The 60,948-nt window shown below is 55.3% G+C and overlaps 1 protein-coding gene across 1 annotated transcript; it reads right to left on the bottom strand.

Moving 5' to 3' along the window:
- Positions 1-663: 663 nt before the first annotated feature.
- FMN2 (formin 2) lies at positions 664-58,495 on the bottom strand. Its single transcript, XM_078868128.1, has 20 exons — positions 58,372-58,495; positions 55,546-55,642; positions 43,977-45,832; positions 40,588-40,732; positions 35,877-35,938; positions 29,882-30,386; positions 29,264-29,510; positions 27,252-27,399; positions 21,090-21,177; positions 19,570-19,631; positions 14,540-14,631; positions 14,014-14,143; positions 13,303-13,449; positions 11,579-11,638; positions 11,154-11,274; positions 9,920-10,012; positions 9,339-9,390; positions 7,487-7,636; positions 4,248-4,332; positions 664-2,230 (listed from the first exon to the last, which is right to left on the bottom strand). Exons 2-20 carry the CDS (start codon positions 55,592-55,594, stop codon positions 2,183-2,185), a joined length of 4,140 nt encoding a protein of 1,379 aa, XP_078724254.1. The 5' UTR covers positions 55,595-55,642; positions 58,372-58,495; the 3' UTR covers positions 664-2,182.
- Between the last annotated feature and the right edge of the window lie 2,453 nt (positions 58,496-60,948).

The raw sequence follows: 60,948 nt of genomic DNA, 5'->3' as shown, positions 1-60,948 counted from the left end.
GCACTGCGCTACGAAACCAAGCGACCCGAGTTCGATTCCCCGGCAGGGATTAACACCGACCGCCTGCTGTATATTTGGAGTCTGAATGTTTCTCCCCGTGGTCGTGTGGATTTCTCTCCAGGTCGTTCGATTTTCCATTCCACATGCAGTAAACGTGCGTTTAAGAGTATTTGACCGCTAGAAATGTCCACCTGATAAGCCATTTCGATGAGCGGTCATTTGCAGCCAAGCTTACCCGGTAAAATAGAATACAATTTACACCATTGGAACCTCATTTGCCAGTAAAAATATGTTAATTTTTTTTTACCCTTCTATCTGACAACAAAACTGACACCTTTTTTACAAGGAGTCATGTTTACATAGACCACAATACCTGCAGTCATAATGCAAACAAAAAACACAACTCTGATAATGTATGCACTGTCCTTGAAGTTGATTGGTCCACACCCGAGACAGCTTTCCTTAGAGCCTAGTCTCACATGGTGTGGACCAATCAACTTCAAGGACAGTGCATACATTATCAGAGTTATGGTTTTTGTTTGCATTATGACTGCAGGTATTGTGGTCTATGTAAACATGACTCCTTGTAAAAAAATGTGTCAGTTTTGTTGCCAGATAGAAGGGTAAAAAAACAATTATTAAAATACAATTGTTGAGTTTAAAATGCATTTGTGATCCGGACTCAAGACCATCACGTTGCCACAGTCGAGGCCCCTTTTTGACCACGCGGCTGACACCCGGATTTGAACCCGGGCAAGTCGGCCACCCCGGGCAGGTTTATTGAGCACGATCGCGGCATTGCACACACGGCACACGAATCAACACGTGGGCCAGCTCGTGTCGACGTGCCCACAATACACCCCCGAATATCGCGTGAGAATGTTGTCTGTGTGCGTGCGTGCGTGTGCGTGCGCGTTAGTTGAGTTGCGTGCGTGTCTGTGTTCATGTGCCTAACTGAGCGTGTCTGCGTCGATATGCCCCTAAACAGTCTGACGGCTATACACGGGGGGTCTTTTTTTTTGTTACCTTCGTACAGCATCTGTATACGTGTGTCTGTTTGTCCGTGTGTAGGAGTCTGTGTGTTTACATGTATACCCGCTTCTATGCGTGCGTATTTGTGCTTCTGTCTGCCTATAGATCTGTTGAGATGCGTCCGTCTGTCTATAAATCTGTTTCTCAGTGCGCGTCTGTGTCAGTGTGTCAGTCTCGTCGCCGTCAGTTCGTGCGTCTGTCTGTCTGTCCTGTGTCTGTCCGTCCGTCTCTCTGCCTGGCCGCCCCTGTGCAAAACAAAAAAATAACAACCAACATCGACAACAAATCCATCGGATGTCACCGTCGTCTCTGCTGGCAGCGGCCCGCAGACACCCGCGCGTCGCTTCCCATTGCGCGCAGCACGAGAAGACGCGCGGGCGTTTGCCGAACGTGAACTCTTTTTTTAAAAACCGTACTGATTAAAAAGCTTATTTGGGTAATCCTAGCAACAACAGCCGCGACGCCGTCACTGGCACCTGAGCCGGTTTAAAAGTGAACGTTAAATGAGGCGCAGTAGCTTTAGCACAACAACAACGACAACAACAACAACAACAACAAAAACTACCGCGCGAGCCGCATCGGTGACGCCGCCATCAGCCGAGTTCCTGACTTCTCCACTCACACCGCCCGTTGGTGGTTGTTGTTGCTGTTGTTGCGTTCTCCCTAGGAAGCACGATTTTGATTGTAAAGCTGTCGTCGCGAGAAGGGGTCAGTGCGTGCGACGAGGTGAATGGTGACGAGGTGAGCATGAGGGCGAGGAGGAATGAGGTGGCGGATGAGGAGCAGGAGGTAGCGTGTGACCGTCGGTGATTAGGCAGCACTTGCAGAATGAACATAACTGAGGTGATGATGGTGATGACGATGGCGACGTGATACTTAACGATTCAGAAGATGAGATGACACGAGGAGAACATTTTGACAAGGATGATACTTGGACAGTGACGAAGATAACGATGGTACCAAGTGGACGTGATGATGATGGTATCAATGATGATGACTTAATTATAGTTATCATCACGAGGTCACGAGAAGCGTTAGTCATCATTGACCATGACGATGAAGACTTGTAATGGCGAGTGGACGATGAGGTGGAGGCGGCTGACGGAGGAGCAGGAGGGACGATGCCAACGCTCTCTCCGCTGCCGCACGCTCATGCCTCCGATATCGACGAGGTCGCCTTGAGTCGCAGCCGTGCTTTCTACAACGCGAACCGGGGAGAGGTGAATCAACATCGTTACCCACTCACCTCATCATCATCATCATCCACCTCACCCACATCATCATCCCCCTTACCCATCTCACCCACCTCATCATCCACCTCACTCACCTCGTTCTCATCATCATCATCCACCTCACCCATCTCACCCACCTCATCATCCACCTCACTCACCTCATCATCATCATCATAATCCACCTCACCCATCTCACCCACCTCATCATCCCCCTCACTCACCTCATCATACACCTCACCCACCTCACTCACCTAATCATTCACCTCACCTACATCCTCATCATCCACGTCACCAACCTCATTATCATCATCAACATCCAGCTCACTCACTTCATCCACCCACCTCATCCACATCATTGTCTACATCACATCAACATAGTCAATGACGAGGTGTCATTGCTGAGAAAGGCAATGTTTGTTCAAGCACACACCAGCCGCCATTGGTTGCTGTGACGTCACCACGGCACTTGTGCCAGGCTAGGTGCACTTTGAGGCCACTTGAAGTGACGTTCTGCCAGACTAGGTGCCATGGGTCAACAGACACAAAAAAGTTCCCTGCGTAGCCTTAACAGGCTGTTGGGGCAAGTGCTGTTAGCAAGTAGCATCTACGAAGGTCGGCACGGCACTAAAAAGGGGTGGGTGGCCAGCACCACGCCCAGCCGACTGTCTCCCACGTGGCAATGTTGACACACGGCACCAGGTACTCATTTGAGGCCGAGTCGACCTAGGGGAGGCCCAGGACAGGTTCAAATAATCATCACTGCTGCTGCTGACCACGAGTGGGAATCGAACTCGGGTCTCTGCCGGGTTCGCAGAGCAACGTGCTAACCGCTGCACCACCGCTCCCCACACAGACACACAAAGATCCCCCGTATAGCCTGCAAAGACTTTTGGGGCAAATGCTGTTAGCAAGCAACTATGAAGGCCGGCACGGCACAAAGACGCACACATACAGACACACACAGACACAACAACAACCGCCATTCGCCACTAAGTGGCGGTGATGTCACCACGACGCTTGTGCCAGGCTATGTGCACATTGAGGCCACGTGAAGTGTCGAAAGCCCGCTGGCAGGAGGTCACGGGGCAGACCCAGGTGCCATGGGTTGACTGACTGAGACGACTGGCTGATGCACCACCTGTGCCCCCTACTGTGCCAACTTGCTGTGCTTTAGTCACCCGGCGCTCCGCTCGTTGTTGTGAGCGTCGCTCCTCCGCCCTCCGTTGTTGTTGGAGGGCGACTGCCTCCAACTGCCCAGTAGCGTCCTTCACGAGCCTCCTCCACTGAGGCTGCTCTTGACACCGTTGGTACCAGTCATAGGCAAGTCCACTCACCTCAACGTCCTCCTGTACCACATCACTCCATCTCTTCTAGCCCGTGCCGCGCCCGTTTAGCCCCCTCGATCCGGCTGAACAAAAGCTGTTTAGGCATGCGGTGGCTGGGCATGCGGGCTACATGACCCAGCCAACGCAGCCTTGCCTGCTGGAGGAGCTCACCGATGAGACTTTGCCCAGATATTTCAAGGATTTGTGAGCTCCTCACACAATCCAGCCTGGTAAACCCAGGATGGATCGTAGGCAGGCCAGCCTAAATGTTTCTAACCGGCGAAGATGTTCCATTAGGGTGGTCCACGTTTCGCAAGCGTAGATAAAAGAGGGAATGACCGTGGCCGAGAAGACCTGAAACTTCGTGCGTAGCGACAGACCAGGTAACTTCCACACAGCGTTACGCAACTGATGAAAAGATATTGCCGCTCGACTGATTCGGAGTGAGACCTCCGCTGTTAAACTGGAGCCGGTCATGAGCACACTGCCCAGGTATGGCAAACTCTCCACTCTCTCCACAACTGCCCCATCACTGATTGGGAGTTGCGGGGGTGGAGTGTCCGATGGTACAAAATACCCAGGCACAAACACACAGACACACACACACAGGCACAAACACAGACACACACACAGACACGCACCATACACACAGGCTCACCAGTCCGTCTGCCTTCTTGGCGGTGAGCGTGACTTGTCCCGGGGGTGGCGTGCGCACCGTGTACTGCTTCTGGGCCTCGCGGAGTCTGCAGCGGGGGGCGGGGGGGGGGGGTGTGAATGGAGAGCGGGGGGGGTCATCTCTCACGCACCACCCCTGACCTCGTACGTCGCGCCCGTCTACACCACGATCTGGCTTAAAGGAAGTGTTGTGGATGTAATCAGGGGAGAGGAGGTAGTGATGGGAGGGACGCATGGTGTGCAGTGTGGTGGAGGGCGGGTCACCGTGCCAGGCATTGGAGTGGCACCCAGAGGTCAGCGACGAAGGGAAAGAGAAGACCTAAAGCCGGCCGTTGGTGGTGCTGGCGGTGACTGGACTTCGGGGGTTCAGCAACAACTCAGCGACAACTGTGGGACCTCGTAGAAGGAAATACGCGATGGCGAAAGGTGTCTGGTAGCACCAACGACACTGTCCGCGACGACCCCATGACCCTGACGCTGGTCGAGAGAGAACGGTCGTTGGGAGCGCACGCCGCATGCGAGGTGAGGTTGAAGTGTGGACGAGACAGACTCGTTCTGCATGGCCACGTGGTCAGGTGATGGTCCAGCAAGTAGGTTGCATGCACTGGGGGTGGTGGTTTCTTCTTCTCCATGGGTACGCGAAGGAAGTGGCCAAAATCCCAACGACAAACATTCGTGCGTGCGTGCGTGCGTCTGCTCCCACTTCGAACAAATGACGATCATTAACGCTGATTGCCCTGTCGAACGTGCCTAGCGAGACGCAGCAGAGCGCACGGATCTGCGAGCGGGGCGGCAGGTAGATGACGCGGAGTTGTTATAATGGCACCGATTGCCGCGTGGTTAAAGAGAGAGAAAAAAAATCCCAGCTCTCTTCCCCCACCACAATAATAATGCCCCCCCCTTCCACCCCCCCCCCCCGAAAACGCCGTCTCCCACGTCGGCTGCGTACGTAACGCCCGGTGACTTAATTTTTACTGCGAAGGTTTCCGAGGCAACTGAAACGGGCCACCCCCCCCCCCCCCCCCCCCGCAAGTCACAGGACACGGGCCGCGGTGCGATGTCGAGAGAGAGGGAACAGCGCTGGGCTCACGAACCGGCCAGGTGATAGCCCAGCGCTGCAGTGATCGCGAGGTCGCGAGGTCAAATCCTGGAGCGGAGGGAGAAGACTCAGCCCATCGTTCCCTCCCTCTGGGGTCGAGAAAAAATGAGCACTACTCTGTGGCCAAGTCAACAGCGGTTGTCCGATAGACATACTCGTCTCCGCCATGTGAATGTAGAATTTCCATCACTGGCCCTGCAGGGCTGTGGACGGGAGATGAGCACCGATATCTCGATGTTCGCTCAAGTGGGAGTCACTCTGTGACTTTGTTTTTATTTTTTATTTCGCCTATCCTCGCCGTATATTCAATTCCTTCGCCATTTCTTCTCGCCCGGGTAAGCAGATTGGACTAAACTAGCTAAACTAACTCGCAGCGTATATCATCGCTGTGCAGAATTTTCACGACGACATTAATAACTCCTTTCCTCTTGCACGTACAAAAAAGTGGCAAAAACTCTGGACCGGTTTCAGCATCAGCAGCAGAGTCAGGCTCGCTTGAACCAATGCTGGTGAAAGGCCAGATGTTCACAGACAAAGGACCCCTCTCTGTTAAGGTCCTGAGTGCGGGTTCACAACACGCACGTCAGCACAAAGCGTCACTGTGGAGGATATTTAGCAGCAAAACGAACGAGGAGGCCTTCTTCTCGCACGGACGGAGGTGCTCGGCTGTTGTTGTTTTTGTTAAACCTCGGGTGCCTCCCCCCAACTGCGACCTCTCCTCCGTCCAACTCTTCGCTCACCCGCCCGCCTGCCCGCGTACCCGCCTACCCACCCGCCTACCCGCCCAGTAATTGCAAAATAATTTTTAATTGACTGCAGGTCAATTTATAAATTACACAGTGGAGCCAGACTGCTTGGAGACTGTGAAATTGTGCTCACACACAGAGCTGAGCTGAAGCACAAGACCCCGCCGTTACTCGGGCAGCGAGAGAGAGAGGGAGAGAGGCCAACGCTGAAAACCGTCAGGGTTGCGCCAAGAATTCTGTCATCGGCGTCGCCAGGGCCCGTTTCTGGTTCTGGCGGCGGCGGCCGCGAGGGTCTGGTCTGACTTGCGTCCAAAAACGAGAGCACCAGCCCACACCCCCACGCCCCCCCCCCCACCTCCCGACCCCCGTGCCTGCTCCCCCCCACCTCCCCGTTGCTCCGCGCCGGCGCGTCGAGCCGCGGAGTGTGTTTCAGAAAAAGGATCGTAATTGTGCGATCAACGAAGAATCGCACCGCTCATGGCTCTTGCCGAGAGATTGCTCGCCCACTCGCTCGCCCACTCGCTCGCCCACTCGCTCGCCCACTCGCTCGCCCACTCGCTCGCCCACTCGCTCGCCCACTCGCTCGCCCACTCGCTCGCCCACTCGCTCGCCCACTCGCTCGCCCACTCGCTCGCCCACTCGCTCGCCCACTCGCTCGCCCACTCGCTCGCCCGCGCCACTCCTGGCGCAAGGGGCCTCTCCAGCACTGCAGGCAGCGCGAGAGAGGTGCTTGGCCTACTCTTCCACACTGGCCGAGCATCTCGGAAGAGGTGGGAGCAACTGCCCCTTGTTGAAGGGCGAGGACCTAAAGCAGCCCTAAACACTCATGAATTGGGCCGATAACACCTTAATATAGAGAGGACTGCAGAACTCGGGCAATTGTGGCTGCTTTCCCGCTCGTCTGTGGCTCCTCCTCCTCCTCGCACCACTTGTGTCGTGCCCTCTCTGTCTCTCTCGGAGAGCGAGTGAGCGAGTATCATGCGGTGGCGGCGGCGCGTTACGGGTTGAGACGATTATTACAACAGTTCGCCACGCGACGAAAACCTCATTTCTAAAACTCTCCTTATGAGAGCGCGTGACCTGAACTGGAGAGCGGCTCAAAAAAAAAGGTTTAACGGAGAGGAGAGCTCGACCAGCAATGCCTTGCAAAGCAACAGCCGACGAGCGAAACACCGAGGGAGTGCGCGCGACGGTGCACGCTCGGGCAAGGCGAGGCAGACGGAGAGTGGGGATTGCAGGGCCGTGCGGAGAACGGACAGCAGCTCGAGATGCGGCCGCGCTGGCACTGCGCTGAAGGCGCTGGGTTCTAATCGGCCCAATCGGCGTCCAAAGACGCGCAACGGCGTGCGGGCGGGCGGAGCGTGCGCGGACACGCACCGCTCGGCGACAATCCGCTTGCTCTCCTTCTTCCAGCTCTCCTTGAAGTCGGCGGCGAACTCGGCCCAGAGGCCGAGCAGCTGGGTCGGGGTCACCTCCTTCTCGCCGTTCCGTGGCCTCATGCAGAAAAACTCCGCGGTGTCCAGGAAACTGCGGGCGACGACACGCACACGCGCGCACACGCGCACACACAAGTGTAACCGACCGGGCCGCGGCGCTATTGAGTGTGCAGGCGATGCAACTGCACCGTGGTCCGCTACATGCCGGGGGGGGAGGGGGGGGGGCCCATGCACTGGGCCACGCAGAGGGGGGAATTGCAAAGGGGTTTAATTAGTTCTTCGCGTCTGTGCCGACGTCGCCACGCCACTGGTTCACCACGCACGGTGGAACCGCGGCACCATTTGTTTGGAGTAGCGTTCTGTGTTGATGCTGGTTTTCTATTGCCGCTCACGGCCAACATCAGTGGCGCATATCCCAACCATTTCTGCCCCCCCCCCCCTAGGTCGACTCAACCTGGTGCGGTGTGTTATACATCAGCACCAAGAGAGACAAAGACGGTAGGGCGTGGTGCTGGCCACCCACCCCCTCGTGTACCACAGTGCCGGCCTTCACAGGTGCTCGCTAACAGCACTTGCCCCAAAAGTCTGTTAAGGCTACACGGGGGACATTTGTCTCGTGCGGGGTGCACGAGCGTGTATACATGTGCGTGCATGTGCGTGTGTGTGTGCGCGCGCGCGTGCGTGCGTGTGGGTATTTGCCTGCGTGAGCCTATCGAGTTTCATTAAATGGGCCCATAAACAATGGCCATGTCGACATGGATTGGTTTAATCCCGGCCTGCCTCAGGACCCCCCCCCCGCCCTCCCCAGTCTCTGTTTTACATTCCACTGCTGCAGTCTCCCCCCCCCCCCCCCCCAGTAACAAACTCCAGGCTGGCGGCGCGAAGAGCGCTCTGCAAAAACAACCGATACACACACACGCACACGCACGTGTACTCGATACACACACACACATACACGTGTACTCGATACACACACACATACACGTGTACTCGATACACACACACACGCACACACACACACGTGTACTCGATACACACACACATACACGTGTACTCGATACACACACACATACACGTGTACTCAATACACACACACGCACGTGTACTCGATACACACACACGTACGTGTACTCGATACACACACACGTGTACTCGATACACACACACACACACGTGTACTCGATACACACACACGTGTACTCGATACACACACACGTACGTGTACTCGATACACACACACGTGTACTCGATACACACACACACGTACTCGATACACACACGTACTCGATACACACACGTACTCGATACACACACACACGTGTACTCGACACACACACACACGTGTACTCGACACACACACGCACACTTACGTGTACTCAATACACACACGCTTACTCGATACACACACGCGTACGCGATACACACACACACACACACGCTTACTCGATACACACACGCGTACTCGATGCACACACACACACGCTTACTCGATACACACACGCGTACGCGATACACACACACACACACACGCTTACTCGATACACACACGCGTACTCGATGCGTACACGTGTATTTTATATTGACACATTTGTACTCGGCATACACACACACGCGTACTTGATACACCCACGCGTGTACACGATATATACACACACACACACGCACTTACACGATACACACACCGTAACCGATCTCTCCTCCCCGTCTCTCTCATTCACCAACTTGACTCTCTCACAACCCCGCTTGATTCATGCCGGATGAATGTTTGTGAGTATTTGCCGCGTGACACTAACTTCTTATGAGTCTCCTCCAGGAAGCGTTCTTCCGTCTCCTGCCGAGTTTTTGCTGAATGGGGAAGAGACAGACGGATGGACATAACGACGGGACACACGCACACACGTACACACACACACACACAAGAGACAAAGATCACCCATATAGGTCTTAACAGGCTGTTGGGGCAAGTGCTGTTTGTTTCGATTTAAAGCTTTCGTGACTGCAGGGATTCATCTTCTTGGTTCTTTCGGTAAAGTCACGTAGAAGGGAAATAATAAAATAATAAAAATAAAACATTATATATAATATTATTTTATTATTATCATCTTCTTGGTTCTTTCGGTAAAGTCACGTATAAGGAAAAAAAGAAAGAAAAAAACATATATAATATTTTTTTATTATGTTTTATTTTAATTATTTTATTATTTCCCTTTTACGTGACTTTACCGAAAGAACCAAGAAGATGCTGTTTGTTAGCAAGCACCGATGAAGGCCGGCTCTGCACACGAGGGGGCGGCGGGGGGGGAAGATTTTTGTATGCATGCCCAGCCGCACCAGGTACTTGTAAATATATTAATAAATAAAGGGAGGCGCTCACAAGAGGTGAGGAAATCTTGCATCTTGCTCTTGAAAGGCTGGAGGTTCTCCGGTGCAGAGGTGGTACAGACCCTCTCCGTCTCGGACTCGCACGCTGGCGAGATCGACACGCACGCACGCACGCACACACACGCGCACACACGCACGCACCACGGTAAAGACACAGCCCTGCAGGTGCTCGCTCACACCGCTGCTGGACGGACCTCCGGAAGAGAGCCCCCTTTACTTGGCCTACTCTTCCACGCTGGCCATACGTTTTTGGAGGTCTGCCAGCCAATCGACTAACTGTGGTGGTTCACGTGTTTACGCTGCTGCTGCTGGTGGAGGGATTTAAAGAACTTGCCCCATTGTTTCAATGCGGCCCAGCTGGAAGTTTCCCGTGTGTGGCCGTACAGGACTTGAATCCCACGGGAATATTTGCCCGGCAGTGTCGGGAACCGAGCCGTGGATCTGTATATTTTAACTGGGGATTCTCCCAAGCGCGGCCAAATGGGAAACACAACTCTGAGCTCTGGGATTAAACGTTTGGCGAAGAACCCCGGCTACAACCGCCATCGCGAATTCACCGCACAGAAACATCGCAGCAGATGCGGCGCAGGTCCTAGTGCGTTGGGCAATTATAGCGTCCCAAACACATGCCAACGTTGCGCCAACGTTCCATGTTTACTGGGAAAGTAATTGGTGAACCGCTGCACTTGAAAACATAATTAACCATAATCCATCACTGACCGCACAGATATGTCCAGATTGTTGTGGCAATGCCAATGAATGTGGGGGTTGCGGCGGATGGGAGGGGGGGGTTGTGTTGAGTAGCCCCTCCCCTTCCCCCCGCCCCAAGTTTATACATTTTCACGACCCCTCCTAACGACCCAGGCGGTGCGGGGTCACATTGTGCGGGGTCAGAGGTCGAGGCATCTCGAGGTCAAGCGTGGGCCTCGTTATCTCTGCCTTCTAAGCCACAAGCGTCGTTACCGCAGGGGCCCGGGCTCCCTTAATTGGTTTCTCGGCATCGTTAACGAGCCCACTTCAAAGAAGACTTTACCGTCCCGCGCTGACCCTTCCGCCAGCGCGGGGCGAGCGTCGTAAACCGCCCGAGGCAGGGGCTGGCCGCGCGCAGCTTTCGCGAGTGGCGACACGCGACGGACGCCGGCCGCCGCGTTTACGGTTCACGTTCGCGTGCCGCCGGGCGACGCCGGGTTTTTTTCGTCGCTCCGTCGGAGACGCGAGGGCACTACCCTTGAGGTCCCTCCGCAGGCGCCGCAGCTCCTTGGAGAAGTCCTCGAAGGCCATGTGCGACGTCTGCAGGAGGTCGGGCGGCTCGGGCAACGGGAAGACGCTCCGTTCCGTGCCTGCGTCCTGTTGCCAGCGGGGGAACAGGGGTCACCGGGTCGGGTCGGGACGGGTTCCTACTTTGGGCTGCGTCACATTGGGCCGGATCGGGTGGGGATCACGCGAGTTCACACGGTGTTGGGTTGTCAGGTCAAGTCAGGTCAGGTCAGCGTGAATCGAGTCGTCTGCTCGTTACGGATCCAGCTCGGGCTCAAATGGGGCAAACGTCGCGTTGGGTTCAGTTAGGTTTGGTCAGGTCACTCTGGGGTCAAGCCAGGTCGGCTTGAACCAAGTTGTGTTGGCGAGGGCGGGGTTGGGTCAGGCAACTTACATTGTCGAAGCAGCGCAGGTAGACGGAGGTCAGGTAGCAGACGAGACTCGTGTGGTTGTCCTGCGACAGAACGGGACCATCAACCAACGCCTCCGATTAGCGCAGTTGGCTTCTTACGGTGCAAAACAAGTTCAACGTACAGACATAAACGACTCGCACGGGCCATGGCGGCTACACCGCACGTGGCGGCCTGCGACCCAGCACTTGCTGGATCACACACAGATGTTGTCCAACTCTCTTCCCATGGGCGTCGTACCCATCATACCCTGGCTCGCCAGGAGAATGCGGTACAACTAACGTGCGACTAATCATCATCTGATCCTCAGGGCGCTACCCCGGGATACCAAATAATACAAAATGGCCGAGGCAATTAAATATGTTATTTCTGGGACACTTTTTTTGTCCAGGGGTGTACTTCACTCCGCGACTGGGGTACCAATCAATCTGAAATCGGTGCTACTCCGCGATGTTGAAACACAGCGAGGACGATTGCGCTGAAACCCTGAACGCTCGTATGCACCGAAGTGCATCGTGTACAGCTCGTCGAGATGAGTCGATTGCCGCATCGCCGACCATCAACAGACTAAAAATGACTGCGAGAGCCGAGGTACCATGGTACACCGGGGAACTATGGTACACCGGGGTACCGCCATAAGGTTCATCTGTCCCATCTGTACGGGATCGGGTGTCGTCTCCTCGAACGTGTGTGTTTTCTTCCGGTCATACTCATTCATTGGCTGACAACTCCTTCATATATGGAGGACCGCAGAGATTGAGGAAACTGTTGATATTGCCAGCTCCTCACCGCTCTTCTCTGGTTTCTCCCCAGTGTTGTTCTCTCTCTCTTCGAGAGCGAGCGAGTGGGGTGCGGCGGCGTCGTAACTAGTTTATATTTTTCTATAAGCGGGGGAGCCGTGGCGCAGTGGTTAGCGCACTGCGCTACGAGCCTGGCAATGAGAGTTCAAATTCCAGGCCACGGCTAACATTGGTGGCTGAGTGGTGTCTGAACCGTTCCCGGGCTTCTCCGAGATTGACTCAAAGGGCACTGAGCCTGGACAAAAGCATCACGGCGCTGTCGTTGTTGTTGTCGTTTTGGTTGTCGTGGGTGCTCTTGCTGAAGGAACACTTGGCATTCGAACATGAAGCAAGGCGCTATGGCTCACAAACGGAAGATAGGCCGGGAGCAGCGGGCGATGTTACCGAATGCTTTTACCAAATTAAATAATTTTCGGGTTATTATTCACATTTTTAGGGTTGGGGGGGGGGGCGTCGCTGCCCTCGTTTGGATAATGTCACGGGATCGTTCACGCCCGCTGCGAAGCAGACGAAGGCGCAGGTCCTTACGGTTAAAACGCCGGCAGGAATAACCAGGGCGGCCGCTGGGCTTGAACCGCGAGCCTCTGCAACGAGCGAAGAACGCGTCTGCCCGCTCACGCGTTTCCTGCTGTTGTCGTTGTTGATGTCATTGTTGTTGTTATTGTTGTCGTCATTGTTGTCGTCATTGTTATCACCATCGTCATTGTTGTTATCATTGTTGTCGTTGTTATTGTTGTCGTTGTTGTCATCATTGTTGCCGTTATCATTGTTATTGTCGTCATTATTGTCGTCACCGTGGTCGTCATTATTGTTGTCATCATTGCCGTCGTTGTCGTTGTTGTCATCATTGTTGTTGTCATTGTTGTCGTTGTGATCGTTGCCGTTGTTATTGTCGTTGCGCGACTTACGCTGCTCTTGACGTCACGCAGCTTGGGCAGGATGTCGAGGCTGAAGCCGTCGGCCTGGCCGCGCGTGCGGTTGCCCCCGTTCATGTGGTTCCCCAGTGCCAGCACGAGCCCCAGCACGCGCTGCACGCCGGCGCCCACACGCAGGCTCTGGGGAATCAGCGCCACGCGGTCGGGGGGAGGAATGGGATGGGGGAGTGAGAGTTATGGGGGGGGGGGGGGTAGGGTTTGAGCTAAGGGCTTGTGGTCTGATCACAGTTCTTATGGTTTTTATTAGGGACTGAGTCAGCGTTTGGGTTGCGTCTACGGTTCGGGTTTGAGTTTATTGGCTGCGATAGGCTTAGGGGTGATGGCGGAGGTGGGGTCTGGGGTTAGGGGCCAGAGCTTTTAATAGGGACTGGGTCAAGGTTTGGGTTGAAGCTTGGTTTTGGGTCGAGGCCTTTGCTCATGATTAGCGTGTGAGTTAAGGGTTAATGTTTGAATGTATGTTGATCTTCTATCGCACCGTACGTAGCCAACCGTGCTTGGGTTCAGGCTCAGACCAGCTTGTGGACTAGGGCTCAATGGGTTTACAGCTTGGGATGTTGGGGTCGAGAGGTCAGTTGGGATTTGTATGGGGCGAGTGTCGCGGTGCGGGCGAGCGTGGTTGCGGTGAGCCGCCACCACCGCCGCCACCACCGCCACCGCCGCCACCACCATGGCTGTCGTGCTCACCGTGCACACGCGCTGCATCAGGTCGAGTTTGCGCCGCACACCGCTCATGCCCTCGGAGAAGGCCGACTGGAATGTCATGCAGAACACGCGCTCGCTGAAACTCGGGATCTGCGACAGCTCCAAGAGGAATCTGCGTGACAGAGGCAGCGCACCCGTCAGGCAAAGGTCCTCGCCTCGCCTGCGTCGCCCTCGCTAGGCCGAACATCCCGGGTTCGTTTATGAATGTGTCCTGGCCTGGCACCCTCCCCCCACGCCTCCCCCCCCCCACCCCCCGATGATAGGATGCCCCAAAAGTTGTTTAGTGAAGGCCCCCCTCCATCACTGGGATACCCAGGGATTGGTCGGTGCTGCCCTGGCTGCCCTGGGACTTGTTGCTGTTGGTACTGCCCTGGTTGCCCTGGATGCCCTGGCTGCCCTGGGACTCGTTGCTGTTGGTACTGCCCTGGTTGCCCTGGATGCCCCGGCTGCCCTGGGCTGTCCCTGGGACCCTTCGCTGTTCGTGCTGCCCAACACCGCTGGTTCTTACTGCTCGGGTTTGTCGAGGGGCTTGGCGTCGGCGGAGGCGTTGTTGGAGGAGACATGCGACCGGATGGAGAGCAGCTCCTCCTTCTGGGCTCGCTATGACAGTGGGGGTTCATCGAGAGCCGTCAGTCAGAGCTCTCGCTCGCTCGCACGCACATGCTCATCCACAAACACGTGGTGGGATGAAGACAAAGGCCCCCCCATACAGCCCACACCGGCTGTTGGGGAAAGGGCTGTTAGGGATGATCTATGAAGGCCAACACGGCATACGAGGGGGTAAAGTGGCCGGCACCATGCACGACCGCCTTTGTCTCCCCAGTGGAGATGTTGACACATCGCACCGGTTACTCATATGGGAGGCCCGGGGCCCGGTTCAGATGATTGTCACTGGTGTGTTGGCCGTGAGCGGGAATCGAAATTGGGTCACCGGGTTCGTAGCACAGCGCGCTAACTTCTGCGCCACCGCACCCAGCGACACAATCACACACACACTCGCATACTTACACACACAATGACATACAAAGATCCCCCGTATAGTCTTAACATATTGTTGGAGGAAGTGCTGTTTGCGAGCACCTATGAAGGCCGCCACGGCACTTAGGGGGGGGGGTGGGTTGCCAGCACCACGCACGGCCGCCTTTGTCTCCCCAGTGATGATGTTTACGCACCACACCAGGTGCTGATTTGAGGCTGATTTGACCTAGAGGAGGCCCACAACCGGTTCAGATAATCGTCACCGGTGTTGGCTGTGAGCGGGAATCGAACTCGGGTCACCGGGTTCGTAGCGCAGCGCGCTAACCGCTACACGACCACTCCCCACACATAAAGACAAGATCCCCCGTATAGCCTTAACAGAATGTAGGGGCAAGTGCTGTTAGCGAGCACTTATGAAGGCCAGAACGGTACACAAGGGGGTGGGTGGCCAGCACCACGCCCGACCGCCTTGGTCTCCCCAGTGGCGATGTTTACACATGGCACCAGGTACTCATTTGAGGCTGAGTCGACCTAGGGGAGGCCAAAGGCCCGGTTCAGATAATCATCTCCGGTGTTGGTCGTGAGCGGGAATCGAACCCGGGTGACCGGGTTCGTAGCGCAGCGCGCTAACCGCTACACGACCGCTCACCACACACACACACGTACATGCTGACACACACACACACGCGTACCCATTCACCCCCATCCTAATCCAAGTCAGGCCTGGAACAGGGAGCGCGGCTCGGGATGCGAGACGCGGTTTCTCTCAGAGCGGATTTGTGTTTTTATAGAAGCGGTCTCCTCCGCCGCGGCCGTATCCAAGACCTCGGAGCCGGCGCCTGGGCCGCCTGGCGCTAACGAGCGCTCGTGCGACGCAATCACGGCCCCGTGGTAATTAATAGCGTGCGTGCGTGCGGGGAATACAACACTAACGGTGGGGGGGCGGGAGGAGGCACGGTGGGGGGCGTGGGGGAGTTTTAAATGAACTCACGGTGCGGACCCCCCCCCCTCCTCTTCTTCAGTGAGAGTCGCGACCACAATGGTCTTGGCATCGGCACTCCCCGTCAAAAACCCCTTCCACGCTCTTTCCTACCTCTCATCTCACTCCACTCACCTCCACGCACTCTCCCACCTCTCCCCTCTCATCTCACTCCACTCCCCTCCACGCACTCTCCTACCTCTCCCCTCTCATCTCACTCCACACCCCTCCACGTACTCTCCTACCTCTCCCCTCTCATCTCACTCCACTCCCCTCCACGCACTCTCCTGCCTCTCCCCTCTCATCTCACTCTACTCCCCTCCACGCACTCTCCTGCCTCTCCCCTCACTCTACTCCCCTCCACGCACTCTCCTGCCTCTCCCCTCTCATCTAACTCTACTCCCCTCCACGCACTCTCCTACCTCATCCCTCTCATCTCACTCTACTCCCCTCCACGCACTCTCCTACCTCTCCCCTCTCATCTCACTCCACTCCCCTCCACGCACTCTCCCACCTCTCCCCTCTCATCTCACTCAACTCCCCTCCACGCACTCTCCTACCTCTCCCCTCTCATCTCACTCCACTCCCCTCCACGTACTCTCCTACCTCTCCCCTCTCATCTCACTCCACTCCCCTCCACGTACTCTCCTACCTCTCCCCTCTCATCTCACTCCACTCCCCTCCACGCACTCTCCTACCTCTCTCCTCTCATCTCACTATGCTCCCCTCCACGCACTCTCCTACCTCTCCCCTCTCATCTCACTCTACTCCCCTCCACGCACTCTCCTACCTCTCTTCTCACTCTACTTCCCCTCCAAGCACTCTCCTACCTCTCATCCCACTATACTCCACTCCACGCACTCTCCTACCTCTCATCCCACTCTACTCCCCTCCACGCTCTCTCCTACCTCTCCTCTCTCATCTCACTCTGTTCCCCTCCACGCACTCTCCTACCTCTCCCCTCTCATCTCACTCTACTCCCCTCCACGCACTCTCCTACCTCTCCCCTCTCATATCACTCTACTCCCCTCCACGCACTCTCCTGCCTCTCCCCTCTTATCTTACTCTACTCCCCTCCACACACTCTGCTACCTCTCCCCTCTCATCTCACTGCTCCATGCACTCTGCTACCTCTCCCCTCTCATCTCACTCTGCTCCACACTCTCTCCTGCCTCTCCCTTCTCATCTCACTATGCTAGCAAGCGAAGTCTTGACTATTCCGCCATTGGGGATTCGAGTCCGTCAGCGCCAGCGAGTTAGCTGCACTAATCGAGTACTCGAGTCATCGCCTCCCGACAATCAGCTCGGTAATCGTCGTCACAGCGGTCACAGAAGCCAGAGAGAAACGGCGGGGATCGCGAGGCACGTCTCGTCTCCCGCCAGCGCTACCCGTCCGGGGGAGGGCCTAGAACCTTGGGTCCGCAGGTCACGCGGGAGCCAGTCACTCACGACGACGTCTGGCTCCTACAGCGTCAGCGCGATGGGGACTTGACGCATGAGAGGGGGGGGGGGGGTGGAGGTGCTGCCATCGGCGACCGTGACAGCCGTCCAACCACTTCGCGAGCGACCGCGCGAGCGGACTGCGGGGGCACGCCTTGCGGATCGCCGCTGCTTGGGAGGCGCGAGATCCATGTTTTTTTGTTTGTAACCACTTCACTGACCCCTGTGGGGGTGGGGGGGGGGGACGTTTGGTGGAGGGCCGATGGGCATCTCGGTTCCAGCGCTCTCGCGAGCTCCGCCGAGCGTGGCGCCCGGCGTGCCGGCACACGCCGGGCGCCACGCGCCGGCGATCAAAGTGACGTCGCCGCCCGCTCCACACCGGGGGGGGCTTCGCTCGGCGTGCGCGTGCGCGCGTGTGTGTCCGCGCGTACCCGTACGCGGCCGCGTGTGCGCACGTGCGTGCCCGCACACGTCCGCGCGTGTGTGCGTGCGTGCCCACGCGTGTCCACGTGTGCAGGCCAAGGGAGGTTGGGCAGCGGGGCACAGCTGGGTTTGTCGAGCCCTCGACTCGGCCCTTGGATCGTAAACACCGCGAGTTCAAACACTTTGCCCGACAGCCGTTTGACACCCATTAAACATTCTCACTTTCCGCGTGTGTTTTTAATAGTTTCAAAATGTTTTTTTTGTCATTTCCCTGCCAGTTTTACCCGGGTTGCGTTATCGGCGTTGACAGGGCAACTTTTCCGAAAGGAAGCGGATATCGCAGAGGTACCTCTGAGACCCCATCAAGTGACGCTCTCGCACACACAGGGTAGAGGGGCAGCACTCTCCTACCTGCCATGCAAATGACAGTGGTGTTCATCGCATGACAGTCAAACTAGCATTTGATTCCCAGAGCGGGAATAAATGCAGACCAAAATTTAAATGCCAGCTTTTTTTCACGTTTTTTTGTTGACTGGGCCGAAGCAATCGACCTGTGGACCCAATGCAATCACAGGGCATGGCCAAAACCCAGATTCAAACCCAGGCTTCTCAGCCACGCTGGCTCGGAGACGCCGACACAGCCATTAAGGATCTTCCCGAGCCACTCGGCCGCCACCACCTAATTCCACGTGAACTCTGACCCTGCTCGCTCGTGCCTGAATGCCAGCAACTGCGAGGTGGTGGTGGCGGCAACAGTGCCACCGCCCCCCCCCCACTCTCAACCGGGCCGCCACCACAACCGCGGCTCCCTGTGAAACCCACACCTCCTCGTTTATATCCTCATCGCGGGTTTATCGCCCGAGAAAATAAAACACACACATGCACACACACTTACGCACGAACGCACACGCACGTGCACAGCAAGGTTGCCGGTCACAGGAAGGATTCGTAGTGCACGACCTTCACGATCCTGAGGGCCTATAAACCTCTCCCACCACACACAAACACACACATGCTCTTCATTAGAGGCGTTTCTCTGAGCACCGGCTCGTTAACGCTGCGCGAAAGATACCCACGCGTGGGGCCCACGCCTCTACACCGCCAGCTCCCTCCCCGCTGGCAGGGGGCGAGTGTGCATCTACAAGGTTGTCTCACACCCGCCATAGAAATGTGGAGTGTCCGCCGCTGGCCCAGGGCCGTAAAGAGGAGATGAGCAGCCACCCCGACGCTCAAATCGAGCAGCAAATCGCGTTGTTGGTGTTGACCGTGGTGGGTTTTCATCATCCCACCGTGGTGGATAAAATATGGACCGCTTCACTTTGTGGAGAGTGAACGAAAGGCGCGGTGGGATTGTCATGGAGCAGCCGGAGAGGTTTTTTTAAACATAATTGGTGAGCTCGAGTGAGGCCGCGGGAGAAGGGGGGGGGGGGGGGAGTTGGTGGAACAAGCTGGTGGGCCGCAGAGTCGGATAGCAGGGCCATTGCTCTAACGGTCGCACATTATTATTATTTTCAATATATCTTTTCTGTTAAGGCCACACACACACACATAGCATTGTTATTGATGAACGTGTTGACTCTGTTAATTGTGCTTGTGCATCACAGCCAACGCAGCAGCAGCAGCAGCAGCAGCACCACCGACATCATTTGGGACAACCCGCGGATGAGCGGCTCGTGCGCGCAAGAGGGCCGTCGGTGTCTGCGTCCACGGAGACTCACGTTCTCGAAGAGGGCCTGCAGCGTCTCCAGGTCCACCTGCGACGTGTCCATCTCCAGGACGGCTGCACATTCCACCGGTTTGGGGGTGACACAACCAACGGAGGTCATCGTCTCATCGTCTCCGCGGAGAGTTCACCCCGCTAACCGTCAAGTGTTCGACTTTGCACACGTGTGTTTTGCCGCCATGCGGCGGCGTGCTTTTAGTTATTTGGGGGGGGGCGAGGATATAAAATGCGAGGAAGGAAAAACAAGTGAACAATATCACAATTCGCGGGCTGTGTGCATTCCACCGCTCGCTTTACTTTGGGAATAAAATTGGGAAAAATGTTCGCCTCCGGACAAGGCGCATCATGATGGAGGCCGATTGTGAAGAACAAATGACGGGATAGACGACGTCCCTGTCTCCTTTATATAGGTCTCTGTGCGAGTCTTTGGGTTTCTGTGCGAGTCTATAGGTCTATTTGAGTATAGGAATCTGTTATGAGTCCATGGGTCTCTGTATGAGTCTCTGGGTCTCTGTGTGAGTCTTTGGGTCTCTATGTGAGTCTATAGGTCTATGTGAGTATAGGAATCTGTTATGAGTCCATGGGTCTCTGTATGAGTCCATGGATCTCTGTGTGAGTCTCTGGGTCTCTATGTGAGTCTATGGCTAATGTTGCTGTAGAGGGGTGGGGAACGTCCGGCCCGTGGGCCGTATAAGGCCCACAAAATCATTTAGTCTGGCCCTGCCAAAATTCAATAAATCTAGGCGCTTTTTTCATAGCAACATAAATTTTATTTTGTATGGCCCACGAATGATGTTATAAATATCCAAATGGCCCTTGGCAGAAAAAAGGTTCCCCACCCCTGAGTGTAGAGCAACAGCTGTAATCTTTCACGGAGGTGAATGAGCCAGATAGTCGGTGTCGGGAGGAGCGGAGTGGTGAATCTTCGCTGCTGTGACAATGCCACCTCCTTTGTAATTGTGAACCTGGCACTGAGTCTGCGTTACACATTCCATGGTTCTGGTCTGGGTGGTGGCCACAGCCCGGAGAGTTTTTAATTTTCCACCAGGTTTCAACCGCATCAGCTGCTGCTGCTGCTGCTACCATGGTTCTGTGCGAATCCGGTTCAGGGGTTGTGGCCCCACGAGCTTCAGGGCAGGAGATGGAAAGCCGGGGATGTTCTGCGCCATCGGCTCTGACGGTGAGCCGGAGGCGTGGGGGAGGGGTCTCATGGACGACAGCCTGGGCACACGTCTCCACGCACCCTGTGGTGTCGCACAGCGGACCCGGCGGGGCTGTTCATAAGCGCAGCCCGCGGCCTCCCAGAAATTTGACGCCTAGCATTGGGACAAGCGTTTTGAAATGTGCCTGTCTGTAATGTCATGTTGATGCAGCTGGCAGGGGGGGAGGGGGGGTAAACAGAGCCAGCACTCGGGGATAACGATGACGACGCTAACGATTCCACGTGTGGGTGAGCGTGGGTGAGCGTGGGCGAGCTGTGGGCGAGCTGTGGCGAGGGCCGTGAGCTGGCGTCACCTCTCTGGATGTCCTTGATGTCGAGGTGGAGGCTCGACATGAGAATCCCCACGGCTTGTGAGCGTTTCCCGTCCAGAAGCTTTGTCACCTGCGCGCCGGGAAGGAACCACAGAGCCTCTAGAGCGGCGGTTCTCAGCAGCCTGCGGCATGGATGCCGTGCAGGGCGAGTTTAGAATGTGCGCGGGGGGGAACATTACGCCGACAGAACACGCGAGCACACAACGTGAACCAAGTGCCTACAAACCACCGTATTGCCTCGAGGCATGGACACACGTAACCTCTGCGAGATCGAGACGGGAGATGTATTCGGAAGAGATATATAGGAGATATGAGGACACGGTACTCGCGACAGATGTGGAGGATTAAAGCACTCGGGGTAAAAAGCTCACAGCTCGACACTGCGAGCTGCCCCCGCGCACCTCATCGCACCGCTGCAGAGCCGACACGCTTCGCCAAAGACAGCTCACCTCGTTATTTAAATACACAGCCGCGGGAAATGTTGTTTGACATATCACACCAATTCAGCTCGAGTGAGCCCACTGGGGGGGGTCGGTGAAACAAGCTGGCGGGCTGGGTTTGGCCCGCTCGCCGCAGCGAGCACAGCCCCCAGGCCTCGCGAGCCCCAGCGGCGGCCGCACCAAAACCCCCGGCGGAGTTCAGAATCAGAATCTGATGAGCTGCAAAGCTCTTTATCACAGATGTCCAGTGGGGGCAGAAATTTACTACAACAAATACAAAGACACGATAGGAGTGTAAAGTATAGGGAATGTAAATAAATCACCTAACAATATACATACACACCAATAAAACTAAACTTTTTTTTTTAATCTTGCCAGATAAAGCCCAATTAGCTATGAGCTTCTTTAGAAGCGACTTGGCCACAAATGATAGCTCAACAAAGTGGCTTATCATGTGGACATTTATAGCAGCAAAAATAATCTAACTAATCTTGACTTAAAGCTTTCGTGACTGCAGGAATTCATATTATTTGGGTTTTTCGGTAAAGCCACGTAGATAGAAAAAAAAATGATCCCGACGTTTCGATCGCAACACAAGCAATCGTCATCAGCAGCTCTCCCGTTATATACTTTTTTCACCTGATGACGATTTGCTTGTGTTGCGATCGAAACGTCGTGATATTTGTATTATTATTTTTCTATCTACGTGGCTTTACAGAAAGACCCAAAGACTATGATATAGACGCAGCACAACAGCAGCAAGCCGACTGTGATTGAGGCCGGCGCATTCCTCCCATTAGCTCGGTCAGCTACGCACGGTGCGAAAGAAGTTCAACATATGTCACATCACCGTCCATTGCTTAATTGACTACTATAGTCACCCAAGAATGTCTGTGTGTCCCGCGCGTGACGTCACTCCACGTCGACCAGCCCCCCTCATTAATAATCATGAACAGGTTATGTCCTGATTTAAAACTTTCGTGACTGCAGGGATTCATATTCTTGGTTCTTTCGGTAAAGTCACGTAGAAGGGAAATAATAAAATAATATGAATATAAAACAATAAAAAATCTCACGACGTTTCGACTGCAACACAAGCAATCTTCATCAGGTGTGAAATCCACAGCAAGAAAATTTGAAAAATTCGTGAGAATTTGTATTGTTTTACATTTATATTATTTTATTATTTCCCTTCTACGTGACTTTACCGAAAGAACCAAGAATATAGATTACTTCCGCCACATGGACCCCCCCCTCCATTAATAAAAATGAGCAGGTGACGTCACTCCACATGGAGGGGCGAGGCGCCTCCTCCCCCCTCCTCCTCAGCGTCAACTTATAACCCTCACGACAAAGGCAGAACCCTCACGTCACGTGATCTCCGTAACGCTATTGAGACATCGAAGTAAAAAGGACGTCATGATGAACAAGCGATTATAACTTTTACATTAAATAAGTCTGTGTCACCACGGCCTTACAAATTCCACACGAATTGATGCAATGAATATATCACGTCGCGGTCTGCTTTTCGCTTGCAATACACCCATTCTTGGATGGGCAAAAGGCGAGTTTATAAGATTACTCAGTCGCCTAACCCTCCCCCATCCCCCATCGCTACCAACCCTTCCTCCTATGCCACACCCCCCCCCCCACACACACACAAAATAACACACAGAAGGCAATTTTGCTCGAGGAAGTTGAGTGTTGGGGGAATTGTCATCAACAGTAATGAGGGGACCGTGCAAGCGGACTGCTCCTGCTGCTGCTGCTGCTCCGGGTGAAGTTTCTCCTCGTGTCCCTCAGCGAGTCTCAAGACTCGTAATTGGGGCGGTCGGGGGGGGGCTGGCGGTGGGCGGCTGCTACTCGGTACATTCCAATTCCATCCATCGATGGGTAAATGCTACTGCCTGGTCTCTGATATTAGTAGCCATGGGGGGGGGGGGGGGTGGGCGGCGGTTGCGATCATTGACCATACTTCGCCTCGCTGGTCAGGATCGGGCGCTTTGCGGAAGATTTGGCCGATAAATAATTTGAAAGAAAATGTTATATTTGTTACAACGACAAAAATGCCGGCCAACTCTGCATTCGTTAGGTCGTTGTTGGGGGGGGGGGGGGGGGTTAGGGTTGGGAGGGGGGTGGTGCAGGGGCAATTTTTAAGAGCCTGACGGATCCCACCATTCAGGACGTCAACCCCCCCCCCCCGACTTCCAAATTCAAAATCACTGCAACCTTTGACCTAGTCGTCTCTCTCCACCGCCCCTCCCCATTACTCCCCGTCGTATTTAGATCGATCCCGAGAGTCGCCCCCACTACTGCCGCCACCGCCGCCGCCACATATTAATGTCTGGCGGACAAACACCGCCCGTTATGGATTCCAGAGAGAGACTCGAAGGCGGGGGGGGGCGAAGAGAGTTTTTCCAGAGCGCTGCGCCAATTAAGAAGTTACAGAGGGGGGGGGGGGCGAGGAGGGGGGGGGCGGGAGGGTGGGGGGGGGGGCTCTGGCTGCGGTGGTTGGCGCGGATCTGAGGGGGCCCTAAAGTGGAGATTTCAATGTCCGTTGTTCCGTAACAGCAATAATACGTTAGCGGTAGGAATTTGATTTTGCAATTTGCGGCGTCGCTTTCGATTAGCATCGCGTTCCTGGAGGAGGCGGCGGGGGGGGGGGGGGCAGTAACGTGGGGGTGGGGTGGGGGGGTGCACGCGGCTCGAATCGTTCATTTTAATCATTTAGAGTGGGAGCCCTCCGGTTTTGTTCAGCGTACAGTAGCGAGTTTTGTGAGTGCAGAGTGAGAGAGAGAGTGGAGAATGGGTTTGGGTTTTTTGTTGCTCGTTGTTGTTGTTGTTGTTCCCAAATGCAATTACTCCGCTGAGCGAGCGGTGAGGTCGAACTAATCAAGCGACAAGCGAAACTCAAAACTTCTTCGGCGGAAACGTTGTCTCGACAAAGAGAAACTATATTTTGACGACACAAAGGCAAAGGTTCCCCCCCCCCTCCGTATAGCCTTGAGCAGACTTGTTGGGGGGGGGGGGGCAAGTTCAGTTAGCAAGCAGCAACCTATGAAGGGCCGGTACGGCACGAGGCTCCTCCGATGCTTCCTCTCTGCTATTTAGATGTTTTGTTATATATTTTGTCATTTCCCCAGCTGCATCCCGACGATGCTATCGACGCCTTGCCCTGGATCACCCTTGCAGGCGGAGGTGTTCCAATGCCAAGCGAGTATCATCGGGGTGAAATATTTTAACGAAAGGCGAAGACGCCATTCAGATCGCTCGCAGAGAAACGCGGCCGCCCCCCTTCGTTACAGAACGGCCCACGGAAGCGGACAGCGCAGAGTCCACCTCCGAGATCAGTCTGGCCTTGACTTCTAACTCTTGCGCGTGGCAATATGCTCAGAAGCTCGGTGCCAATGTCGAGGCCTGCTGGCCACGACGCGAGGGTTTTACGAGTTCGTGCAGTTTTGCCGTCACTCCTCCCCGCTTGACTCTCAAACTCCTCTGTGTGTGTTGCCCTTCCGATTAGCGCGGTTGGCTACGTACGGTGAGAAAGAAGTTCAACACACGTACTGTACCTGCGTGGCTTTTATCGATGAGGTTATGAGAAGGCTTTTGATTCAGTGGAAGCTGAACCAGTTACCCAAGCTCGCACAAATCAGGGTATTCATGAATAAGAACGACAGGATAGAGGGATTGCCAAAAAACATTTGCAGAGAATTAACTGCTGCATTGAGATTGAATGAAGCGGTACAACGCAAATCAAACAAGACGCACACACGCGCGTGCGCGCGTAAAACCAAAGATTAACATGACACGCGCACTGCACATGTACAGCCCTTTGGCAATCCACTGCTGGATGAAAGCCTCAACACGAATTAAGGTCCAAGGGGTTTGTTCGACCACACTTAATCACACGGGTCATTGCGAGGGAATTTGTCCCAAGACCAGTTCCCATATCACTCGCCGTTGGTGATTGAACTCGGGGCGCCCGGCTCGTCGTGCGGCGCGCTAACCGCTGCGCCACCACTCGACCCCTCCGCGTGAATGCTGCGGTCGGGGTTGTGGGGAAGGAGGCTTTGTTGTTTTACAGGGCAACAGTGCCACCTCCTGATGGCCAGGAAGCCGGGGCTGACAACACAACCCCCCCCCCCCCTCCCCAACGCGGACACAGCATCGGTACAACTTGAGCATAATCCACATCAGCCATGGTCGATCCACTGCCGGATGAAAGGCCTCCTCAAGCTATCGTCACTTCCCACGATCCTGCGATGTAATTTCCCACCGGGCGCCCGTGCCGATTTCATCGCTCCGTCTCCCACGGTAGACATTCCCTCGGACTCGTTACCTCGCTTGGCCGCCGCTTCTTGTCGTCATCGTTCCCGACGGGTGGCCGGCGATGCGCCCTGATCCGAGCCCAATCTTAGCGAACCCGAGCAGTTCTAAATGACAACATTCCCCTGCGTTGCGTGCGTTCGCCAATCCACGCGTTCCTCTTTTTCCGTCACTCCGCTCGACGTTACTTGAGCGAACCCGTTGCGCGCGTGATTTGCGCGCACGTCGTGAAGAACCTCAGCCCGGCGCGAGCGTTGCGAGCGCGCCGATCGATCCGGCCCGGCGAAACCACAGCACCGTCACGCGGCGACAAAAATGTGTCCCCGATAGTTAAAAGAATCCGGGGATGGAGAAAAACAGAGCCGAAACGACTAAGTGCTCCAAGCGAAATTAAACCCCAGCGAGCGGGAGACAATATCAGCGCTCGGACGCCGAGTTGCGAGTAAGCGTCCTGGCGAGACGTCCCGAGCGCTCGCATTAGCGGGATTATTTCTGCGAATCTCCCGAGCTCATCACTGTCATGAGCAACGTCACTCACGATCCTCGCGGCCCATGACTGCAGCCCCGTAGCATCGGGGGGGGGGGGGGGTGGGAGACGGGACTAGAGGCCCCCTCCCTGCTGATGGCAAAGCAGCCCCTCCTAAGGTCTTACAGCCACGTAAAAAATAAATTCCCACAATTTAATGGCGGTGAAGTTAAGCGATGGGGCATCCACGGCCTCCTTATTTTGTCGTCGTCTGCCAAAGTGACATTTGCAGCGTTGCGTGTGGATGTGGAGGAGACGAAGCCTCTCAAACAGCCTGCGCCGAGGCTTGGTGGACGTCGGGGACCCTGTATGTTTTTGGCCGATTTGTTTGCCTTTCTTGTGCTTTGCACTCCTATCGTGTTTTTTTTTATTGTGTGTTGCAAAGTTCTGACCCATCCCTACTGGTCAGCTGTTAAAAAGAGCTTTATAGCTCATCGGATTCCTCCAGCATGAATAACTATTCTGATTGCCCGTGAATCGGCGGTGCGGGCAGTGCTGGACCTGTGAGCCATGGGGGTGGTGGTGGAACACTTTTGAAGTTGGGGGGGGGGGGGGGAACGAATATCCAGTATACACAGGTAAACGCAGAACCGGCCTGCGCATGGGCATTAGTCTGCGTGTCTCTGTCTCCCCGTTTCTCTCCATCTCACCGCGTGTCTCTGACTCTGCGGCATTCCTCTGTCCCCATGTGTGCAACAGGGCCGCTTTGTGACCAAAGCAGTCTCTAATCTACGTGTCTCTGTGTCTCGTGCCACCCCACCGTGGTGCCCACGTGTGCCCAGGCCCACCCCCCGCCACCCCCCATCCCCGCCCACCCACACACCCCACGGCGGTGCCCTCGTAGCGACGGACCTGCTTGGCGCGGGACTTCTTGGCGTAGCTCTCTGTGAGCGGCTGCTTCTTCTCGGCCCGCGCGCTCTTGCAGAAGAGCTCTTCGAACTCGCTCGGATCGATGGGCGACTCGTCGAGCTGCGCCCAGAGACAGCGCGATTCCTCGGCGCTGCCACGGACGCACACGTGGACACGCACGCACGCAGAGACATGGAAATACGCACGTGAACATGCAAAAGACAAACGTTCCTCCCTATGTAGCCTTTAAAAACCTGTTAGGGTAACTGCTGATAATGAGCAAACACCCCCCCTCCACCCCCCCCCCCTCCGCTCTCTGTGCGACTCCTGAGTGGAGGAGCTTGGAGAGCGCTGCACTGCTGCTGCATCGCTGAGGGTCGGGCTCAGCGATCGCTGCCCTCCCAACGATCAGCGGGTTTCTATTTACCCGATTCTGAAGAAGCGGGCAGGCAGTGCGCGTCGCGCTCCGCGATGTCCGTTAAGGTTCAGCACGAGCGGCTCACCCCGTACTCTCAAGGTGAGCGGCGCACCCCGTACTCTCAAGGTGAGTGGCGCACTCCCGTACTCTCAAGGTGAGCGGCGCACCCTGTACTCTCAAGGTGAGCGGCTCACTCCCGTACTCTCAAGGTGAGCGGCTCACCCCGTACTCTCAAGGTGAGCGGCTCACTCCCGTACTCTCAAGGTGAGCGGCGCACCCCGTACTCTCCAGGTGAGCGGCGCACTCCCGTACTCTCCAGGTGAGCGGCTCACCCCGTACTCTCAAGGTGAGCGGCTCACTCCCGTACTCTCAAGGTGAGCGGCGCACCCCGTACTCTCCAGGTGAGCGGCGCACTCCCGTACTCTCCAGGTGAGCGGCTCACCCCGTACTCTCAAGGTGAGCAGCTCACCCCGTACTCTCAAGGTGAGCGGCGCACCCCGTACTCTCCAGGTGAGCGGCGCACTCCCGTACTGTCAAGGTGAGCCGCTCATCCCTGGTCCCACCAGGTGAACCACTCACCTTTGCTTGAGCGGCCCCTCCACGTCACAGCTCATTTAGCATTTAGGGGCCACAGCTCAGAAAGACCAAGGGCACGCGTGGGGTCACGGTGCCATGGCAATACGATCCTTCTCATTTTCACCTCGCCCCGCGCGCTTACTCCTGCCCTGCCACCACCGGTCGGGTTTCCGATTCACCATTATTTTGAATGAGTGCCGCTTATACCAACTGAAGCGTTTTGGGAAACCGATAGTATGGATGAAATTGTGTACGTCCTTCCATTAACGACGTATTTTTCTTGCGAGCAGGTTAAAAAACTTTATTCTGCTCGCCCTCGAAAGACGTGCCGACCGTATGACAACGGGCAGACGCTTATTAATTGGCTGTAAATAGCGTTATATTCATCGTTTGTAGCATCAGCTCACTGCCTGCCTGCTGCTTGTGGTTCCTCCACACTCCTCTGAGTAGTTCCGTCTCTGCGACAGCTTCCGGTGGCGGGAGTGCGGTACAGGTTGACATTATCGTTATTATTGTTGGTAAGACCGAAAGTTCAAATGTGGTGGTGATGAGATTGTGACAGCCACCCTTGGTGGTTTGGTGTCGACTTTGCAAGAGCTGTGTGACCTTGCAGAAGGAAGCGACCTCTTGATGACCTCTTGACCTTTTCGCCATTAAACTACAACTCAACTCTCCGGTTGTGCGTTCGGGTTGTACCGCGTGCCGTCCGGCGGCACAGTGTCCGGCGTTGCGCTCCACGTGCCGGAAGCTCGTCAAGGGAGCGAATTTCTATTTCGGGATGGAGCGACGAGCGAGAACAGCTCGCGGGAACCGGGTGGATAGTCGTATCGGGGGGAATTTCGGGTCGCTTCCTGAAGAAGCTCTCAGTGCACGAGGTGAAACGTCGGACGCCGTGCCGAATGACAAGCGGCACAACGCGAAGACGCGTCGGAGAGCTGAGCAGTAGCAGCAGCACATCCGCGACAACCCACCGAGACACAGCCCCAACTGCCACCCAAACCAGCCATCGCCCGGCCCTCACCTCTCAGCTTTGATCTGAATGCGGGACCAGTAGAGCGGCTTCATGGGCCGCTTGGGCTCCACCGCCGGCCTCCGGGGCTTCCCCTCGCGGCCCCCACCCAGGCCCCCCAGCGGGGGAGGGGGCGGGGGCCCCCCCAGACCCAGGGGAGGAGGCGGAGGTGGTGGTGGTGGTGGTGGCGGTGGAGGAGGCCCGAGTCTTGGTGGTGGTGGCGCTGCTGGTGCCGCTGATGCTGCTGCTGCTGCGAGACCTGGTGGTGGTGGTGGTGGTGAAGGAGGAAGAGATGGTGACTGTGTCTTGCTGCAAGTAGCCGTCAGATGGTGTTGATGGTGGTGGTGTTGGTTGTGGTGGTGGTGATATTAGTGGTGGTGGTGTTGGTGTTTCTGGTGGTGAAGTGTTGGGGGATGGTGGTAGTGGTGGTGGATCGTGTCCAACTGCTAGCAGTGGTGGAGATAGTGCTGGTGGTGGTGACAGCGGTGATGGTTAGATTGTGCTCTGCTGCTGGTAGTGATGATGGAGTAGGCGCTGGACAAGAACAACAACAATAAGAAGAACAACAAAAATAAGAACAACAATACTGCGCCGGTCGTGTTGGCGGCGGTGCTGCTGCTACTACCAAACCTGGTGGTAACGGGAGTGGCGGTGGACTGTGTCCGGTTGGTAGCGGCGGTGGTGGCGGCGGTGGCGGTGGCGGCGGCGGCGGTGGCGGCGGTGGCGGCGGCGTGGGTGGCCCAGCCGCCGGATTTTTCGTCACCGCGCCGTCGGCGCCCAGCACGCCGAACGCTTCCTCGGCGCTGAAGAACTTCTTGAGGCGCACGGGCGCCGTCCTGCCGGTGTCCTCCTCCCCGCCGTCGGGCTGCTGCAGGAAGCCCAGCCGGTCCGTCTGCACGAGCACGTTCCTGAAGGCGCGCGGGAGGTCCCCATCGCGGGTGTCGACGCCCACGTCCCGGGTGCCCCGCGTGGCCCCCCGCCGGCCGGGCCCCGGGAGTCCCCCTCCCCCCGCGGCGGCGGCGGCGAGGTGCAGCGCGGAGAGGTCGCACTGGAGGTCGTCCACCTTTTTCTCGAGGTCGGCGACCACGGAGGCGTACTCGCCCCGCACTTCGAACGTCTTCAGGTCAAACTCCTCCTGCACGCGCGCGACAACGCCGCCGCCACCACCACCACCACCACGGTGACGACAACGATGGCGATGATGATGACGATGACGAAGGCAAGGATGATGGTAATGGTGCTGATCATGACACGGTGTGAAATTGTGTATAGCAGAATAGGGGCTATACACAATGCCAGTCATCTCGGTCAACCCGTGGCACCTGGGTCTGTCCCGTGACCTCCTGCTAGCGAGCCTTTGACACCTCAAAGTGCACCTGGCTTGGCACAGGCACCGTGGTGATGTGACCGTCACTTAAGAGCGATGGGCGGGTGTTGGTGTTGATGTAGTTCTTTCGTCAATCCACTGCCGTGCGCAGGGCCAGACTAAACCACAGGCTGATGAGGCCCTCGTATCTGGTAAGCACTTCTTCAGGCCCTCCCCGTTGCACGCTGAAGTGGCAGCCGAGTGGCGGTAGCGCGGCCATCGCAATTTTTTTGTCCTTCAGTGACGATGACATCAGTTGTGACTTTGCCACAGGCAAAGCCAGCAAAGCATTTTGGTTTGAAGAAATGAGCACATATCGAGTTATTTGATGATGTAGTTAGCTCGAGTCTAATAAATGTGTAAAGTTTACATATGTAAATAAATAAATATGTTTATTACTTCACAATGAGTTGTCGCAATATGTAAATATGTAATACATACTAATTCCCTACCCTCCTATTAGCTTTAGGCCCCTCGACCTAAAACCGGCTTTGGCCGTGTGGATTGCACAGGGAAATTTGACCATACTTCACCGCGCTGGTCACAGTGCGACCCCACTTAGACATTGAGGTCTGATGGGGTCGTACAGCAACGCGACTCCATCGTCTGCCCGGTGGGGGGGTGGGGGGGGGTGGGGGGGTGGGGGGGGTGGGGGGGTGGGGGTAAACGCGGCGCGATCCGCTCGTGCCTTCGGCAAACCGGCACGTGCCCAATAATGCGCGGCGGGCAGCCGTGAATAAAACATGAAGCGGCAACTGCCGGCGAGCGACTCACAATGAGCGGTGCATCACGGAGGATCTGTTTTATTCATGGCGAGGTTTCCGTATTAATGCCTTGGCGCTTTGGGAGGTTGAAGAGGCCCTTGCTGCCGAGGGCTTAGAGAACGGCGGGCTTGGCTGGGCCGAGGACTCCATCCGGCAGTGGCCTGATTGTGGCTGATCAAGGTGATCAAGATGAACTGAAGGTTACGCACACGGGAGCCGTGTCTCGCTGGCCGTGGCGGTGGCGGTTCACGGTCAGCGCGCCGTCATTGCGATGCGGAGGTCACCGGTTCGATTCGATCTCCCAGAACGGCAGTGAAGACAATGGGGGCGTGTTTCTTCTCGCCGGTATCTCCCCTCTGCCTCTGTCCACCCAGCAGTGCGAGTGGGCACAGCCATAGCGAGTCGGGTGGCAGGTCACGGGTGGTGGGGTAAAGTGTGGGTACTCCTACCTCTTCCAAGGCATCGGGGCGCGTCTGGTCAGCATGGAGTAATAGGCCAATAACACCAACTACAGAGAGGCTCTCCAGAGCTCCGCCGAGTGGAGGAGGCCCCTTCCGACAGCGGTGGGGTGAGCGACTGATTGCAGGGCTGCACCTTTACCTCTCGGAATTTTATGAGACATTGAGGGGAGGAGGAGGGGGCCCACTGAGCACGCCCGGGCTGTAATTACGCTAACGGGACGAGGCTGCTGACACGTGCGTAGTCACAATAACGCACGCACGGCGGAGACAGAGACCAACACCCGTACGCGGGAGCGGGCGACACGAACGCGCGAGTTTCCCGTTCAGCGTCGCGTTACCCCACGGCGGATCTGAAACATCAGAATCTTTATCTGTCCTAGAAGAATGAATGCGATGAGCTACGAAACTTTTTTTCACAGACGTCCGGTATATATACGCGGCGCAACTAGACGGACGGGAGAGAGGAACATACGGAACAGGGAAAGTACCGACGCCAGGATAATGAGTGACATCAATCAAACTGCGAGGGGAAAGTGAGCGTGCGTGGGAAAGAACACGACCTCCTCAGACCGGACAATCCACGCATCCGAGGCACAGGCACGACGATGGGAACGAGAGGCGAGGTGTCCTCGTCATCGGCCTCAATTTATCCACCAAGGAATCGCAATCCCTCTTGCTCCCGCGAAACGACCAGCCCGTCCTAGCGCTTGAGCACGAGCTCACACTCCATCGCTCCATCGCTCCATCTACACGATGGGCGTCACCCTCGGGAGTGAAAATGGTCAAGACCCAACGACCAGAGTGGCAGCCGCAGGAGGGGTGAAGCTGTCGCCCCGTAAACGCGAGCACGACACGGACCGTCACGGGTAAAAAGCGTTCCGGAGGAAATTACTTTCCCTTGGAATAAAATAAATTTCTCCCGAACTACGTCTCTCCCGCCCGAGCACGACTTCATTCACTGAACAAAAGCGTCACCGAGTCTCAAGTCCCAGTGGTGTTTTTGTTTCGGAGGGTCCCGCTACTTTGGGATGTTTGGCCAATTCCGTTTAGAACGACGAGATGCACGTGGAGAACTCGGAGGAGGACCACCACGAGCGCTCGCTCAAGCGCTCGCTCGCTCACGCTCACGCGCGAGCGAGCGCTCGTGGGGAAGGGTTAAACACTTCCCAGTCTCCACACGAATAGATTCAAGAATCCGTTTGCTAATTGTTACCTTCATCTTCGTGGCCGCCTCTCGCTGCCCAAACCTACAACTCCCGGGCGATCCCAGGCAGCAGCAGCAGCAGCCACCAGCAGCAGAGTTAGGTTGATGCAGTGTTATCGTTTCATTGGTCTGCGATGGGGATTGTTAGGCCACCGCCCTGTAATTTCTACGGGAAATTGCCGCATTCCTGCTGTCAATTGGCCCCTGTAAAGAGGATATTAAACGCGCGGTGACATCACATGGACATAATTAGTTATGTCTTTGTGCCCCCCCGTTAAACAACACGCTGCACGCACAGAGCACCGCGTACACAAACTCGCGTGCGCTTACGCACACTCATTTGAGGCTGAGTCGACCTAGGCGAGGCCCATGACCGGTTCAGATAAACGTTATTGGTGTTCCAACACACAAAGACAAAGATCCCCCGTATAACCTAAACAGACTGTAGGGGCAAGTGCTGTTAGCTAGCACCTATGAATGCTGGCATGGCACATACATACACTCACGTGAAGACAAACACGCACATACACACATACACACATGCATTCAAAGGCAAAGATACTCAGTGTAGCTTTTCACAGATTGTTGGGCCAAGTGTTGCTAGCAAGCACGCACACGCACACACACACACTCACACACACACACTCACACACACTCACACACACACTCACACACGCACACGCACTCACACACACACGCACACACACGCACTCACACGCACTCACTCACACACACACTCACACACTCACATACACTCACTCTCACACACGCACACTCATTCACACACACTCGCACACATACTCACACACACTCACACACATACTCACACATACTCACACACACTCACACACACTTACACACACACAAAGGCAAAGATCCCCTGTGTAGCCGAATAGTCTGTTGGGCCAAAGTGCGCATACAAAGACCCCCGTATAGCCTTAACAGACTGTAGGGGCAAGTGCTGTTAGCGAGCACCTATGAAGGCCAACACGCCACACGAGAGAGTGGGTGGCCAGCACTACGCCCGGCCGCCTTTGTCTCCCTGGTGGCGATGTTTACACACCGGACAAGGTACTCATTTGAGACTGAGTCGCCCTAGGGGAGGCCCAGGACCGGTTAAGATAATCGTCACTGGTGGTGACTATGAGCAGGAATCGAACTCGTGTCGCCATGTTCGTAGTGCAGCGCGCTCACCACGACACTACCGCTCCCCATGTGCACATACAACGCTGTGCCACCGCTCCCTACGCACGCACTGTCACACTCACGCACGCACGCATGCACTGGCACAGAACGCTCTCACTCCGGGGCACAGATACGAGAGCGGAGCGGCTAAACCCGTCGCGACGCCGCAAGAATCTCCATTCGTGACAAGCGACACTGAGAGCTGCATCACCGCAAACCACGACTCTTCCCACAAAACCAAAATCCTCGACTGCTCAAGGAGGTGGTCGCCCCCCCCTCCAACACCACGTGGAGGGAGGGGTTCACTGGGGGGCCCCAAGCAGAAATTATTCTTGGGGCCCGCTCCAATTTCAATGTTTAGGCAAGAGACGGAGATGCAGTGAGACGAGAGTAGACATGCAGACAAGAGGGAGGAGATACATTAATTCACTGTGTTCATGTTAATTCGCTTCGACATGAACGTTGAGCTGAAATTTGGTGCACATTTATCATTCCGTGATTCCGTTGCCCCTTGAGCTACGTGGGGTCGTGTCCCCTTGTGCTTGGCAATGCCGGAGCCTCGCACCCCTGAACCCGGCGAGCTCAAGGGCCCTCGAGAGGGCGGCTCGGAGCGGGCGATGGCGCCCGGGCGTGCGGGGGCCTGCAGCGACGCGGGACTCAACACAACGCTCCCCTCTCTTCTTCCTCCTCCTCCTCTCGCTCCTTCACTCACAAGACCCCTACCCCCTCCCCACCCCTAACCGACCCGACCCCCCCCCCCCACACCTCCGTCCCGCCTCGCCAGGGCAGGCAACCACACCGCACGGCCGCCCGTCTCTCGATCTGGCTCCCATGGAACATGTGGAACTCGTGACTTGACAGTTGTCGTCATGACTTCGACTACGATGATGATGAGACACCGCTACTGGGTAGGATTTTTTTTGGGTTGCCTGCAAAACTTTGTGGTGTTGTTGTTTGGCGGAGCTCTTCGCTGCGTTGAAGCACCAAAAGCATATTCCGCCTCTCCCCTTGACCACGGCTCTACTCGCAGCCCAAACCAATTCTCTGATCTTTCATTGAACTGCCTCGTTTTGCCGGTACAACAGTCACACGTGGCTGGGGCTTGTCAATAGTTGGGGAGGCAGCTGCCAAGGCCGTATCGGGACGCCAGACAGCCCCCCCCCGTTTACACAATCAGCACAAGCAGGCTCTCCGAGGTATTGTCGGGTTTGTACCGCCGTGTGATGTTTGGTACGATGATGTCCGACGTTTCGCTCTATGTACTGGGCGCTTCTTCAGGAACCTACATTTACAATCAGGTGGAGCGATGAGATTAGCTGGTGTGCAGGCGCTACCCAGTAAAACGTGTCAACGTTGGTTCAACGTTCTATGCGTTACTGGGTGCAGTCATTGTTGCAAATTGAAATTCAGCTCTCGTGAAAAGGCTCCCCAGCCCGTGGAATGGAACGTTCCCCGTTGCGCCAAACAATGCGCGGTACGAGCACAGACACAGAGAGAGAGAGAGACGCAGGGGGAGATTTCAGAACGGGAGATGGAGGCAAGGCACAGAGGGCAGGCACCACGGGGAGAAGGCGCGAGGCTAAACCGAACGCGCGCAACAAACTCCTTCGGCACGCACAGGAGAGGGACAGAAACGAGGACGCACCTGGAGGCTCCTCAGGGTCTCGTGGTGTTCCCGCTTGAGTCTCTGCACCTCCGCCAGGTGTTCTACATGGGGGGGAGGGGGGGGGGGTGCGGAGGCGCGTCAGTGTTAGGCAAGGATGCCCCGAGGAAGAGTGGGGAGACGAGGTTTCTCTTCGTTACTCCGTCAACTCTGTGGTGTTTCCCCGGCGTTGCGCGTTCACGGCCGAGTCGACGTGCGACCACGCCCACCCCTGATGGTCCGGGTCAGAGTGATTGACACTTCCAGAGCTCATCGTCATCATCGTCATCATCACACGCACAGCAGTGATTAATGCACGCGTTGTGGGGTAGACGCTACACCCCCTCCACCCCCACCCCACAGCGGTGCCCCCTTACCTGTTGGCTCCACCCACATGCCCGCCCCTCTCCCATCTGCATGTCCACAGGTACTACCCCTGCTACCTGCCCCCCATCCTCAACTCCCAAGACCCCCAGCATTTGCACGGACCTCCACCTTACATGCCAACGTCAAGATCACAAAACAATCATCGTCCAGTCAACGTCGTCATGCAAATCATCGTCACGTTCAATAATTGTCATCAAGTCACCATGATCATAATAAAATTATCATCGTTTACACCACCACACATGGACTGTGTAACGAGGTGGGAGCCCACAGAGAGTGCGGGTTGCTGAGCCTCATGTACATGCAATAGTTTACTTTTATCGCAATCACTCAAATTTGGATCAAGTTCCTTCTCTGAGAATCGGCATAGATTTACGTCGATTCATTATGAGTGGAGAAGGTGAACGCTCTGCAAGGCGCTTGGCGACCATTCCGATACCAATGGAAGCGCTTAACTTTGCCGGCGGGATCGGTGGATTCCCTCAACAGACGCCTCGCTCGGTGACGAGGCCCCGGTGGCAGCGCGCTCGCCGCTCGTTGTAGAGGTTCGCGGTTCATTCCCAGCGGCCGCTCCGATTAATACTGCGGTTGTACAGTGGATGCTACGATCTCGTTTAAGGTCACGGTAAAAAATTTGGCCAATTAAAAAAATTACACGGCAAATTTTTCAATTGTAATTTACATATCAATCATTGCCCCCCTACTGTGGAAACTTGGCAGGACCCTCTTGAAAACGAGTCACGAGACTCGGTGAGGCCATTCCTGGGTCAACACAGAAAAAATTCGAGTTCCGTCCACCGGTGAAGTACTGCTACCAATCCCTCCCGGAGCAAGAAGGTATCCTCAGTCATTCAAGGTTTCAGGGCTCAGCCCCAATATAAATTGTTAAAAAAAATTTTTTACAAATTAAGCGACGGGCGTGGCAGCCTCTCCTTCCTTCACTCGTGGCCAAAGCAGAACGCACGGCAAGATCGCATAGTCACTCACGACGCGACCGTTTAGCGTTTTACATTTGCTTTAAGCTTATTTAACATGGATATGTCATGCCCACCCCCCCCCCCCCCCCTAAACGAGGTCACGTTAACAGGGTTGCTGTCACAGTGCCTCTCCCATGTTCCCTTCGTGAACACTGTCGCCCCAACCCCCACTCATCCTCCACCGTTCATCTCGGGCCTCAACACCAAATGGCCACCGCCGCCTCTTCTTCCGCCGCAGGTGAGCATGCACAGGTGAGATGTTAACCCCACGATCTCACTCAATCCCGTCGGGGCTCACGCGAAGAGGCGCGCTGTTAATCCCTCTCGATGTCATTGTCGCAGACTGGGGTTGGTGGGGGTTGGGGGAGAGTGGGTGGAGGTGGGCACCTGCCAAATCTCGCTGAGCGCACGCAGCTACGCGCACCGTGCGGCATTGTCTGTGGGCCTCCGTGACGGGGGCGCAGAGCCAGGCCTTAGCGTGGGGGCTCACGTCGAGGAATTTCCATTGTGCCGTGTCCAAGGGCTGGCCGGTTGCCTAGGCCCTCACCTGGCAGTTGCCAGGCAACCGGGGCTGAGTGAGCTGCGCCGCTGGCGGAGTCTGTGACTGCACGCGGTGTCTTCTCGGTTCTTTCGGTAAAGTCACGTAGAATGGAAATAATAAAATAATAAAAATAAAACATAATAAAATAATATTATTAAATAATATCTTTTATTATGTTTTTTATTATGTTTTATTTTTATTCTTTTATAAGGGATGTAATAAAATAATAAAAATAAAACATAATAAAATAAGACAGAGTTTGAATGTCTTATCGACAGACCTGTTCTTCACCTGAGGACGGCTGCTTGTGTTGTGGCCGAAACGTCGTGAGAATTATTTTATGTTTTATTTTTATTATTTTATTATTTCCATTCTACGTGATGACTTTACCGAAAGAACCAAGAAGATGAATCCCTGCAGTCACGAAAGCTTTAAATTGAAATTTGCTTGCGGTGCGTCTCGGGTAAATTCCTCAGGCCCTCCATTCGCCATGCGCCGTGTCGCGTAGGAACTACATTGTCAGCAGCAGGTCAAGTTGGGTCCCCGATGTTTGATTTGTCTCGCACGGTCGCACCACCAAGGGCTATTGTATATATCGTGGCTCGTCTTGCTCCACCAATCGCATCGTTACGCTCACGGTCTCGAATATTTCACGCTGTAAGAGGGGCGGGGTCCGCCTTCGCAATAATTCGGCCACTACAACTCCGTGGCACTTCTCTGCAATCGTACGTGACTGCTCTAATGGAATTAAAAGAAACCGTGAAACGTAAATGAAAGCATTTTCATAGAAATAAATGTAAAGCGCGTTTTGTTGTGTTCTTTTACGCTGTTGTTGAAAACATATCTCATGGTGGCTGTCAAGGGGGGCCCCCCAACTCGTAGCTTTGGCCACCAGGGGGGGGCAAGGCACCCCCTGCCTCCCCCCCCCCCCCCCACTTCATGTGGCCTCATCGGGGACCAACAGATCCCACTCACGGCTGACTTACAAACTGTCTCTTGGTGGCTGCACAAGCTTCTGCGAGTGAGATTCCTCATTCCAGACGATCTTCACGGCCACACTAATACGTTGCTGAACCCTCCCACGTGCCCTGCTCGGGAGAAGAAGGCCCATTGCCTGAAACGTCGCCGAGAAATATTTTGCATTTTAAGGCCGAACGTGTTGTGTTATTGTTGTTTGTCGCACCACTGACAACACAGCAACGTAATCAGCAGCGTCGCCAAATCTGCCGTAGAGATTTATGTGGAAAATCGGATTTCACCTTCATATTTGACATAATTATCTCGTCAAGATGTAAACATACGAACGCCGCCAAAACAAATTCAACAGTTACGTGGCCGGACCCAAAATCTATTATGAATCATGACACCGTCCGAGAAACTCTCCTACGCGTGACCTCAACATGTTACGCAGTGTTATGTTCTGTGCCGTGCCTGGCACCCGAGTCAAGAATCCAAGCTGCACCAATCGATTCTGGGGAAACCGTGACAGATGGCAACCCCAGCCACAGCCGGAATTAGCTAACGAGGCTTAATTGTGTCTCAAACCAGCCCGCGGCTAATCCCCCCCACACAGCGCCAAGACAAACATCCCTCCACCTCCCCGTACAGCCCTGAGCACGCTATTGGGTGCAAGTTGCTGTTCGCGAGCGAGCGAGCACCTATGAAGGCCGGCACGGCACACGTGGGGTGGGGGTGGTGAGTCGGACAGCGACCAAGCCCGGCCGCCTCCGTTGTCTCTCCGGTGGCGATGTTTACGCGTCGCTCCAGGGACTTGCATCCTAAGGCTGGCTTCAAATATTCGCAACGTGTCGCTGCTAGACCGCTCCCCGCCCACACGTAACGCTCGCTCGCGCGCACGCAGTTGCTTTGTGTAATTTGCTAAACAAAAAGTGACCACACCCAAGCAGATGTGGCAGATGAGATGATTATCCCCCGGTATACACTCGCAAACGTCGGGGCAATGTTTGGCATGCGGGTTGGAATTGTCGGCACGGTCAACTTCGGGGCAACGGTCCGTTGTTGTGCTGGGGTCGCCGTCAGGGTTCAAACTGAAGCGGACATCACTGGAGCAGATCCTGCTCTTCATGACGCCCTCCGTCTATGGGGCCGTCCATAAATGACGTCACGCGATTTTGGACGATTTTTGAGCCCCCCCCCCTCCGTCGTCACACGGCGTCACAAAAAGTCAGACCCCCCCTCAAATGTGACGTCACAAAGCTCTGCCCCCCTCCCCCCCCAAAAACATGCTTCAAATCGCTTTAAACTATTGTCATTGTAGTGCGTATTTAATTTAATGTGGCGCTGCACTCTGATGTTGTAGGAGAAAACATTTATTAAAACGTCTATTTAATTAAGTAGAACGTGTTGTCTATTTTGATAGAAAGTTGCGCATTCTTACGTGACGTCACATTTCTCAAACCCCCCCCCCGCTCGTCACACATCGTCACAAATGTCTGACCCCCCCCCCCCCCAGGTGCGTGACGTCATTTATGGACGGCCCCTATTGTATGTGTGTGACCTTATCTTCCTTATCGAAATCAGCCATGCTCAACCCACGGCTGAATCAACGGCTCGCCAAGGTACCGACACGCCCAGGTCACCGTTGCAAATGACATTTCCATCCTGGCCTGCTTAGCTCTCACCTCGTTACACCAAAAATACTTCAACTCGACCTAAGCGGCGTCGGATTTGGAAGGGAATCCTCCGGTCCGCTAACGTGAAGCGCAGCAGGTGCGGGGGCGAGTTAAACCCTGCGGTCTTGGTAAACCCTGCGGTCTTGGTAAACGCAGCGCGAAGGGGAGGGACCCACCGGCCTCCGTGTACTTGAGGCCCAGCTTGTCCTCGTCCGCCGCTGGCCGCGGAGGTGGCCACACGGGGCCCAGGCGCCCCGGGCTGCAGCGCTCCTCCGAGTGCTCGGGCCCCGCGCGGCCACTGGGGCTCGACGGCGCTGCACACTGAGAGGAAGGGCGGCCACGCACACGCCAACAACAACAAACACACGAGACAAAGATCCACCGTGTAGCCTGTAACAGACTGTTGGGGCAAGTGCTGTTAGCGAGCAGCTATGAAGGTTCGGCACGGCACACGAGGGGGTGGGAGGGCCAGCACCATGCCCGGCCGCATTTGTCTCCCCAGCGGCGATGTTTACACATACTCATTTGAGGTTGAGTCGACCTACGGGAGGACCAGGACCGGTTCACATAATCGTCCCTTCTAGATTTGAAGCTTTCGTGACTGCAAGGATTCATATTCTTGAGTTTTTTCGGTAAAGTCACGTAGGTAATTTTTTTAAAATTAAAATTAATAAATGTAAAATAAAATAATATAATACGTGACTTTACCGAAAAAAGCCAAGAATATAATTGTCACTGGTGATGGTCGTGAGCGGGAATCGAACTCGGGCCGCCGGATTCATAGCGCAGCGCGCTGACCGCTGCACCACCCGCACATACAGACACCCCCACGCATGGAGACACACCACAACAACAGCTGCTATCCTCCACGATGTGACCGTGGTGATGTCACCCCAGGGCTCGTGCCAGGATAGGTGCACTTTGAGGTTATGGGGTGACGTGTGGAAGGCTAGCTGCTGTCAGGAGGTCATGGGACAGACCCAGGCGCCGTGTCTGATGGTACAAAATACCTGCCTGGGTATTTTGTACCATCAGACACTCCACCCCCACAACTCCCAATTGGTGATAGGGCAATTGTGGAGAGAGTGGAGAGTTTCCCATACCTGGGCAGTGTGCGCATGACCGGCTCCGGTTTAACAGCAGAGGTCTCACTCCGAATCAGTCGAGCGGCATTATCTTTTCATCAGTTGCGTAACGCTGTGTGGAAGCTACATGGTGTGACGCTCCGCTCGAAGCTTCAGGTCTTCTTGGCCACCGTCATTCCCTCCCTTCTCTTCGCTTGCGAAACGGGGACCCCCCTAAAAGAAGAGATGGAGTGATGTGGTGCAGGAGGATGTGGAGCTGAGTGGACTTGCCGATGACTAGTACCAGCGGTTGGAGGCAGTCACCCTCCAACAACAACGGAGGGCAGAGGAGCGACGCTCATAACAACGAACGGAGCGCCGGGTGGCTAAAGCACAGAAAGTTGGCACAATAGGGGGCACAGGTGGTGCATCGGCCAGTCATCTCAGTCGACCCGTGGCACCCGCTGGGTCTGCCCCGTGACCTCCTGCAAGCGGGCGTTCGACACTTCATGTCGGCTCAACATGCACATAGCCTGGCACAAGTGCCATGGGGACGTCACCGCCACTTAGTGGCGAATGGCGGTTGCTGTTGTGCGTGCCGGCCTTCATAGGTGCTCGCTCACAGCCCTTGCCCCCAACAGTTTGTTAAAGGCTATACGGGGGGTCTTGCCCTTGTTTGTCTGTGGCTTAGAAAAGTAATGAGGATACATTTTTAATATTATGTAATAATGTTTAGTTCAAAAGCACACACGAATACGCTGTGTATCATGTGTGTATGTGCAGTTGCCCCAAGAGTCTGTTAAAGGTTTTTTTTGGGGGGGGGGGATCTTTGTCTTTTGTGTATGGCCAAAAGACATGAATGAAAAGGTGACGAAGCTTTTCATTGGTTGCAACATCCAAACACCACCTGCGCGTACAGATCTTTTAAAACGCCACGTGATAGGTGTCGCGGACGTTGAATACCTGACTCTGAACCCATTGATTCTCACCCATACGTGCGTGTCTTCTTGTCTATGGCCACGCGGGAGCCACCGCGGCGAAAGGTCGATGACAAAAACCGCGTACGGCTCTTTCTCAATCCACTGCTGCAGGACAGCCTCCCCCCTGTGCCGTGCTGGTATCGGCAGGCGGGTTATACGACCACACTTCACCCTGCTCGTCAACGTTATTTTTGTTTAACACGTCGGCTTTCGCGACCAATATCCATAATCGAGGTTTTTGGGTTATATTAATGTTTAGTTAAACCTGCCACCACCCGACACAGCTAATTAGTAAGGTTTGTCACGTAAACAAAACATGGCAATTATTTACGAGTATAGCACACTGATGGTGTTGGAGAGTAAACCCACAACCTTTACGACGCGTTTTTATTTTTTTACGACAGATTTATATTTACGCGATCTAACCCAAAAACCTCGATTATGGAAGGTTATTTTGTTTAACCGGGTGAGAATTCGCGAGGCCAGAACAGCCTTCTCATCGGCACGAGTGACCTGGGGTGTCACGTCTGCCAGTAGGTGGGGTAGGGGGGGTGATGACTGCTGTTGGTGTGTTTGTGTGAGCCCAATCGAGTAATTTGCGGTGTAATTTTTGGAATGTGGAAAATTTGCAGTGAGGGTCGCTCAAGGCGTGGTGCATGGACATATTACAGCATAGTAGAGTGCAACAATAATTTTTTCTGCACTTCCTTCAGCTGACAAACATAGCCCCACAGCAGCCGACAACAACCTGTTTTGTAGATGGCGTTCGCCCATTCAAGTATAGTCCGGGCTGAGACCTGCTTTAGCTTCGGAGACATGGCGCATTTGCGGGTGGTTTTGAGCAGAAGCGGCTACCATAAAATCACTCGTAAAGGGAAAGTCGTAAAATGCATTTTACTTACTACTGATTGATTCAAGAAAGCCACAATACCGAGTCGTATATGACTCATTTTCAAGAGGGCCCCTGCTATACTGGGTTTTTATTTTTAGATATTTTCAGCCAATCATTGATGTGTATTTATTATAGAAGTGGGAGGAAAACAGAGCATCCTGAGAAAATGCATGCATGCCAGGGGGGCAACACTCTATCCCCGTACAGACGAAAACTAAAACTAACGTTTATTTTTATTTTAGCAGGTAAGGCCAACTGAGACATATAGTTGTTTTTCAGCAGCAACCTGGCCACAAATGTTAGCTCAACAAAATGCCTCATGACGTGGAAATTTATAGCAGCCAAAACTCTAAATGCATATTGATTCTAAATGTGGAGGGAAAAACCAGAGGACCCGGAAAAAAATTCCACTCGACCTCAGGGAGAACGTGCAAACTCTAAATATACAGACATCGGTAAGAGGCAGTTTAAAATCACATACAATCGCACACTCACGTTGGCCAGGCATCGAGCGCAGCCGCCAATTAAACACCCATCACCGAGCGTGAGTTTCCAAACGCGAGAGAGGAGGGGGAGTGCGACGGGCATCGTACGTGGAAAGAATTGGTTTGCACGTCTGCACCGCTTACCGTCTCCGAGTCTGGCGACCGGCCGTGGGGCGGCGATCGGCTCCCGCTGTGCGCCGCCTGTTCCGCCCTCCTCTCCCCGTCCAGCGCGGCCACCCCCGGCGCCGGCAGCCAGGAGTGATTCGTCGGCAACTCATCGCCGATCGCCGTCACCGACAGAAGCTTCGGGTGACCATCATGATCCCTCCTCGCCCGTCTCGACAACGCCGACTGCGGCGCTGGCGGGGCCGACGAGCCCCCCCCCGCGACACCGGCGGCGCTGGCCTCGGCCAGCTGGACTTTGCTCTGCACCGCCTTCTTGAGCTTCATCACGGCCAGGTCGGTGTCCTTCAGCTTGATCTCCGTCACCGAATCCTCGCCACCGCCGCCGCCGCCAATCTTGATGATGCGCAGGCCGCTGAAAATGTTCGGCAGGCGCGACAGGAAGCTGTGCGAGTCCGGCTCTGGCTGGGATTTTTTGTCGGTGTCGTCGCCACCGCCGCCGCCGGGGCTGGTGAGAACGGGCGACGTTTTCCGAAAGACGAGGTCGGGCATCGACTTGTTGGTGGCGCCGCCAGTGCCCATGCTCAAGCTGTCCGGCCGTGGCAGTGAGGCGTTCGTGTCCGCACGTGGTCTCGCGTGGACGTAGCCCTGGTGCGCCGGGGATGCCAGGCCGGATGACGAGTCCGAGTAGCCGCCCTCGCTTAAGGACACGCTCGACGCCGACCCCAGCGCCGCCGGTGAAGACGAACGCGACCTCTCGCCGTCGGACTCGGTGGGCCCGGCCGCATCGGTCTCGGCGGGCCCGGCCGCATCGGTCTCACGGGCATCGCCGCTCACCACATTCGTTTCCAGACAATCCCCGGTTGGTGCACCACTGGAACGGCGCGAGCCGTTGGCCGGAACTGGATCGGCGTGCCGCGCTCCGTTGCTCGGCTCGTCGGACGGAGGCTGAGCGCTCGGCGGGGTAGAGTCGACCGCAGGTGAATCAGCGACGACAGAAGCGGCAGCGGCCGCGTTAGCTGCGACCGCCGGCGCGGGGGGGCCGCCACCGCCCGCTGTTTCGTCAGCGGCGCAGGAAGGGGGAGCCTCTCGGCTCGTTTCGTCTGCATCGATGAACTCGAGCTGCTCCGGAGGATCAAACGGCCGATCGGCGATGGTGGGGGTGGCCGTGGCGACGTCGCTCTCCCTGCCGGCGTCGCTCTCCCTGCCGGCGTCGCTGTCCGTCTCGCCCCTATCAGACGACGGCGTTGCCAGTTGGCTCTCCACCCCGGAGTCATCCTCATTGTCGTCACCATCCTCGCCCGCAACTTTGTCCAAAATCGCAGGCACCATCTCGCTCTGAGTCACCCGGGGATCGGGGTTGCATTCGTGGTCATCACCGGCCGGTGGCTCCGGCTGTGACCCCGCGTTGTCCCGCTGTGCATCACAACCGTGGCTGCTGTTTATATTGCCCACATCCACCCCAGCCGCGACATCCCCATGGTCATCCTCGTCAGCCGAGTGAGCATCCACCTCCACGCCCGGTGTCTGAACGGTGGACTCGGCGAGCACCGATGCTCCCCTCCCGTCGGCCTCTGTTTGAACCACCACCGTCACATCCGTCTCTTTCACGCCGTCACCGTCACCGGCCGCGATCATCGGCACCTTCGTGATGGGAATGGGTCCTGGGACTGCCCTCCCGAAGAGTGCCAGCATGCCAAAGCGCTTGCTCAGAAACGTGAGCACAGACTCCTGCGGCTCCGGGTCGGCGGCCTCGGATGCCGACTCCGGCTCCGGGTGGCCGGCGCCAGGTCGTAACGCATCGGCCTCCGTGCAGGTGCGGCGTGCCTCCTCGCCCGACTCCGCTCCCGACTCCTCTCCTCCCGCGGACGCTGCGCCTGTCGCACGACGGCACAAAGTGGCGTGGGCGTCATCACGTGCGCCGCAATGCGAGGGGGTGGTGGTGGGGAGGAAGGGGGGGGGGGTTCAGTTTGCGTAGCCAAGACGGAGCGAGCGGTACTTGTGTATACGCAGCGCAGCCGCCTCCGCCACCGTTCTCGAGTGACACTTTCAAAGGGGCCTCGCATAGCTCGCGCAGTCTATTGCTCGACAGTCGGGACACGGGCTGGGCTATTTTTGTAAAGCTTACATTGTCTGGAAATTCGTCACGGAGCCGTTTAAAAACAGAAACACCTTGAACAGCCGCGTTCATTCAACGGAGGTGAACTTCGTGTTCGGGGCGGGGGGGGAAAACTAAACGTAAATGGCACTCCAACCAAAACATTTCAGATTTAAGAGGTTTTGTTGAGACCATTGGACTGATAGCAGCTGATTCATCGACTCGTTACGATCGCGGCGTCATCGTGGTCGAAGCCCTTGGTGCCACCGCCGCTCCTCCTCTTCGCTACCGTCGCATTCTCCCCTCCGCCAGCTCCCGCAGCTGCTGTTTCTGGGTCGACACGTGGTCTCATCCTATCATCTCTATCCAGCCGTGGGTCTCGTGTCGTATATAATTCGTTTAGCCTCCCGGTTTTACAAGCAGTGGTTTATTTTCTTTACTCAGCCCGGTGATGGAGGAGTCGTGGGAGTGACCGCCCCCTCTCCCATCGCTCGAGCGGTCCAGCTTTTACCAACCAGAGTATTAACGACTCCACTGCTTGCTGGAGGTTAGGACTCATGGGGACAAAGTGCAAACTGCGCCCAAATTTTTGCCGCTCACACGGGCCCATAGAATGCTATTTGCGTATTGGTTGTTGCCGGATGTCTGGGTTCATCTGGGTCAGCAACCCAGGAAATGCACCCCCACCCAGCACACCACGTCCATCATACCTCTCGCTACGGTCATGGCTACTACGAGTCAGGTGCCACCTACTCCAGTTTACCAGCGACCTGGAAAAATATCCACACCTCGGACCACCACATCTAGTATACAACCTCTCGCCACAGCTATGGCTACGAGTCAAGTACCACCTCCGTTTGGCAGCGACAAGGAAAGAAAAAATTGTCGAGAAATTTCGCCGAGCACCTGGCCACGAGCCCTTGACTTGAGGCCCCTTCCGTGGTCGTGTCGCCACTTGCCTCCCTCTGCCCTTTGACCTCCTCGCGACTTGGCTCACCTGAACCGCAGCCGCTGGCTCGTCAACAACGCTGGACCCTGCTACCGGTCGAGCGAATTGACGACGCGAGACTGAACACGTGGCCACTTACCACTGCGGCTACGCAGTGCTGGAGAGTTTCAAGAGCACAAAGCCCGGCTGAAAAATATTTTTGCACTGCACAATAAAAAAGTAATCAAGGCAGAATATTATTTTTCTTAATTGATGCAAATGAAAACGAGACGAAACTGTTGCATCAAATCACAGCCCTTAATTACCACAATTAATATCACCAGTTGGAGCGGGGGGGGGGGGGGGGCTTGCTGAATCGATACAAAGTGAATAATTAATCAGAAATGCCACTGCAATCTGCTGCCCTGTAGTAACGGTGAGCGCGCTGGGCTTTCAATCTCGTGGTCACCCCCCCCCCGTCTGTGTCCTCCCAGCAATACCAAGACAGAGCCAACCCTAGGTGACCTCAGCAACCAGGACTTTGACCCGTGATATCTCAACTATGCGGCAAGTCCCAAAGGGAAGGGAGTGGGAGGAGAAATATTGTTTGACTCAAAACCCAAAGCAAACGAACAGCAGCGTTTGACGGCGATGATTGTAGACTTGGAGACAGGAGGCAAACCCGAACCCCGAGAGTTGGGGGCCAGAGGCTTCTTGTAGAAATCTGCATGGTCACCGGGGCGAACACTAAACGCATGGCAAGCGCCGCCGTTGAGCGAAGCTGCAGTATGTAAACAATGGCGAGATCTCCCATGCAGCCTTGGGGAATGCTGGGTCAAGTGCTGTTAGCGAGCACCTATTAAAGCCGCCAAGGCACAAGGTGGTGTTTGGGGGGGAGGGGAGGGGTCACAAGCATGCCCCGCTGCCTTAGTCGCTCCAGTGTAGCCATTTACACACCGCACCAGATACTCATTTGAGGCTGAGTCGATCTCGAGGAGGCCCCTGAGCGGTTTAAATACTCGCCACGAGTTACTGGTCGTGAGCGGTAATAGAACTCGCGTCTCCGGGGTCCGTACCTCGGTGCGTTATCCGCCACAAAGACAAAGATGCCCCGAAAAGCCTTACCCGACTGTAGGGCCAAGTGCTGTTAGCGAGCACCTATAAAGGCCGGCACGACACACGAGGGGGTGGGTGGCCAACACCACGCCCGGCCACGTTTGTGACGATGTGTGACGAGGGGGGGGGGTTTGAGAAATGTGACGTCACATCCAAATGCGCAACTTTAAATAAACAGACAACACGTTCTACTTAATTAAATAGACTCTTTGATACATGTTTTCTCCTACAACATCAGAGTGCAGCGTCACATTAAATACGCACTACAATGACAATAGTTTAAAGCGATTTGAAGCATGCTTAATTTTTTTTCGGGGGGGGGCAGAGCTTTGTGACGTCATATTTGAGGGGGGGTCTGACTTTTTGTGACGCCGTGTGACGAGAGGGGGGCGGGTCAAAAATCGTCCAAAATCGCGTGACGTCATTTATGGACGGCCCCATCGCTGTTGATGATGGTGCTCGTAATGACGGTGCTGGCATTGACGATGTTGATGATGATGCTGGCGTTGATGTCCTGGTGACTGTTATGATGATGACGACAACAACGCCGATGATGTTGACGATGTTGAGGCAGCCCTGCCACCCACACACGGTCTATACCCGCAGGTGCGCCGGCTTTTTACCTGGCACAGCAACGCACCTGGCTCAGCTGTCTGCCCCCCCCCCTCTTCCCCCGTGTGTGCGCTCGCATTGAGACGCCGGGTCCCCTAGGGGGGGGGGCGGAGGAGGAGGACGACCTTCCCCGCAGGTGGCATTGTTTGCTGAGGTGAGGAAAGCGCACCGCCACCTTCATACGGTCAAATCACCCGTGATACACCCCGTCCTCGTCACACCTGGGCAAGCTAAAGCAAGGTTGAGTACGGAGAGTGGCTTTTTTTATGGGACACCATCGTACGTGTAGGCTGCGAGGGGCTACGTTGTGGGAAATTGGGGGCGGTGCGGCTAAATCACTCGTTGCGCTGCACTTCTATGCTCCCCGCATTCACCCACGCGCACCGACCAGCGGCGAAGTATGGTCAAACAACCGTCAATGACCGACGCGCCGTGCGGGGGAGGGAGGCCTTCATCCAGCAGTGGAGTTACAGAGGGCCGCACGTTAATTAAAATTAGATTCGGTGTCTGCACGATGTCTGCACGATTGTTGCATCGCGGGTCCGTGAGAGACGACGAACGGCTTGTTGGAGGGAGCCCTTCATCCGGCAGTGGATTGACCACGGCCGATAAGTGATACGTCCGCCGTTATTGTTTGTGACTTGAAAGAGCGACGAAACAGAAGTGAGGAATATTGTTGCAAAATCGAGCAGGTCAGATTCTGGAAACGATGACGGATGCACGAGTGTGTCTGTTCAACCGCGAGTTCAATGGGGGTATTTGTGTGCGCGTGCGCGTCTCTGGTATGTGTGTGTGCGTGTATTTGACCACGGGGGTGTTGTGTAAATATGTGTAACTGTATGCGTGTGTGAAGCGGTGGCGAAGTGCCCCATGGACCCGGCAACTGATGATGAAAATATCTGAACTGGTTCTGGGCCTTCCTTAGGTCGACTCAGCCTCAAGCAAGCGCCTGGCGCGGCGCGTTGAGCATCGGCACTGGTGAGTCAGCCAGCCGGGTCGGCCGGGCGTGGTGCTCACCACCCATCGCCTCCGTGTGTCGCGACGACATTCATTGCTGCTCGCTCACAGCACTTGCCCCAGCAGCCCGTTAATCGTCACTGGTGGAGGTGGCCGTGAGCGCAGGATAAGGAACTCGTCTCGCTAGGTTTGTGGGGCATCGCTCATACCGCTACACTACCCTGTGTGTGTGTGCGTAGTTCTGGGGAGCGGTGGTGTAGCGGTTAGCGCGCTGCGCTATGAACCTGACGACCCAGGTTCCATTCCCGCTCACGGCCAACACCGGTGACGATTATCTGAACCGGTCCTGGACCTCCCCTAGATCGACTCAGCCTCAAATGAGTACCTGGTGTGGTGTGTAAACATCGCCACTGGGGAGACGAAGGCGGCCGGGCGTGGATGCTGGCCACCCACCGCTTCGTGTGTCGTGCCGACCTTTATCAGTTCTCGCTGACAGCACTTGCCACAACAGCCTGTTAAGGCTACACGGGGGATATTTGTCTTTGAACTCAAACACACACACACGCGCGCGCGCGCGCGCGCAATCACCCAGAGCCGTTAGCAGCAGTGTCCAGTAACCCCGTAGGAGGAGAAGGAAAGTCCTTGTTCAACTCGGGGCTCCGGACCGCGTCTCGCAATCACCAATTACTACCCCCCGCGTCATCACGCACCACGAATTTCACCCCCGCCCCCACCTCCCCCCCAGCTCCACCACACGCAGTAAATGCTCCACGTTGTGTCCCGCCGGGCTCTCCGTCTCAACCCCACCCCCTCCCACGCCTCGCGTGAATCATTACCCCCCCTCCCCTCCCAGCAGTGTGAGAGTGCGGTGTGAGTGTGAGCTCACACGAACGCTCGTAAACGCACAACGGAGTGTGTCTGCTACGCCACAAACGAGCCACGCTGTCCACCTGCTGTTTACAACCCCGCAGAGCCGGTGGTGGGAAATTCCACGTTCCTATGGCGGGGCGGGGTGCGGGTGGATGGGTGATGTAAGGTGATCGAGCGGTACAGAAATGTGAATCCTTTTAAACATTTTCTGGGGTCTCGTGGAGGGGGAGACGGGCGGGCAATCACCCACCCCCCGTACCCATTTTTGGGTGAATCCAAGACAAGACGACCACTGTTGACTTGCACACAACTTGGTATCCATTCTACGGACCTCGGATAGAGGGTGGGCTGAGTCAAGCCACATCCAACCCCAACCCGCGTTTGAACCCGCAACATTCCGATTGCGAGCCACTCGCTCTACCCCCCCCCCCGCCCCCCCCCCGAGTAGCCACACGAGCCGCCTCCCGAGCACGCGGTCAGACACTCCGAGCAACCGGCACGGCGGGGTTCGCTTTCATCCAGCAGTGGATTGACAAAAGAGCTGTAAAAACACAGACTAAACACACACACGCGCGAAACACGTCCAACACCCGGCCAGCCCAGCCCAGGACACGCGAGGTCTGGCTTGGGGCCAGTTATTACGAATGTAAAGATCCCCTCGAAGAGCCCTCAACAGACTGTTAGCGAGCACCTATTAAGGCCGGAACGGCACACGAGGGAGCGTATGGGTGGTCTTCGTCACGCCCGGCCACCTTTGTTCTCCGCAGTGGCGATGTTTACACATCGCACCATTTTAGGCTCAGTCAACCCTAGGGGAGGCCCAGGACCGATTTAGATAAGCGTCACTGGTGTTTGGCAGCAGCACGGCCACGATGCAGCAGCTCAGCTATAGCAACATCATCATCATCAGCACCGCTACCAACAGGAGCACTATCCTCATCAGCAGTCACACGACACTCACCAGCACCAGTATCAGCATCCTCGCTGGCAGAACCACACTCACCAGCAGCAGCACCATCACTCACCACCTTTACCACCACGCTCAAACTCACCGCCAGTAGCACCACCACCAAACCACAGCAGCACCACCACACTCACTCATGACTTGCCACACCAGTAGCACTCGCACAATCACTCACCACCAGCAGCAGCAGCAACAACAACCTCCCCCACCTTAACCATCATCACCTCCACGCTCAAACTCACCACTAATAGCACCACCACCTCCACAGCCACCAACCACAGCAGCACCACCACACTCGTGAGTGACTTGCCACACCAGTAGCACTCCCACAATCACCGCCATCAGCAACAACAACCTCTACACCGTAGCCACCACCACGCTCAAACTCACCACCAGTAGCAACCACCACCACCACCACATCCACCAACTACAGCAGCATCACCACACTCGTGAATATTCACACCAGTAACACTCGCACAGTCACTCACCAGCAGCAGCAACAACCTCGCCAGTATCAGCAGCGCCGCTCTCACCATTACGAACCGTCAAAGAATTCTCACCGGCGGCAAGGAGCAGTAGCATCACCATCACGAGCAGGATCAATGTCCTCACCAGCAACACCACTCACTCCCCCACCCTTATACCACGACCTCCACCACCACGCTCAAACTCACCAGCCACAGCAGCAGCACCACCACATGCACCAGTGACTGCCACTGCAGCAGCAGCAGCACCACGCTCACCAATACCCTCCACCAACCACCACCAGACCACCACACTCGCTCTCACCAGCAGTAGCGCCCTCATCGGAAACAGCGGCAGAATGACGCTCACCACTCACCAGTAGCAATTCCACTACCTTCACCACACAGCAGCAAGCGTACCACTCACCAGCAGCACGACCACCACGCGCACCACTCACGAACACCATTACCCTCACCTATCAGCACCACCAGCGGCAACCTTCCTCTTTCAACCTCACCACCACCACCAACACCACACTCTTATTCAACCTCACCAACAGGAGAAAAGACCAGCACCCTCACCATTCACCAGCAGCAACCACTGCCAACCTCGCCGGCAGCTCACCAGTTACCACCACCACCACGCTCACCAGTGCCAGCACCAACCTCACGTCGCCAGCCACGGCAACCACGCTCGCCAGCAATAGCCACACGTGGACTCCAACTCGGATCCTCTGGTCAGTCCGACTTCGACGTGACCGAGGCAAGATCCAGCCGACGCCGAGAGCGCACGCGTCGCCACGGATACGCGTACAGCAGCAGCAGCAGCAGCTCGTGATCATCTCACCTCGTTTCATCTCTTCTCGCGTCATGTCCTCTCTCATCCCATCTCTGCTCGTTTCATCATCCCACGGTCGAGGTGTAGTCGAGTCGAGGTGAAAGACATTAAAGGAAATAATTAAACCGTAAACTACCTCCGTTCCCTCTCTCTCTTTTACAAACCGGGAACCACTCCCACCGGTGAATGGGTGAGAGAGCGTGAGCGGTGAATGGGCGAGAGAGCGTGAAACGGGGAACACTCCACAACTCGCACGCGACAAGACAGACGATTATACAACTCGAGAGAGAGAGATAGAGCCGAGGGAGAGGCGAGTGACGAGGTGACGAGGGTTAACAGAGCTTCTACCAATCACCACTGCCGCCGGGCAACGCTTGGTGGTGATGGTGGAGAGCTTGTATGTGTGTGTGAGAGAGAGTTAGAGAGGAGAGGGGTGGGGTGACTGGCGGCGTTGCGTGAGAGATGAACTCACTCACTCACTCGCACCCCTATAGCGCAGACCTACATCGCATCCGCGATCTTGCACACAGACACGCACGACAGGCAGCAGCAGCAGGAGGAGGCGTATAGGATGTCGAGTACCCACAGTAGGGGAGGAATGGTGGTGGTGGTTTCCTGTTCGCACAGGTAGGTACCGGCTCACGCGGATTATATCATTATTTTCTTCTTCTTCTTCTTACTACAGCGGCTGCTGCTGCTTCTATTTATTGCTGCACCAATACCTAGGCGACGGCCTCGTCGCCCCGAGCCCGACACGGACATTCATTGGCTGTTGGCGGCAGCTTAGCTCAGAGGCGGGGGGTGGGAGGGAGGAGGATTGAGGAAGGTGGTGCCGGTGGTGGTAATGGGGTTTAAGTCGTTGATGGTGGAGATGGCGTGGAGTGGTGGGAGCTGGTGTTGGTATGGCGATTTGAGTGGTGGTGGTGGTGGTATTAGTATCGGGATTGTGGTGGTGATTGTGGTACTGGTAAATGGACCATGGGTGTTGCTGGCGGTGGTGCAATATTTGGTGGTGATGGCAGTTTGGAGTGGATGATACTGCAGTGTGTGATTAGTGGTGGCTGGGGTGTTGGTCGTGGTGGGTGGTGATGGTGGTGGGTGGTAATGGTTGGAATGCGCGCGGTGGTGCAGCGATCGCGGGTGGTGGGGCAAGTTGGTGGTCGCGGTTGTATTGGGGGTCGTGGTTGTATTGGGGCTGATGATGGTGGAGGGGGCGGTCACGGTGGTTGAAGGTAACGGTAGAGGCCCCGCCTCCGTCTGTACCTGGCCAATCAGGTAAAGCTCACCTGGCGGGGCAGGTGAGCTCACCTGAGCGGGCAAGCACCGAGCGGTCAAAGCCAAACCGGCGTAGGAGGGAGGCTGCGCTTAGCCCCGTTCGGAGACCCAGAGCCGATGGTGGGCATTCCACATTCGCATGACGGGGACCGGTCCATCCATATGAAAACAGTTGCTACAGTAGAATACGTAGCACACGACCCTATCCACAACGCCTCCACGTGGGTAGGCGGCACCCAGAGGCTTCATTGTCCCCCCCCCTACCGACGTCTGTTAATTAGAAAAGTGGAGTAATTATTTGTCCTCTTCATCACCTACCGCCCCCCCCCCCCCCCCTAGTCACGGCCTCGTAATGCGCGGGGTCCCACCGCGGTGTTTGTTGCTGTTCAAGGAAGGAACACTCCGGACCGGTTTCGACCTTCACGGTTCTCGCCAGCACGGCCAAAGGGGGTGAAGAAATGGATGGGCAGCATATCGCTTAAATCGGTCGGGTTGGCGAGCATGCAGTGCAGAGTAGAGGGCGAGAAATGCAATACAAACTGGACAGGGCAGGCGAGACAGACAATACAAACGAGACATCACTAAACGAAACGATACACATGATACAATACAAACGCGACAGAGCAATGCAAACGAGGCGGCACAAGCGATGGCGTCAAACGAACACGTGGCAGTGAATCGGCAAGATAATCGTTGAGTCAGGAGGAAATCCATTCGTGCCTTGCCTCGACTGTCTACAGTACCTCGCCCCCCCAACTCAGCACCCTCGCCTCCCCAGATAAGGATCGGCTTAGCATCCCCACGGTAACGGCAAGGTGCATCACAGGTGTAATCTGCTGCCACCGGCTGGTAGAGACACGCGGCTTGGGTAGAAATCCGCGGAAGCTCCAATTCACAACGGGTGGGTGGTGGCGGCGCAGATTTCTATCACCGGACGCTTTGGGCCCTATTGTTGCGTGGGCTTGTCTAGTATTTGTTTTTCTGACTGCTCGTGACCAGATCAGAGGAATGCGCCCCCGTCTCATCCGACCTCGGAACACCGAGCAGGTGATTTCAAATTGTACGTTCCATGGGCGGAGGGGGGGGGGGCGTCCCAAACTGAACACCTATATTCATTTAATTCCTAATGAACCTCTGCCCCCCCCACCCACCAAATATAGAAGTCAAACTCCGCCTATGATTTAAACTCGCAACGTGAGAGATAGAGAGAGAGAAATTGCATCAGGGGTCACGAAGAAGAACCACAGCACAGACGGGGAAGGCAAAAAGCAGCACAAGCAGTAGCCAGGCGGTTATCCGGCGCGCCGTTAAATCCCATCCCCCAACCTCCCCTCCAAGCTCTGCGGTCCTCTACATATTCAGGTGGCATCGGCCAATGAATACACGTGGAAGGAAACAGGAGCACCCGGAGAAAGCCCTCTGGTGTGATGTATGTCTCGTTTGTGCTGTCTGTAGTGCTATCTCTTACCGGCCGGCGGCGGCAGATGACACCTGAGGTGCACCTTGCCCGCTACCATGGAGACGCTGGGGAGCGTCAGCGCAGCCCTGACTCTACCTGGGCAGCGCTTTTCACAAGACAGCGGGAAGAGGAGGCAAAATAGAACGTGCCGGAACAAAGCGAAACGGAACACGAGACAGAGCAAACACTATAACACGCGAGACGGACAATACAACCTGCAAAGGTGTGCATGTACTAGGGGGCCGTCCATAAATGACGTCACGCACCTGGGGAGGGGGGTCAGACATTTGTGACGATGTGTGACGGGGGGGGTGAGAAATGTGACGTCACATCAAAATGTGCAACTTTAAATAAATATAGAATTGTTATAACAGCACGCCTACAACATCAGAGTGCAGCCCCACATTAAATACGCACTACAATGACAATAGTTTAAAGCGATTTGAAGCATGTTTTATTTTAAAAATTTAAATATGGTTTGGGGGGGGGCAGAGCTTTGTGATGTCATATTTGAGGGGGGGGTCTGACTTTTTGTGACGCCGTGTGACGAGGGGGGGGTCAAAAATCGTCCAAAATCGCGTGACGTAATTTATGGACGGCCCCTATGGTAGCTTAAATCGGTAACCGCGTGAAACAACGCTAACCGAATGACAAAACCGGTAAAAAAACGGTTACCGATTTTCCGCACTCAGAAATGTCGAGAGCAATAGACGTAACTTTTGTTTTTACTCTTTTATCTGAGAAATGAAGGGAGCTGCCACGGTCGGAGAATCTGTATTTGAGTAACACGCCATGCAGTTAGTCAATCGATCGCCAGCTCGCATATTGTGGGGTAAAGTGTGGGTACGCCGACCTCTTTTGCCTGCACGTCTCGTAAGCGTGGAAGAGTAGGCCAAACGCCCTCCAGAGCTCCCTCGAGTGGAGGCCCCTTTCCGCAATCAGTGGGGTGAACAAGTAATTTCAGGGCTGCACCTTAGCATGAATTCACCCATACAGTACATTTACCCTTGGGCCTGCCGCCGTGCGATATGTACGTTCGCACGTGCCAATCAGTGGGTTCATTCATTACTAAAATTCCACTCGAATCGATTACCGGTTCCAGATGTTCGAACCGGTTAATCCGTTCATAATTACTACATTGCCGGGTAACGTTTCACAACCATTATGTAACCACCTCCACAGGGGTGTATGCACCTTGACGCTTGTGTATCTGTACAGGTGTATGCCCGTACCCTCACCTACACAGGTGTTTAGGCCTGTACGTGTGTGTACTTGCACAGGTGCGTGTGTTTGTGTACCTGTACAGATGCGTGTGTGGGGTGTGGTGCTGCTGGCCACCCACTCGCTCGTGTGCCATTCCGACCTTCGTAGGTGCTCCTCGCTAACAGCACTTGACCCTACAGTCTGTTAAAGGCTATACGGAGGATGTTTGTATTTATCTTCATATAGCTGCACACGCATGTGTGTTATGGGTGTGTCATGTATGAACCTGCAGAGGTGAGTGAGCGTATAGGGGTTATCTAGGAGCTATTTATAGCCCGGGTAAGCATTGCGCCGAAGGGAAACGAGTTGGTGCCTCTGAACACGAGGCCGTTGCGTGAGTGGTAGATTAGCTGCCGCTCCGGTCCATATTGTGGGCAAATCACATCACATAAAATAGGCGACGTTCCGGGCAACGACCCTTCTTCAATTGTGCTAAAGCACCACTGCCAACGCAACATGTCCAAATAATTTGTTTACATTTGTTGAGACTGGGGCTTCTCTCGGGAAATTGAATATAATAACAATACTATGCCAGTGCAGTTGAGCAAACCACTGCTCCACCCGCTCTACTCTCCATCTCATTTGTTCAGAACCACAGGACAAACAACAACAACAACACCACTACCACGCCCCCCCCAAGCACAAACAACGCTGGCATTGTTTGAGATCGCCTCCAGAAAAGGCCACTGTCATGAGGACGACGCGTGGAGACAGTTTCTGAATGTCCTCCGGGTTCTCCGGTTTCCTCCCCCCACAACTAAACAAACCACACCCGCAATGTAAATGGGATGGGGCCCAAACCACCCACTCCCCAATTCTGAGACATCGCCTGCAAAATGACCCAATTGGGATTACACGCAGCAGAAGCAGCAGCATCACCTACCCCCCACCTTACTGTTGGCAGGAGCCTCTTGAAAAACTGAGTCATTAGACTCGGTGAGGCTTTCGTGGGCAAACAAGCGGAATAATGGTCCTACAAATAAATCACCCACTTTTCAATGTTGTTGTGGTACAAATTATAAATGATGGAGTTAAGCGATGGTGTATATATGCGCACAGGCACAAATTAAAATAACTACCCGCCGCGTCTGCCCTTAGAAAACTGCCCTTTAGAGCAAAATACAACATCACGCTTCTCCGTGGACAGTAATTATTAATCCCGTTGTCACTCCACTGCTGGATGACGGCCTCCCCACGCCGCCGTACGGGCCGTGAGAATTAATTGACCATACTTCACCACGCAGGTCAATGCGGCGCGGTGAATGGGGAGCATGCCAGACCAACATTATCCAGACGCATGTTTAAACAAGCAAAACTATTTCCGGACCGGTTTCCACCCCCTGTGTCTCATCAGCAGAGTCAGCTTTGTGAAACGGATGTTCCTGGGTTTACATAAATTATTGGCAGGAGCGCTCCCTGTGAACCATGGAAACCCGTTCAACGCAAACACGCAAATACTGTACAACAAACTCACAAGCTCGCACGGTGAGTTTGCATTTCAGAAAGTAACACTTTTAGAAATGTCGCTTGTTGTTATTGTTGGTGCGTGATGACCGGTGTCTCCACCCGTACCTGTGTGCGTGTCCAGAATTCCCAAATCCCCGAATGCAGGGTCCAGCTCTCGGGGGTCCAGTGGTATAGGGGTCCTAGCCAGGAGGCAAGGAGAGAAAATGCTTTCTCCCGTGTCCTCTCCTCGGCGCCCTCATCCGATTACACCGGGGCGAGCCGAGGGGGGCAGTTGCCCGGGGAGACTGAACCGGGGGGGCCTCATGAATAGCGGTCTGTATGATGTGTGTGGCTGTGTGTGTGTGACTGTGTTAGTGGGGAGCGGTGGTGTAGCGGTTAGCGCGCTGCGCTATGAATTGGGGAGCGGTGGTGTAGCGGTTAGCGCGCTGCGCTATGAATCTGACGACCCGGGTTCGATTCCCGCTCACGGCCAACACCCAGTGACGATTATCTGAACCGGTCCTGGGCCTCCCCTAGGTCGACTCGGCCTCAAATGAGTATCTGGTGCGGTGTGTAAACATCGCCACTGGGGAGACAAAGGCGGTCGGGCGTGGTGCTGGCCACCCACCCCCTCGTGTACCGTTCAGGCCTTCATAGGTGCTCGCTAACAGCACTTGCCCCAACAGTCTGTTAAGGCTATAGGGGCCGTCCATAAATGACGTCACGCGATTTTGGACGATTTTTTACCCCCCCCGTCACAAAAAGTCAGACCCCCCCCCCCCCCTCAAATATGACGTCACTAAGCTCTTCCCCCTCCCGCCAAATAAAACATGCTTCAAATCGCTTTAAACTATTGTCATTGTAGTGCGTATTTAATGTGGCGCTGTAGTCTGATGTTGTAGGAGAAAATATTGATTTAAAAAAGTCTATTTAATTAAGTAGAACGTGTTGTTTATATTAATTTAAAGTTGCGCATTTTGATGTGACGTCACATTTCTCACCCCCCCCCGTCGTCACACATCGTCACAAATGTCTGCCCCCCCCCCCCCCCAGGTGCGTGACGTCATTTATGGACGGCCCCATACGGGGGATCTTTGTCTGTGTCTGAGTGCGCTCGGTGCTCGCTAATAGAAATTGCACCAACGGCCTGAAAAGGATATACGGGGAGGATCTTTTGTCTACGTACGCGTATTTGTGTGTGTAATTGTGGTTCTGTGTTTGTAACTCTGTTATGTGTCTGCGTGAGTAGCTGTGTGTGTGGTTCTGCGTGAGTAGCTGTGTGTGTGGTTCTGCGTGAGTAGCTGTGTGTGTGGTTCTGCGTGAGTAGCTGTGTGTGTGGTTCTGCGTGAGTAGCTGTGTGTGTGGTTCTGCGTGAGTAGCTGTATGTGTGGTTCTGCGTGAGTAGCTGTGTGTGTGGTTCTGCGTGAGTAGCTGTGTGTGTGGTTCTGCGTGAGTAGCTGTGTGTGTGGTTCTGCGTGAGTAGCTGTGTGTGTGGTTCTGCGTGAGTAGCTGTGTGTGTGGTTCTGCGTGAGTAGCTGTGTGCGTGGTTCTGCGTGAGTAGCTGTGTGTGTGGTTCTGCGTGAGTAGCTGTGTGTGTGGTTCTGCGTGAGTAGCTGTGTGTGTGGTTCTGCGTGAGTAGCTGTATGCGTGGTTCTGCGTGAGTAGCTGTCCGTGTGGTTCTGCGTGAGTAGCTGTGTGTGTGGTTCTGCGTGAGTAGCTGTCCGTGTGGTTCTGCGTGAGTAGCTGTATGTGTGGTTCTGCGTGAGTAGCTGTGTGTGTGGTTCTGCGTGAGTAGCTGTGTGTGTGGTTCTGCGTGAGTAGCTGTGTGTGTGGTTCTGCGTGAGTAGCTGTGTGTGTGGTTCTGCGTGAGTAGCTGTATGTGTGGTTCTGCGTGAGTAGCTGTGTGTGTGGTTCTGCGTGAGTAGCTGTGTGTGTGGTTCTGCGTGAGTAGCTGTATGTGTGGTTCTGCGTGAGTAGCTGTATGTGTGGTTCTGCGTGAGTAGCTGTGTGTGTGGTTCTGCGTGAGTAGCTGTGTGTGTGGTTCTGCGTGAGTAGCTGTGTGTGTGGTTCTGCGTGAGTAGCTGTATGTGTGGTTCTGCGTGAGTAGCTGTGTGTGTGGTTCTGCGTGAGTAGCTGTATGCGTGGTTCTGCGTGAGTAGCTGTGTGTGTGGTTCTGCGTGAGTAGCTGTGTGTGTGGTTCTGCGTGAGTAGCTGTGTGTGTGGTTCTGCGTGAGTAGCTGTGTGTGTGGTTCTGCGTGAGTAGCTGTGTGTGTGGTTCTGCGTGAGTAGCTGTGTGTGTGGTTCTGCGTGAGTAGCTGTGTGTGTGGTTCTGCGTGAGTAGCTGTATGTGTGGTTCTGCGTGAGTAGCTGTGTGCGTGGTTCTGCGTGAGTAGCTGTGTGTGTGGTTCTGCGTGAGTAGCTGTGTGTGTGGTTCTGCGTGAGTAGCTGTGTGTGTGGTTCTGCGTGAGTAGCTGTATGTGTGGTTCTGCGTGAGTAGCTGTGTGTGTGGTTCTGCGTGAGTAGCTGTGTGTGTGGTTCTGCGTGAGTAGCTGTGTGCGTGGTTCTGCGTGAGTAGCTGTATGCGTGGTTCTGCGTGAGTAGCTGTGTGTGTGGTTCTGCGTGAGTAGCTGTATGTGTGGTTCTGCGTGAGTAGCTGTGTGTGTGGTTCTGCGTGAGTAGCTGTGTGTGTGGTTCTGCGTGAGT

The sequence above is a fragment of the Lampetra fluviatilis genome, chromosome 25, assembly GCF_964198595.1.
Source record: "Lampetra fluviatilis chromosome 25, kcLamFluv1.1, whole genome shotgun sequence".
Lineage (NCBI taxonomy): Eukaryota > Metazoa > Chordata > Hyperoartia > Petromyzontiformes > Petromyzontidae > Lampetra > Lampetra fluviatilis.
Note: the sequence above shows the minus strand (reverse complement) of the source record. Positions and strands in the feature narration are given on the sequence as shown.

What these genes read in the sequence shown, in the direction of transcription:
- FMN2 (XM_078868128.1), bottom strand. Translation starts at nt 55,594, where the DNA reads ATGGTAGCGGGCAAGGTGCACCTCAGGTGTCATCTGCCGCCGCCGGCC. An exon ending in GGTCGCCAGACTCGGAGACG is followed by an intron (nt 40,733 to 43,976) that starts GTAAGCGGTGCA and finishes CCTTCCTCTCAG; the next exon opens with TGTGCAGCGCCGTCGAGCCC. An exon ending in CCAAGAAGGCAGACGGACTG is followed by an intron (nt 2,231 to 4,247) that starts GTGAGCCTGTGT and finishes TTCGCGTTGTAG; the next exon opens with AAAGCACGGCTGCGACTCAA.